This window comes from Quercus lobata, chromosome 7 (genome assembly GCF_001633185.2).
Source record: "Quercus lobata isolate SW786 chromosome 7, ValleyOak3.0 Primary Assembly, whole genome shotgun sequence".
NCBI lineage: Eukaryota > Viridiplantae > Streptophyta > Magnoliopsida > Fagales > Fagaceae > Quercus > Quercus lobata.
Window position 1 is genome coordinate 7,679,676 of NC_044910.1, and position 72,089 is coordinate 7,751,764.

Genomic DNA, 72,089 nt, shown 5'->3' on the forward strand with positions numbered 1-72,089 from the left:
AGGTCCTACAAGATCATCTAATGCTCTCGATTGAACGAGTGATCCAACTGACGATTTTGGCTTCATCAGTTGTATTCCTGAATTTGGGTTCTGATAGTGCTGTATGTTGTCGAATTGGGCACCAAGTCTGTGCCTATCTCATTGAAGAGCAGAGCCACTTCTTGGTCGCTCCCAAGAAGGTTGCCGAGTATGCGCGCTTTCCTTAGCTCAATAACGTCATTGGTTTCATCAATGAGTGAGTCAAGGAAGGATATGTAAGAGGTGACCCCGTAGCCATTTTCGAAATCTGGACACATCGCGTAGGCTATCAAGTTCAAGAACTTGGGCCCGGTTGAGTCATCCACCGTTATCGGAGGCAGTGAAAGGATTCCAGGATAGAAACCCCATTTTCTCTTAAAAGATACGTCTCTTAAGCCGATACTTTTGCTGGGCTGCAATTGAATTCCCGCTGCTTTAAGCTCCAAAACATTGCGAAATGATTGCCAATCTTTTGTGGAGGCTTTTGGGGCACCATATTCGGGACTAGGATCAGCACTGCCTAGGAGACTTGCTTGTAGAAGATCGAGAAGATGGATCGGGGCTTTTTTGTCATCGTCCTTAAATACCGCCCTTTCTGGTATCATACTATGCATACTGATGAATCTTCTGATATGGCCCTTCAATTCTTTTTTCTTTGCACTCAATTTCATCAAATCCTTGAGGAGTTGATAAGGAAGTTGGTTCTCCAATAAGAACAAATCCTGTTGTGCAAACGTAGATTGATCGTTTTTTATTTTCAACAGCGAAGCATATGAATTGCAATATTGCACACCCATCCACGAACAACATCCAGGCGAGGCTCTCGTTGTCATACTCCTTTATCACCTCCTCACCGAAGTACTCGCTTAATTGTGCAATGTTCTTTTCAATGTGATCATATATATATTCATCTGTTTTGCCACTATCACTAACAAAGGCTTTTGCGAGAATCTAAGCTTGTATTTTTCTGCTGGCCGGTACTTTGGTTTACCGTGATGGATAGGACCTAGTGATACCACCCTCGGCTCATAGTATTTCTGGAAATTTTTCTGATCACGTAGGAAGAATACAACCTTCTGTATCTTTGGCCTTGTTTCAGCTTGATTTGCTCCCGCATCCCTTAATTCCTTAAACCTCTGGTCCCGAGGAATGGTACACGCTTTCTCATGGGCTGTAATGGTCAGCTTCTGGGTGGCCTCAGTGGCAATGACAGGATGATTGGGGCATCCGCTTGTATCACCAGCTTCTGTTCTTTGAACCTTTTCGGAAAGCAATTGCTCTATGAAATAACATGCTCCACTCCGGCCATGGCAGAGTGTTCACTCAAACAAGGTAACTAGTGTGCATGATGACTTTTTTTTTTTCAAGTACGTACTAAATAAACCAAGCATACATAGAAACTCTAGCATGAAGAATTTAGAATCTTATTTTTGTAACTTTATTCATATATCAAGACTGAATGAAATGTATACACTTTTGTAAAGCCGTAACTAGTTTTATGACTCAAGTTTGATGAAGCTGGATATGGGCACGAATGGCACGAACCAAATTCTGTTGTCACCTTTTACTAAAGCACGCTTAGTAATTGACGGCAAGTTTCAAACTCTAAACACTTTTGCAATTGAATGTGTTATAACTTCATCTTTATGCAACAAGATTGGATTTCAAGATGGAAGCTAATGCTATGATTCCAACCGAAAAATTTACTTAGTTCGCATATCGTCCTTTCCTAAACAAAGGAGAAAAAATGTTACACGATGAATCGTGCTGCATATACTCTTGCAATAAAATAAGAACGACATATGTGATATAACGTGGAAGAGTATTCATTTTCACATCAAGTTGGCATATACTCTTGCAATAAAATTTAAAAAGTTGTCCTAAACCCCTTTGTTAATTATGTAGATTAATTAACAGTTAAAAAACTTAAGTCAATTAGGTGATTATAGTTTTCATTATAGCCACAATAAAACCAAATCTGAAACACAAAGCAATCAACACAAGAACATGCAAATTTTTTAACAAAGTCGAAAATTAATGGAAGATCAAAACCAAAGGAAAAAAACACTTTGAGGGTACTTCTTCTCCAATAAGGAAATTCACTTTTGTTTTACAATCTAGTTCAAACCCTTGACTTTAAACATTACTTGTTAATTTTACTTAAAGTACATATGCAACACCTCACTAACTCCAAAACATCTGAACTCTTCAAATGTGAATTCCTTTCCTTGACCCTAACTTATATTGTTGACACATAAAAAGTGGAAAATGTTGTACACATTGATTTACAAAAATCGATAAATATTGCTTGTTGCCACTTTTTGTGTGTTTACAATGTAAGTTTACATTATAAGTATAATATAAACATAAAATTTTCGTTGTTTTAATATGTTTTCTTGATTTGTCCATAAGTAAACCAAGTGACGACTCAATGTAAATTGCATGATCTAGGGGGGATGGATATCTGTAGTTAATTAAGCCTTCCTTAAGAATTTCCTTATTAGGATTACTAAATAATTATTCTTGATTCTCTTTACAACAAAGATATTTAATTTTCCTGTTCTTTTGTGTGTGTGTGTGTGAGAGAGAGAGAGAGAGAGAGAGAGAGAGAGAGATGCTTTTGGCAATGTGCAAAGGAGAAATGTTAGTGCAGTAGCGAGGAGGAGTGAATTGATTGTAGTTGATAGAACAAACAAAAGATAAATGATGAAGACCTAAAATAATATTAGTAAAAATGGTAAAGGACATGTCAATTCAAGAGGTAATAAAGAGTATTATTTTTGAAAGATAGAATGACATAAAATATATGTGGCCAGCCTTGTTTAGTATATTGAAAATGATAAAGCTTTGTTCCAAATATATTTGGAGTTATTTTTTCCAACTTATTATGTGGTTATTATAAGATTACTCATATGTACAATTTAAACAAATTACATCACTCATTAAAAAAGTCATATAACTAAAACTACACATGAATGATCGTTTAATAGATATATTATAGATTGAAGCAAGATAACTCCAAACATGTTTCAAGACAAACTTTTTCCTATTGAAAATCCATAACAAATTCCAACTTTAGGAACTCAAGAAGGGTTGTTATTGGAAAGATTCATTTGTTTATAATTTATAAGTTTATATGTATTTTAGTTTACAATTATTAAATGGGTAACTACAATTTATTCTTTTAAAATGGGTTATAAATAAGTAAATTGATAATTATGGAGTGATCATCGTGCCAAAGATAGTAATAACTATATTTTAGCTAGATAGTATACATATAGCATACTTTGTGATTATAATTAAATTCTAATTATATTAATGTACACTATTTCAATTTACAAATAAATTTTATTTAACCCATACATTATACATTATACAGGCATACAATCTGGTAGATGATCAAAATCAAGAAGGAAAAAAAAAAAAAAAAAAAAAAAGAACCCGTCATGAATTGGTACTCACAGTCACAGCTGCATCAATTCCTCGATAACGGCCTGTACGTGCTTGTTTGACCAACTTCTGTGCTTTCTATGGAAATAGCATGCTCTGTGACTTTACCAGCCATAGCAGTGTTCACCCAAAACACAGTAAATATCGTTATGATCAAATTATTATTCAACTACTAATATTTATACTAAGCACATAGTGAAGCGTGAGCTTGAAGAGTTTAGAATCTAACCGTTCCACTTTTTTAATATATCAAGGCTGGAATAAAACTTTCAAACTTTTGTGAAGCTGAACATATTGTATGTCGTAAGTTTGATGAAGTTTTTTGATAATCAAGTTTGATAAAGTTTTGCATGGCCATAAACGAAACTTTTTTTTCACAACTGCGAACGTGCTTTATAATGACTGAAGATACATGATCACTTTCACTCGGGTTCCACCAACAATACTTTCGTTATGTATCGGTAAATACATATACTGAGCATTAGCATAAGGCGTGCTATGCCAAATGTTATTTTACCACACTAAAACTTACTTTATCAATTTTGGCATATCATTTTACAATATGCTATACATCAGATTTTCTATTTTAACATTACACTACACACATTAAAATAATAATTAAAAAAAAAAAACTCAACTATTTTATTGTAGCAATAAAAAATTGTACCTTAGCAATTTCATGGTACAATCCTACTAGTACAAATTGTTATTTAATTTGAAACACCTCATACTACTGTACAATTGTTATTTAATAGAGAATAAAAAAAAAAAATTGTTTAATTATACAACATGCTATAGAGTACAGACAATTCTATCAATACAATTGTACTGTAGCAATTCTGCTAAAAATGCTAAAACTTTTAGCATTTGAAACACTTCATGAACCTTGTTTTTTGGGTGTTTGGTGTGTCAAATGCTAAAAATTTAATATTTGACACACCTAATACTAGTGCTCTAAGTAGTTGTGAACAAATATTAACACTACTTTTATTATATATAAGTAAAAACATTTCATATTAGTAAGTAGTTGTGAAAAAGGAAGTTGTATATAATGTTGCATCCATTGATGTATTAATTTTTTTAAGGGTCATATTAACGAGTTGCCCTTAGACATTTGCTAATGAGTAATGTGATAGATTTACAAATTATTTTACAACATTTTTACAAATTATTGATGTAGCAAATTTTTACTAGTTCTCATATGGGTCCACCATTAATTAGTATCATTTTTTTCACTTATCAATAATCACTTACCATATTAATAGTTTGTAAATTAGCTTGTGCCATTAGTATTTTCCTTTGTTAATAGACTATTTTAGGAAAGTTTTATATAATATCACCTTTATGGGAATATAAAAAGAGTAATGCTACAAGTATAAACTATTTTACAACTTCTTTACAGAATGTTGATGTGGCCAACCTCTTATTAGTTTTCATTTAGGCCCATCATTAATATTACATTTTCATTTACCAATAATCACTCACCACATCAGCAATTTGTAAAATTTTTGTAAAATAGTTTGTATCTCTAGCATTATTCATATGAAAAATCAATTACTTTTTTTTTTCTTTTCTCATAAAATATTTTTAAAAATTCTTTATAAACTAATGTTTTTAAGACATCCGTTAACGGATGCTTTAAGGGCATTGATTTTTTATATTTTTCACAAAAATAAGTCAAACTTTTTTTAAAATAATTTATTAACAATTGTAAAGGCCATGGCCTTCTTTGTGGGATGTTAAGTTCAAACGTATTAAGGGTTAATAACAATGACTTAGCTCGTGTAATTGCTGTGGAGGCAAAAAAAAAAAAAAAAAAAAAATCATGAGTTAGCACTGAAAATTATTCTATGATTTAACATAGCGTACTTTTATGAAAGGAGACAACATGTTACACACGAATCAATCATTTTCTAAAGAAAGGGGAAAACATGTTTCCCTAATTATGTGTCGTGCTTCAAACAATAAGAACTAAATATGCCGACACAGGTTAAAGAATCTTTGTATGCGCAGCAACTTGCGTATCAATAATAAAGCAATAGGACTGCAGCAAGTTTGTTATAAATTCTAAAGTAATAGGATTGATGTCTACATCGGGTTAATTGATTTTTTTTTTTTTTTTAACTTCCATAATGAAAACATTAGGGGAAATTTGAAACCATGTTTTTGTTGTTGGGTTAAAATATTGACCATAATTAATTAAGCAATTACTCAAGTTGATTAATTAATCTAATTAAATGAAAATCCAATTAAGACATAATTAAATCACTAAACTAAAATTAAATGCAATGGAAAAAAAGATGAGCACGAAGATTTAACCACGATAAGGAAAACTGTCGTGTCAAAGGCAAAACTCCACTAAGTGAATTTCATATCACCACTCTCGAATAATCTATTAACAAGAAGAGAGATTACAAGTACAATAAATTTTACCCTATATATCCAAAAGTATAAACCTACAATAGAAATCATTGATTTATAAAGAAGCTCAACTCCAATCCCTTATTGGAGTACTTCTTTTGAATGAATCTTCAATCCATGACTAACACTACATGCAGCAACCATTTGATAAATGTAGCTTATGCAAAAACACAATTGATGAATGTTACAAGCTTGATACAAAACCCTAAGCACACAGAACATCTCAACAACTCCTCAATAAATTTCAAGATGGGCCAAATTATCATTGGCTGAAACGTAAATTGTTTTTTAGTTTTTTCGTAGTTCGATAGATCGAGAGCAGTCAAGCTATGTATCAAGATTCATTTATTCTAAATAGATTGACAAATATTGAGAAGTATCAAAAATCAAAATTCTAAGACTCAAATACACATATAAATTGCGTTTTGACTCAAATACGTCAATACATAAAAATATGACTATAATACTTAACAAAAAGGAAAATAGACAATGTTATATACTAAGTTACAAAGCTCTTAGGGAATAAATTGGATTTTTTATTTCTAAAATTTAGGATGAGTTTGATTTTTCATTTTTCATTTTTTTTAAATTATCTCTAAAAATATTTTTTTGAAAAAATTAAATCGTCCATGAAATTTTTAGTAAGTTTGATTTTGGATCCTTAAAAATGTGGTTCTTTCAATTATATAATCTCTAAAATATAAGGTGTCTTAGCATCTCAGCATCCCATTAGTCACGTAATTAAATATTAAATGAAGGCTCATTCATAAAAAATAATGGAGGGGCCAAATTATTTTTTGTTTGAAATCTCAAAGAGCAAAATCATACGTTTTAGAATTGATAGACCAAAATTGAATATGACCCATCTTTGGGGGACCCAAAGTGCAATTTACCTTTTAAACTTTTATCATTGCATCAATCTTGGTATCTAGCATAAGTAAAAGCTGGTTATTGTATTGCCGAACGCATGCAGTCGAACAATATTATATAGCATTCTTGCTTTAGAAAATATTATGCCTTTTTGGCTTTGCCACAACAGGCAATAAGAGTTGAATGTGATACTTTTCTTTTCTTCTCAAAAAAAGAAAAAATTCATAATAATGTGTTAAAAAAGCGTTAAGCAAAATTTGCAAAATAATATATTTTTAATAGAAGTCAATTAATTTATGAGTTAGGCATGTGTCAATGAGCTTAACTTAAAGAGGAAGTCTTTATCAAACCCTAAAGATCAAACCTAGAGCACTCATGTTTCTCAAACCAAAAAACAAACTAGAGCACTCTTTGTCGCATCCCAAACCCAAAAGTATGAGTTGGGCACGTGTCAACGGACACACGCCCTTAAAGAAATCATTTTACTAGTGTACAAGGCTTCACTAAAGGTCCACAATTATTCACTAAAACACACTCAATAAAAAATAAACATTTCACACTCAATAACAAATAGACATACTGTTTCTCAAAAAATAAAAATAAACATACTACGTACACACGTGATACACATAAAAGAGGCTTTATTTACACAGCAAGTTTGGTGTATACTGTCGCAATAAAACTGTTGTTTATTCTTTTGCGTCAAGCCTATAACATAACTCTGTGCACCGTGTTATGTTTTCATGTGTTTTGGGTTTGAGTTTGGATTTTATTTAGTAAAAAGAGCCAAAAAGTAAATAAAAAATTTGTATAATATATTTTAAAATATATATTAATTATTTTTTAAAATTTAAATATATTTGGATCAAGTCGGGATAGTCGAATTTGTGAATCTTATAACCCAAATTTGAATAAATACTTAACTTGCTTTTTGTCCTTAATTGGTAATATATTAGTTTGTAAAACATATTTAGTAAAATTTATAATATATCTTACTAACTCAAATTTTTTACTACAAATATAAAAGTAAAGCAAAATCTAATTAAGCTTGTCGATCTATGGATTATAAACTTCCTGAAACCAAAAATGAAAATTCAAAAATTTGCAATATAATACGTTGCACGCAGAGGGAAGTGTGTGTCTATTGTGATATTATTTAATTGCAAAACTAAATCATAAAATAAACTTCTTGTGGACAAAATATTTATTAATTTTCACTACAGTATCTCTCAAACACTGCTCAAACGAAAATAAAAATCAGGCAGCTGTAACATATTTGTAACTTTAACATTTTCATAGTGATTGGGTACATTCACCCAACTTATTTAATTTATACTTACATACAAATGACAATAAAACGAAAGTAAACGGACAGAATGAGATGGGGTGCAGAACCATAAGGTACTTTTATTTGGAAACGGCAAACTGAACAGGCTAAATATAATTTCACTTATTTATTTATTATGGATAAAATTTATTACACATATACTGTTATATGCAAGTTTACAAACACGTGAAAAAATAACTGAAAATATAAAATCAAGTCATACTTGTTCGTATATATTTATGTGTAATAGAGTGTATAATAAATATCACCCTTTTTATAACAGTTCATTAAGCCAGGGGACCGTGTACCAAGTTTGTAATGTACTGAGAATAAGTGCAAAAAGCGCGGCAATGAAAGCTATGATCGTCCAGGGGCTACTGAAATGGTCGTGAATGACTTGAGATGTCCAGGTCAAGAACTTGTTCTTGTAGTACTTCTGTATTCTGGATCTGACCTCCAAATATATTTTGGTGTTGGGCACCAAGTCGGTGCCTATGTCGTTGAAGAGTTGAGCCACTTCTTGGTCGCTGCCGAGAAGGTTATGGAGCACCCCTGCTTTCCTTAGCTCCTTAACGTCGTTGGCTTCATCAATGAGGGAATCGAGGAAGGATATGTAAGAGGTGACCCCATAATCATTGTCGAAATCCGGGCACATCTCGTAGGCAATCAAATTGAAAAACATGGGCCCGGTTGAGTCATCTACTTTAATTGGAGGAAGCCAAAGAAATCCGAAACAAGGGAATAATGTACTAAAATATATGTCACTCAGACTCAAGCTATCATTTTTACTGCGTTTCAAGTAGATACCTGCTGCTTGAAGCTCCTGAACATTGCGATAGGATTGCCAATCGTCGTTTTGACTCGTTGGGTCGATTTTAGGAACCCGTCTGCCATGCTTAGCCAAGAGACTTGTCCTTAGTTTGTCGAGAAGATGGATGGGCTTGGGCTCTCTAATATCCACTGATATTGCTTGATCTTGTGACTTCTGTGAGTAACAGCTGTCTCCTTGTTGCTGCTTCAATACTCTCTGCCAGATTTTCTCTGATAACCATTTTAGGCAGCAATTTGAATACTGATCGTTTGGTACCGTAACGAACTTTTCAATGAAATTATCAATCGAGTTTTTCAACTCGTCTTTCATCTTACTCAAGCTCATCAACCATTCGAGGAGACTATAGGGAAGCTGATTCTCAAGCAAAAACAAATCCTGATGTCCAAAGGCTACACAATCATTTTTTATACTCAGCTCCTTGAACTTGTTGTTAAGACTAGTAGCACAGTATATGTACTGTAGTATTGCACAGCCATCCACGAACAACAGCCAAGCGAGTGCCTCATCATCATATTTCTCGGTCACCTCTTCCTCAAAACATTCCCTCAATTCCTTGATATTCTCCTCAACCTTCTTGTATACTTCTTGTATAGTTTTGCTACTATCTTTAATGAACTCAGATGTCAATACAAGCTTGTGCTTCTCTGCTAGCTGGTAGTTTTCCTTACCATGATGGATAGGGCCCAGTGATACCATTCGAGGCTCAAAGTACTTCTTGAAATCCTTGTGATCTCGCAGCAAGAATATAACCTTTTGTATCTTTGGTGTTCGAGATTGACTGACTGAATTTTTTCTAGCCTCCATCACTGTTTTGAACCTTTCTTCCAGCTTGGTAGTTTCGATTGCAATGTTCTGTGTTTGGACCTCCTCAGTGGCGCCGCTGCATGTTTCACCGGCTTCTCTTCTGATACCCTTCCTCGAATCGAACTCCATGGAAATAACATGCTCCATTCTAGCCAAAGCAGGCTTGCACCCAATAAGGCGATTTAATTCTGTATGTTTGTTGTGAAGAACTATGAGAGAGAGAGAGTTTGTAGAGATAATGAGAAAACTGAGTTGTATTGTTTCTCTCTTAATTACAGTGTAGGCTCTGCTTAGAGTATATATAGCAGAGTTTTGGAGGGAGTCGATAACAAACAATACTGTTAACATATCATGAGCTGACAAGCTAAATACTGTTATCATAAATGAGTAGTAGTTTAGTGACAAAAATCTATACAAAACTACTGTCGTTTTGACAAATCAGTCATCCTTGCTTGATCTGCACTGTCTGAATCTTCTTCTGTTGTAACCAATGGTTGATCACCATGCTTAACATGTTGTGTTCGTATACTATTTATATTAATAAATAGTGACTATATATTGATACATTTTAAAGCAACTATATATATGACTTTGATAAAATATACCAGAAATTTCCTAAATGGAAAACGTTTTTTTATTTTTATTTTTTGAAGAAAGAGGGAAACATATATATTTTGTATGATTTAACTGATAATCTTTCCAAAAATAATCATTATTATATCACATACAAAATCTAATGACCCTGTCAATTTTGAAGAATAATCTATAAAATTGTGACAAGCATGTGAGAAATTAAAATATTGCTACATGATCATATATTGAACTCACATGATTAATCATTTTGAATAAAAAAAAATTGTTTGTGATCTCAAGCTTTAGTCTACAATTAATTGATTTGATTCAGGTTGAAAGCTCAATTATTTATGATATAGCTTTTGCGTTTTCTTTAACATGTATTGAGCATGGAATTTTTAATTTTTTTTTTTTTTTTTTGGTGAAAATGGTTTTAATTATATACTAGTCTTGCTTTTAACTATACTTGAGAATAATTTATTGAAAATGCTCCAAAATTTATGACTAAAGTTTGGTTCTCGTCGCATCTTTTTAACTTTATTTGACATTTGTGTAAGTAAATTGTTATTGGTGATCATTATATCATATGAGATCAATCTTTGAACGAAATGCATACCTGCCACATTTCTCTGCTAAATCAAATGGGTCTACAAAAACCACTTACGAATACACATGAACTTTATGATTATTGATAACTTCGGAGGTTTAAACACAATTTGTATTTCATTAGTAAGCGACAAAAATAATTTTCAAGCTAGAGAAAGAAATTTATCAAAAGGAAAAGGGAAAGGAAAAAAAAAAAGTGTGCATATACATATTACATATTTTATATTTCTTCCTTTTTAGCTAGATATGGATTACTTTCTCGAGAAAAATGTGTACCAGAAACAATTTGTTTAAGATTATTAAATACATATGATATTATACTATTTGATAAAAATTGTGGGGTCCTCTCTCCAATTTGAGGGCGTTAGAAGTGCCCAAATAGAAGTGCCCACACTATTCCATCAAAAAAAAAAAGCCCACATGAGTATTTAATTTGAACTTTATTCATATATTAAAGAAACAAATGTACACACTTTTGTAAAGTCGTAACTTGTTATTTGATATAGGTTTGATGTGAAGCTAGCACGACCAAAACTATATTTTTACTTTTACTAAAGCAAGAGTGGTATGTGTTGTACAAGTTTCAAACTGTACACACTTTTCCTATAAATTGTGGCTTATAAGTTATGCCTCCATCTTTATGCAGCAAGATTGGTATATAATGGACAGCAATTTCGTGAAAGTTTTGCTATGATTAAACCTTTAATAGTTCGCACCAACATTTCCTAAAGAAAGGAGAAACTAGAAAGCATTTTACATGATGATGAATCGTGCTTCGAACAAAATTAAGAACCTAGTACACTTTTTTTTTGAGAATCAACCTAGTACACTTTTGATACACATAGAAGGGACTTTTTTACCCAGCAAGTTTGGTATATACTGTCGCAATAAAACTGTTGTTTATTCAATTATTATTTTGCGTCAAGCCTACAACATAACTGTGTACTGTGTTATGTTTTCATTGTACTAATAAAATTGTGTACTGTGTTACTGTTATGTTTTCATTCATGCTTCTAAGTTTAAACAATAAAAGAGTGTTCTGGGTTACTTTTTTGGGGGCTGTCACAAACAGAAGACCGAAGGTGAGCCCAAGCTAAACAGGCCCATGGGCAAGCCATAACCCAAGCCATGATTTAGATTAACGAAGGCAAATACACGGGAGCTATTAACGCAAAATGGGCTTGCATGTCTAGGCATTCCCTATGCTGAACGTCCACAAGGGCCTAGGTAATGGACCCAAGTAAGCAAACCAATAAAACTTGAGGAATTCAACTCAGATTAAAGAGGGTTGGGCCTGGATAAGCCCAATGGGGCCCAATCAGATGTTACTAAAAGAAAAGTGGTCCCAAACCCAGCACCATGGTTTTTTTTTAAAAAGTTTTACTTTGTATTTTTTGTCCCAGTTTTTTTTTTTTTTTTCAAATAATCTAACTTTTAGTTTTTTAATAAAAAATAAAATAACTTTCAGCTTCTTATAACATATTAACATAAAAATTACAAAAAATAAAAAATAAAACTATATATTTTGATAAATACTATTTCAAAAATCTACGGAAATAAGAAATTTCAAACAAAAATTGAAATAGGCCAAATGCTATAAATAACTTAAAATTTTTTTAATCCAATGGTTTTGCACGTGGACAATTCATAAACAAATAATTTATTAATTAATGTTAGTGATGCAATTCTCAATTTTTTAGTTTTTTAATTTTTTATACTCTTATCAAAGATAAAATAGAGTAATTCTAAGACCACAAATTATTCCGTAATTTTTTTGCCACAACTTTGACATAGAAGGTTGTAAATGGTTTTTCCATCACTTACACGTATACTCACCATTTTTTACTTTACCAATCACACGCTACCAAATCACAATTGTGGCAAGAACTTGTGATAATTTTTATGTTGTAGACTTTTTCGATAACATATTAACATGTAATCCTATCCACAAATAGGAAATAACACGCCTTACCCCTTTACTGTCTTGCTTTTTGCACACTTCGGCCATTTGCTGCTCTTCTATGATCTCTCTCAAGATTCTCTAGTCCTCCTTCAACTTATTTTTTCCTCCCCATATGAATTCTTTTTCCCCTTGAACTTCTTTGTCATTACATTTCTCTTTCTTCTCTTGGACTATTGCAATCTGCATAACCTCCAGCAAGTTTTCAGTCAGATTCTTTGTTTTATTCAACATGGTAAAGTTTTTTTTACTGTTCTGAAATGATTTATATATTCTAATCTAGTATATATGCTGAAAAAGCCTAAACATTCCAAAACATGCAGGCATTTAAGCCGGAATATGTTTCCCGGGGCTTAGTATGCTAGCTTGATGACCAGTACACACTATAATATTTCGGCCATACTAGAAACTTACTATTTGACTAAAACCAATTGTTACTTTGACTGCCAATTTCATTTTATTTCTTGATCAATCATGGGTGGCTTGGGTTGTTGTAAAACTAGAAGTGCTAACTACTAAGAGCATCAGTACCGAGTGTGTAAATCCCCAAAAAATTGTATTTTACAATCTGAACACCAAAATGCAAGCTTTATCCGGGCTTGGGTTCTTAAATTTTTTTTACAATTTTGTTACAGCACCCATTTAAATTTAGAAACTACTGTAGCAAGATTGTAAACACAAAATATATTTATATATATATATATATATATAAATATATGTATATATATATATATATATATATGTGTATATATATATATATATTCACTACAACAAAATGTATTTTTAGTGACGAAAATTAGTGAGAAAATATTTTTCGTCACTAAAAATACAGATTTACTCCTTGTTAAAATCAAGAACCTTTGGTTGCACAATTGCAATACGAGGAGTCATGGATTCTGGGCCAGCAAGCCAACTATTCTAGTTAAAAACTTATAAAACTTTATATATATTTGTGATGTTGAAAATTTGTTTTGTGGTGGGTTGTTGTGTTGTGTAAAAGGACTTGGCATGGGACCTTCCTCTTCTCTAGTAACTATCGTCTCCTCTAATCCAACGGTTAGAAAATGAGATAATTGAGCTAAAAGAGGCAAGAGCTAGAGATCAAGAGGAGTGAGTTAAGGACCAAGAGGCACGAACTAAAGCAAAATGAGGTCCAAAAGAATATTCTTAACTTTTTGAAGAGCAAGGGTTATGATGATGCCCTAACTTATGGGGGTGGTTCAACTTCAAGTTAAAACATTTTTTGGTTTGGTACTTTATTTGCTTTCTACAACTTATACATTAGGAGTTATGATTTTAATTTATTGGTGTGGTTACTTTTTGGTTAGTACTTTATTTGCTTTCTACAACTTATACATTAGGAGTTATGATTTTAATTTATTGGTGTGGTTACTCTTAATGCATTGTTAGAAATGTTTCTTATAACATAATTAATGTTTTTACTTTACGATTTTAACGAAGTATTGTTTTTATATTTGTGCAGATTTCTTATTGGTAGCTTTTAGGGGATTTACTTTTGGCATTACTTGATGACATATGAGGACATCTTCCGTTAGTTCTAAAATAGGGTTTAGATAGAGTTATTGTATGTATTGCAAACAATTATTATATGGAAGAAGTTTGAATTGGATTCTTGTTTTATTTTTTACTTGTGGAATATATGGATCTTTTTTTATAAATGTGTTGTTGAAATAAATGTGTTATTCAAATGTGAGGTTTTAATAATGTAATGACAGGTTACAGGTTAATATCAAAGTCATGAAAAAAATAAAAACAGAAAATAAGTTTTAGTGACGAATTTTTTTATCACAAATATAGCAACAAAAAATTGTTTTAGTGACGAAAATTTCATCACTAAATATAGCAAAATTTTGTAAGAAATGGTTTTAGTGATGAAAATTTTCGTCACTATATGTGCCTGGATTTTCTTTAAAATAGTTTTAGTGACGAATTTTTTCGTCACTATATGTACTTGAACATAGTTTTAGTGACGAAATTATTCGTTCGTCACTAAATATGATTTAGTAAACTAAAGTGTTTTTAGTGACAAAATATTGTCGTCACTAAATAGTGTTTTTAGTGAGGAAAACATTTTGTGACGAAACGTTTTCGTCACTAAAAGTTTTTTTTTTTTAAATCAAGTCGGACTTTTAGTGACGAAAATTTTCGTCACCAGGACTTTTAGTGACGGGGCTACAGTGACGAAATGAGTTTCGTCACTAAAAGTCCAATTTCGTCACTAAAGGTTCTTAGTGACGAAAAACTGGACTTTTAGTGACGAATTTTTTTGTCACTGAAAATACATTTTGTTGTAGTGATTATTCACTCTCTCTCTCTCTCTCTCTTCTGAATCTTTTCTTTTAACGTGTTGTATATTATTTTAATGTGTAGATAAATTATTTTATTATGTTATATAGGAAAATAAAAGTTGAAATGTTGTTTGTGTTGTAAACTGGTATGATATAATAAATAAAACAACTTTTAAGATGATAAAATGGGATATTTTTTAGAAACCGAATGCTAATGCTCTAAGGGCCTCGATGAAGGTCCGACCCTTGCCTGGCCATGGGCATTATTACATGAGTAATATTGCTACGATCACAAACAATTTTACAATATTTGTACAAATTGTTATTATGACCAATTATTACTGGTTCTCGTTTAGACCTACTACTAACATTATGATTTTAATTAGCAATAACCATTCACCACTAAGAGACCCTTAATTAAGCATTGAGTACGGGTCTATTGAAATGCCTTTTAGGAAAATCCTAAAGCAGCGACAAATGTTAGTACAAAAAGTTTACAAATAGATAGAGCAATAAATGTGTTTAATGCAAGGAATAAAAAATTCGACACCCAAGAGAAATTATTATGACATTTCATAAAAAGGTAATTCAACAATTTGTTTATTATATTGATGAAGTACTAAATTATGTTCATTATTATATTATTTTGTAAGTTTTTTATATACTAAAATTTTGTAGTTTTAACATTTTGTAATAAATAGATAAATACTTAAATTACTTTCTGTCCTTAATAGTTAATTGGTAATACTATCAGTTTGTAAAACATATTTAATAAAATTTATAATATATCTTACTTACTCAAATTTTTTAAGACAAATATAAAAGTAAAGCAAAATCTAAGCTTGTCAATCTTCGGATTGTATACTTCCTGGAACCAAAAATGAAAATTCAAACATTTGCAATATATATAATACGTTGCACGCAGAGGGAAGTATGTCTATTGTGATTTTTTTTTTTTTTTTTTTTTTTTTGAGAATCTGGCTTCAAATTTTAAAAACTAAAATCACCCAAAATCAGCTAAAAGTACATCAGCAACTTGTGGTGGAACATCCTCCATCCACACAGAAACACCATCAATAGTTTTTGCGTGTTTTGCTAAAAAATGAGCAACTGAGTTTCCTGACCTACGAGTGTGAAAAAAAGAAACGCAATTACAAGAAACTAAATAATGCTTAATAGAAGAAATTAAGTGACCAAAAGAAGATAGAGACTCCTCTTTACTTCTTAAGGCTGAAATAACCACCTCCGAGTCTCCCTCGACAATAAAAGAGGGTAGATTGAGGTCCATAGCAAGGATAATAGCTCGGACAGCTGCAAGAGCTTCAACTTCGGCAAAGGATGATGGGAGCTTGACCTTCTTCGCTAATGATGCAAGCACCTGGCCATGTGAATCCCGGATAACCACTCCTAACCCAGCCTCCTCTGTTTCTTTGAAGACTGCACCATCAAAATTAATCTTCAGGAGCGACGAAGGGGGTGGTTCCCACTTTGGCCGAGATTGTTGAGGTGCTGAAACCGGTACTGGCGCAGCTAGCTGCACTTCGTTGAAATCCTGAAGCATTTGCTCTGCTGTTGGTATGATCTAGGCTAACGGGAATGGCTTATTGCTGGTTCGAAGTTGGTTCCGGCGAAACCAGATCGTCCACATGATCGTTGCAAACAGTTCTGGTTTTTTGTCATTCTCCAGCACGAATCTTGCAAGCTCAAAAAAATTTGAAAACTTCTTGGACCTGCAAAATAGCCACATAACATTAGTTTCCCAAATTGCTGAAAGCTCAGAACAGTCCCACAGAGCTTGGTAACCGTCCTCAGCTTCCTGTTTACAATGGCAGCACACGTCTTCCTCAAGGACTCTTCTCCGGATCAGATTTTTCTTAACTGGCAGAGCTTCCTTGCAAGCCTTCCACATAAAATTTTTGACTTTGTTTGGTACTGAAAGCTTCCATATCCGACTCCAAATACTTGGGACCACATCTTGTGAGGAATGATGCGGCATTGGGCCAGCTTTGTCTTTGACGAGGAACCTGTAACCAGACTTCACAGAGTAGACACCGTTGGGAACATGAGGCCAAATGAGCTTATCTTCAACTTTGGTTGGGCTGAGTGGAATTTTAAGGATCAAATCAGCTTCCATGGGAGCAAAATAGCCAAACAATGCATCCCTATCCCAGCTCCTAGATGTGGGGCTAATGAGACAATCCACCGTTGCATCTTGCAAACCATCTATGACTGGGGATAATATTTGTGGATGCTCTAAGCTAGGCAGCCACGGATAATCCCAGACCTTAATGGTTTCTCCGGAACCCACTCTCCATCGAGCCCCTCTCCATAGCACTTCCCTACCCTTTAAAATACGACGCCAAGCATAAGAGCCACTAGAATTATCTGGAGCTTCCATGAATGAGCAAGTAGGAAAAAATTTACTTTTGAAAACTTTATGCAAAAGTGTATCCTTATTGTGAAGAAGTCGCCATGCTTGTTTGGCTAATAACGCATCGTTAAAAAGAGCCAAATCTTTAAACCCCATACCCCCTATAGATTTGGGTTGAATAAGGGTTTCCCATTTAACCCAATGAATCTTGCGCTTGTCTCCTCGCTAACCCCACCAAAATTTTATGATTAGGCTTTCCAATTCATTGCAAAGGCCTAGGGGAAGTTTGAAGCAACTCATGGTGTAAGTGGGTATTGCTTGCACTACTGCTTTAATCAATATCTCTCTCTCGGCCTGTGAAAGCAATTTTTCCTCCCACCCCTGTAATTTCCTCCATACCTTCTCCTTAATAAAGTTGAAACTGGCTTTTTTCCTTCTCCCCACAAAGGATGGTAGACCTAGATATTTCTCATACTGCTTGATCTCTGACACCCCCAATGCTTGCTTGATGTGCTCTCTTGTGTCTTCAGAAGTAAGCTTACTAAAGAAGATTGTAGTCTTATTCCGGTTAATTTGTTGTCCAGAACCACTCCCATACACATCTAGAACCTCCAAAATATTATTACATTCCTGTTCAGTGGCTCTGCAAAATATTATTGTGATTTTATTTAATTGCAAAACTAAATCATAAAATAAACTTCTTTTGGACAAAATATTTATTAACTTTCATTACAGATACTCTCAAACACTCCTCACACGAAAATAAAAATCAGGCAGCTGTAACATATTTGTAACTTTAACAATTTCATAGTGAATAGGTACATTCACCCAACTTATTTAATTTATATAAATGTCAAATGACAAATAGAAAGTAAACGAACAGAATGAGATGGTCCTTTGTGGCTATGTTCATGAAGGGTGCAAAGCCATAAGGTACTTTTATTTGGAAATGGGAAACTGAACAGCAATGGCGACTTCAGGAATTTTGTCTAGGATATTCCTATTCCACTTTGAAAAAATTTCGGGTTATTTCGGTCTATTTCGGGTGTTTCGAGATATTTCTGTAAATACCAGCTGAAATTCAAGATTTGGCCTTAAAAAATTAAAAAAAAAAAAAAAAAAAATCTTAAAACCAAAACAAATTTGCATTCTGTACACCGAAAAACCTCAAAAGAAAAAAAAATGAAAAGAAATGAAATGAACAAAGGTACCTGTACAATAAACTATAAGTTCATTTGAAATATTAATAAAATTATTAATTATTATTGTTTAGTTGTTTCATAAATTTGTTTGTCTTTTATAAAATATAATTTTTTGTATTGTTGTTTCATTAATTATTAAATTATTAATTATTGTTTAGCCTAACATATTTTTTTTTTTTTTGAGAATCTAACATAATTTAATTTGTTTGTCTTTTATAATGTATTAGTTAATTAAATTATTAATTATTGGGGTTTAATTGCTTCATTAATTTTTTTTTTTTTACTAACTACTAGCAGTCTAGCTAGCACACACCCCACTGTGCATTAGCGCACACTAGCACACACCTCATGTGTGCACACACCCCTGCCTCCGCATGCCTTTACTTCCCCAATTCAAATATCCCACCCCTGACCCCACACCACACAGTCCTATGGCTCCATCTACCCCTACTCAACAGATAAGATTCACACAAGAGGAGCCAATCAAATAAATTCAACAATAAAAGACAAACTCACCAACACCAACTGACCAACATAGTGTCACACCAACGGATAAAGTCAAAAAAAAAGGGGCAAATAAATTGAATAATTATAAAGACTTAAAGAGAGAGAATCAATTCAAAAAGAAAGACAGCTCTCTCTCTCTCTCAGAATAAAACAGTCCACACTCCACAAGAAATGAGCAAAACCCAAAGATTAAGAGAGAAAAAGAGAGAGAAATAGTGTAAAATACCTTGGGGGAGGCCTGAGGGGCGGCGCCGAGGGCTGCAGCAACATGTCGAGGCATTGGAGGCGAGGAAGGATTCGAGGCCAAGCGTCGGCGTCGCAATCTCTGATCCGATTGGACCGATCTCCGATCTCCGATGGCCGATCCATCATCCAAGCTTTGTTGCTCGAGTTTCAGGCAAAGGCGTCGTCGCCGCATCGTACCTATGTGTTTGATGATGAGGTTTTAGGCGGAGGTGTGCGTTGTCGTTGATGAGCCTCATCAGATGAGGTTTTTTTTCTTTAGGTTATGAAAGGTTTCTAATTTTAGGTTTTGTTTTTACCATTTGATGATTGAGGCGGACGTTTATTAGTATTTTGTATTGGGTTTTGCCATTTTGGTTGGTTTTTTTTTTTTTTTTTTTTTTTTTTTTGAGAATACGTTTGGGTTGGGCCTATTGGGTATTTGTTTAGGAGTGAAGTTGGGCTTTTTTTTTGGGCTTCTTTGTTACAATTTTTTTTTTTTTTTTCAGATTCTCTGTTACATTTTTTTTTTTTTAAAGATTTTTGTTCAAAATTTGTTTGGCATAAAAATTTTGAGGGTGCTCCTGATAAGGCTTGAGGGTGTTCCTATTTTTTTTTTTTTAAGGGTAAACAACTAAAAAATTTTAATTATTATATATAAATTTTTTTTTTTTCAAGTCAAGGTGTTCTTGGGAAACCCTAGACCCTAAGTGGCATCGCCACTACTGAACAGGCTAAATAGAATTTCACTTTTTTATTTATTATGGATAAAATTTATTACACATATACTGTCATACGCAAATTTACAAGCACATGAAAAAGTAACTGAAACTCTAGAATCAAGTTCAGTTGCCTTTTTCAATTGTTGGTATATTTACGTGTAACAGAGAGTTTAATAAGTACTATTCTTTCTTTACCTATTTATTAAGCCAGGGGACCATGTACCAAGTTTGTAAAGTACTGGGAATAAGTGCAAAAAATGCGACAGTGAAAGCTATGATCGTCTAGGGGCTACTGAAATGGTCGTGAATGATTTGAGATGTCCAGGTCAAGAACTTGTTCTTGTAGTACTTCTGCCTGCTGGATTTGACCTTGGAAAATATTTCAAGGTTGGGCACCAAGTCGGTGCCTATCTCGTTGAAGAGTTGAGCCACTTCTTGGTTGCTACCGAGAAGGTTATGGAGCACCCATACTTTCCTTAGCTCCTTAACGTCGTTGGCTTCATCAATGAGCGAATCGAGGAAGGATATGTAAGAGGTGACCCCATAATCATTGTCGAAATCTGGGCACATCTCGTAGGCTATCAAATTGAAAAACTTGGGCCCAGTTGAGTCATCTACTTTAATTGGAGGAAGCCAAAGAAATCCGAAACAAGGGAATAATGTACTAAAATATATGTCACTCAGACTCAAGCTATCATCTTCACTGCGTTTTAAATAGATACCTGTTGCTTGAAGCTCCTGAACATTGCGATAGGATTGCCAATTGACGTTTTGATTTGACTTTTGAGTACTCTTTGGTTCCATTTTAGGAACCCGTTGTCCACCATGCTTAGCCAAGAGACTCGTCCTTTGTTTGTCGAGAAGATGGATGGACTCGGGCTCTATTTCCACTAGTATTTCTTGATCTTGTGACTTCTATGAGGAACAGCTGTCTCCTTGTTACTGCTTCAATACTCCCTGCTAGATTATATCCGATAACAAATTTGAATACGGATTATTTTTTACCCCAACAAACTCATTAATGAATTTCTTAATCGATTTTTCCAACTCCTTTTTCATCTTACTCAAGCTCATCAACCATTTAAGAAGACAATAGGGAAGCTGATTCTCAAGAAAAAACAAATCCTGATGTCCAAAGGCTACACTATCATGTTTTATACTCAACTCCTTGAACTTGTTGTTATCAGGATCAGTAGCACAGTATATGTACTGTAGTATTGCACAGCCATCCCCGAACAACAGCCAAGCGAGTGCCTCATCATCATATTTCTTGGTCACGTCTTCCTCAAAGCATTCCCTCAATTCCTTGATATTCTTCTCAACCTTCTTGTATAGTTTTGCCACTATCTTTAATGAACTCAAATGTCGATACAAGCTTGTGCTTCTCTGCTAGCTGGTAGTTTTCCTTACCATGATGGATAGGGCCGAGTGAGACCATTCGAAGCTCAAAGTACTTCTTGAAATCCTTGTGATCTCGCAGCAAGAATATAACATTTTGTATCTTTGGTGTTCAAGTTTGACTGCTTGCATTTTTTCTAGCCTTCATCACTATTTTGAACCTTTCTTCCAGCTTGGTAGTTTCGATTGCAATGTTATCTATTTGGACCTCCTTAGTGGCGCTGCTGCTTGTTTCACCAACTTCTCCTCTGATACCTGATAGGTCCGATCAAAACCTCGTCCATAGAACAGTGGACGAGAGCAACCCTAAGGTTCACCCAACTCGTGTTGACCACCAGGCGAAGACGAGGCCATCCACCCTTAATCAACGAACGAAGTGTTACAAGGAAATAATGAGCCTCCAGACCGTTGGAGAGGTATATCACCATTAACACCCTACAGAGACGTTACAGATACGGAAATAATACTGCCATGAAGGCAGCACCAACGGCTAGGAGAAAGAAGGAAAAGCCTATATATCTACTCATGAGACCTAACCAAAGGTACGAAAACTCTAGTTCACACACATTGGTACTCTAATATTTCTCTTCTTATTCTAGCCATTCTAACTTAAGTATCGGAGGCTTCGTGGCAGGCACCACACCGATGACCCACACTTCTTCCTTTCATCATCCATTTTTCTTAGGATCAGGTTGGTCGTGGACGACCCACTCTAGACGAACATTTTGACTGATGATTTGAGCATCATCAGTTTAACGCCATCTGTGGGAAAAGACTTGTTCTTTCGACTTTCTTGCACTTAGTTCGAGAGTACTGGTCCATTCAACTCACTAATCCAAATGGAATCATACGTTAACCAAGATCCTGCAGTCACTCGCAGCTATTGTGGAAGAACTTACCAGGCAGAACCAAAAGATGAGGCAGCTGCTACAACAAAAGGATAATTGCTCGGAGACCAACTAGGACGATGATGGAGACAGCCAGAGGAGGTGGCCTAGCACTCCAAAAGGGGAAAACTCAAATCTCCCCAGAGAAATGAGAAAGGAGATGGACGAGCTAAGGAACACTATCAAGGGGAAAACAAACCAAAGCCTGGATAGAATGGTCAAAACGATGGACTCACCCTTCACCCTAGCGGTCCAGGAATGTCAGGTGCCCTCAAAGTTCCATCTACCCTAGCTCGAGCCATCTGACGAATTGAAGGATCCATTGGATCACCTTAACACTTTCAAGACAACTTTGGGTCTCCAGCAACCTCCTAAGGAGATACTATGCCGCTCTTTCCCCACTACCCTCAAAGGGGCAGCCAAGGAATGGTTTACCAAATTACCAACATCGTTCATTGACAACTTCGAGCAGCTGGGCAGTTCCTTCCTTCGTCACTTTGTCGGCGGGCAGCGTCCAAAAAGGCCAACTGATCATTTGCTCACCATCAAGCAAAGAAAGAAGGAAACCTTGTGATCTTATGTAATACGTTTCACCTAAGGAACTTTGGAGGTGGACGAATCGAATGACAAAGTACAGCTAACAACCTTCAAGGCTGGATTGAAGTCCAGAGAATTCGTAGTCTCCTTGGCAAAAAATCCCCCCAAGATGATGGCAGAGATGCTTCTGGAAACACAAAAGTATATGAACGCTGAGGACGCCCTAGCAGCCATGGAGGGAGTAAAGAAACCCAAGGAGAATAAGAAAGAAAGAGAGGATGATCAAAGAGGACGAAAGAGGAATCAAGTAGACCAACAGAATATGGAAGGAAGTAGACAAAAAGATGACAAGAACCCCCATCCAGTGAAGTTCATGCCTTTGGTGTTGCCTATTGACTAGATCTTGACGCAAATCAAGGACGAACCCTATCTTAAATGGCCAAGACCATTACACTCGTCACCCAATGTGCATGATAAGAGGAAATATTGCCGCTTTCACAAAGATCACGGGCATTACACAAAGGATTGCGGGGATCTGAAGGAGCAAATAGAAGAACTCATATGAAAAGGGAAACTGTAGAAATACGTGAAAAAGGAGGATTCCAGTAGGTTCAGGGATGGTAACAAGGATTGACATGAAGACTCTCAGAAGGACGAGGACCACACACCCCCTCATCCACAAAGTGCTATAAGGGAAATAAAAACCATCATGGGAGGACTATCCATAAGAGGACCATCCAAGTCCCTCAAGAAGTCATACAAAAGGCAGGTGAATAGTGTTCACAGTCAGCCTCCTCTAAAGCAAAGACGAACAAACCAAGATATGTGTTTCTCAGAAAAAGATGCCAGAGGAGTAAAGCAGCCTCATGATGACCCGTTGGTCATTGTGATCATGATTGAAGGATTTAACACCATAATGGTTCTGGTAGATAACAGGAGCTCGGAGACATCATTTACCTTTCTGCCTTCCAATAGTTAAAAGTAAACCCGAACAGACTTCGTCCTTTCGAATCCCCTCTCATCAGTTTCAATGGAGACAAGGTGTACCCCCGGGGAATAGTAACGTTAACGGTCACGGCCGGCTCGTATCCCCTCCAGGTAATAAACAAGCATAACTTCTTGGTAGTAAACTCACCTTCGTCCTACAATGTGATTATAGGATGGCCTACCCTCAATCACTAGAAAGCAGCCACTTCCACATATTGCTTGAAGGTGAAGTTTCCAATAGAACAGAAAGTCAAAGAGATGAGAGGAGACCAGGTGCTAGTAAAGGAGTGTTACCAGGCAGTCTTGGCCTCAAAGGAGAACTATACATGGATAATTGAGGATAAGATGCCAGAAATTGTCGAGAAGCTGGAAACAATAGAGTTGGTCGAAGGAGATCATACAAAAACGACCCAGATAAGGATGAATCTAAATCCCTGGATGAAGGAAGAGATTGTTAGCTTCCTGAAGGATAACTTGGATGTGTTTGCATGGAGCCACCAAGATATGCCAGGTATACCAGTAAACATCATTCAACACCACCTAAATGTGGACCCTGAGAAGAAACCTGTCTAGCAAAGAAGAAGAGTTTTTGCCCATGAACGGAACAAAGTAGTTATGGATGAAGTGAATAAGCTACTCGCTATTAATTTCATTAGGGAAGTCTACTATCCTAAGTGGTTGGCCAACATCGTCATGGTAAAAAAGGCAAACGGGAAATGGAGAATGTGTGTTAACTTCACAGATCTAAATAACGCCTGCCCGAAGGATAGCTTTCCCCTACCTAGAATTGACCAGCTCGTGGACTCAACAGCTGGGCACAAGCTTCTTACCTTCATGGACGCATTTTATGGGTACAACCAGATACAAATGGCTGAGGAAGATCAAAAAAAGACAGCCTTCATCACTAGCCATGGACTCTATTGTTACAAGGTAATGCCCTTTGGTTTGAAGAACGCGGGGGCCATATACCAAAGACTAGTAAACCAAATGTTCAGTAAGCAGATTAGGAGGAACGTGGAAGTGTACGTTGACAATATGCTCGTCAAGAGCAAAGAAGAAGAGGACCATCTGGACGATCTCAATGAGACGTTCAACACACTCAGATAGTACAGCATGAAGTTAAACCCGTCCAAATGTGCCTTCGGGATCTCCTCTGGGAAATTCCTCAGGTTTATGGTATCGCAAAGGGGAATAGAAGCAAATCCCAAAAAAGTGAAAGCTATCCTCGAGATGTCCTCTTCAAAGACGGTCAAAGTAGTGCAATCTCTCACAGGAAGAGTAGCAACCCTTAATAGGTTTGTCTCGAAGGCAACAGACAAATGCCTTCCTTTCTTTAAGACCTTGAAGCGAGCTTTTGTCTGGACGGAGGAATGCGTGACAACATTTCTGGAGTTAAAACGCTACTTAAGCAACCCCTCACTCCTAAGTCCGTTTAAGGAGGGAAAAGACTTATTCCTCTACTTGGCAGTATCCGTAACTACGGTCAACGCAGCCTTGATCAGGGAAGAGAACAAGATACAACTCCCGATGTATTACATCAGCTAGGCCTTTTAAGAAGTTGAAGCTCGATACCCACGAATAGAAAAAATTACCTTCATCCTAATAGTGACCTCAAGAAAACTTCGTCCCTATTTTCAGGCTAACTCGATCATAGTTATGACAGACCAGCCCATCAAGAAAGCAATGAATAAACCTAAGGCTTCTAGACGAATGGTACAATAGGCCATTGAGCTTAGTCAGTTTGATATAGAATATCGCCTACAGACTGCCATAAAAGCTCAGGCATTGGCAGCCTTTATAGCGGAATTCATCGCCCCCGAGCATGAAGAAAACTAGGAAGAACTTTGGACGATCCATACAGACGAATCGTCCACTCAGAAGAGAGGCAGAGCAATTGTCGTCATCTCCTCCCCTAAAGAGGATGTTTTGAAGTATGAAGTCCAGCTCAAATTCCTCGTAACCAATAACGAAGCAGAGTACGAGGCTATATTGATGGGGCTAAGAATAGCTCAGGCACTTGGAGCTAAAAACATTTTGCTAAAGAGTGATTCGTAGCTCGTCATAGGGCAGGTCAAGAGAGATTTTGAAGCAAAGGAAACAAGAATGCAGAAATACCTTAAGTTGACAAATCAGTTGGCAAGCAACTTTGATCATACATAATTTGTTCAGATCCCATGGGATAAAAATGCTAAAGCCGATGAAGTGGCCCAGAGTCATCAATAGATGATCAGGCAAAGGCGATCGATTGGAGATTGGAAGAACAGATATCTCCCTGCATCGAAGAATTTCAAACCTTCCCCGTGCATGCTCGCACAAGATGAACGAGCCCCATTATATCCTACCTTAAAGACGAACAATTACCACTGAATCCTAAGGAGGCCAAGAAGATCCAGAAATGGGCTACCCGTTTCATGGTGCTAAATGACAAGCTTTACAAAAGAGGATTCTTCCAACCTTACTTAAGGTGTGTTGAAGAGGAAGAAGCCAAGTATGCCTTGGAAGAGGCGTATGGAGGAGTTTACAGTGATCACTCGAGGCCAAAGTCCCTCGTTAGTAAGATCATGAGGGTAGGTTACTTTTGGCTCTCGATACAGCAAGACGCAACAAAATTTGTCAAGAGATGTGAGCATTGCTAAAGGTATGGAAATGTCCAACAAGTCCTAGAAAAGAAAATGACGACCATTTCTTCACCTTGGCCATTTGCACAATGGGGGATCGACATTATGGGCCCCCTACCACAAGGGGAGAGACAAATGAGGTTCTTACTCGTCGCAATCGACTACTTCATGAAATGGGTAGAACCGGAAACACTAGCAACAATCACAGAAGCAAAGGTACAAAATTTTGTATGGAAAAATATTGTGTACAAGTTTAGGATCCGAAGGAAGATCATCTCAGATAATGGTCGTCAGTTCGACAGTCACGGATTCAAGTCATTTTGCTCAAGCCTGGGCATCAAGAACAAATACTCGTCCCCAGGACATGCTCAAGCCAACAAATAAATGGAATTAACGAACCGAACCTTGCTCAAGATAATCAAGGCCCGGTTAGTAGGGACAAAGGGAGCATGGCCCGAGGAGTTACTAAACGTTCTATGGGCTTACAGGACTACAGCACAAACCCCAACAGGAGAGATGCCTTTCAACCTAACCTATGGCACAAAAGCAATCATCCTAGTCGAAGTGGGAGTCACCAGCCTCAAGAGGGAGTTCTTTGACGAACAAAGCAATGACGATCAATTGAAGTTGAACCTGGATTGCTTGACGAAGTCAGAGACCAAGCCTTCTAGAGAATAACCAAGTACCAACAGAAGATGGCCAAATAGTACAACCAGAGGGTAAAGCTCAAAAGATTCAACATTAGAGACCTCATCCTTCGAAAAGTGACTCCTACAATGAAGGACCCAACATAAGGCAAATTGGGACCAACCTGGGAAGGAACTTACAAGATCGTCCCCTATTCATGACAGGGAAACTACCACCTGGAAGATCTGGATGGAAACAAGCTATCTCGCCCATAGAATGTCGAGCACCTAAAAAGGTATTACGAAAAGGAAACATAGCCTAATTGTAAGCAGTCAGCATGATCTTATACTTTTTAATGCAAATCAAATAAAAGTATTATACAACAAGTCATGTATTCAAATAAACATATTATTATTCAGCCATTCACGTGTTCTGGTTATTTCTCTCTCAAAACTAAAATCGCCATCTTAATTCGAGAACATCGTCCAAGTTAAAGACGATAAGATTCCTTAAATGGATGTACATCGTCCAAGTTAAAAACGATAAGATTCCTTAAATGGATGTACATCGTCCAAATAAGACCCCCCAGGTGGATGTAAATCAAAAGAGATCCCAAGAATGGGAAGAGGTCGTCCTCTTAGATGGAACAACCAAATTCACATTTGGACGAGATTCCCCAAGTCCATAAATGGATGAAGAGAATACCTCAATGAAAATTCTCTAAGTCCCTAAATGGATGAGGAGACTACCTTAATGAAAAATTCTCTATAGTCCCCAAATGGACGAAGAGGATACTTCAGTGAAAATTCCCCAGTCCCTAGATGGACGAGGAGACTACCTTAATGGAAAATTCTCTAAGTCCCTAAATGGACGAAGAGGCCAACTCAATTAAAATTCCCTAAGTCCTTAGGTAGACGAAGAGGGCACCTCATCAAAAATTCTCAAAAGGCCCTAAATGGACAAAGAAGGCTGCACAACAAAAATTTTTCTAAATTCCCTAAAGGAACAAAGGGGTACACCCAAGCAAATTGTAGCTAAGTACAAGCATCAGAGGATACGAAGAAAGGTAAAATGCATAGACATATTATATATATAAAGTTGCAAATTGTTCAAAAAGCCCCAAAACAAGTAGGGCATCCAAATATAAGTTGTCCATTAGCCCTTAAACAGACAGGGCATTAAAAAAAATAAAAAATAAAATAAAATAAAAAACACACTTCCAAGGGGCAGCAAGTTCAAGCTTGGGGAGCATTATCATTTTCCCTATCAGCCTCGGGAAGGTCCTCACCAGTAGACGCCATAGCCTGAGCTGCCTGGGCTGCTTCGTCCGCCTCGATCTCCCTATCAACGACCTCAAAATCCAACTCCTCTAGGTCCATCCCTGGGCCATGCTTTATCAGATATCTCCTCAATAGCTCAAAGCCTTTAAAATACCATTGAAACAAAATGGTGTTATACTCGTCAGTAGTTTGGAAAGCATGGACAGCTTTAGCCACGACAGCCTTTATCCTCTGTCCAGCTAATGCAAAAAGGTTGTCCTTCTGCTTTACCAGCAGCTTCTCGGAATCCAGCTGCTCAGTCAAAGCCTTGATTTACTCCTTGGAAGTGTTGTGGGCATCCATTGCAATAATCAAGTCTCTCCACAATCCCGAAGCTTTGGCCTCCAACGCCTCCACTTTTGAGGTAGCCATGATGTCCTTCTTCTCGATAGCAGATACTGGGAAGTAATATGCATCATTTCTCCCAATACCTGACAACAAAAAGTTTCGTCATGACCAAAGTTAGCAGAGGCAGCTAAACACTTAAGGATGAAACAAAAACGACAAAGTAAGGAAGATCACCTGCATAAGTTTATGGACATGTTGGCTCACCATCTCGTGGGAGGGCATGCTTGAGATCTCCCTCATCTCTTTAGGGGTAAGGAGCTCATTTTCCCAAGCTATGGTAACCCCAGTATCAGCTCAGACACTAGAGCCCACCTTTTCCTTCCCTTTGTCTCCCGCCTTGCGTTTCTTCAAAGGAGGGCCGACCTCCTCGATTGAGATTCTGGGAGAAGTAATGTGACCCTTATCCAGGGTAAGGGTGGATGAACCCCTCTCCACCACCTCTTTCTCCATTTCCTTATCTTTTTCAACAACTCTTAGCCTTCTTTGGCCAATACTAGAAAGGGGCTCGTTCTTCTTCCCCTTAATCTTCGCGTACAAGTCTTTATTGAACTTGGTCATCATCTCTGCACCAAAAAAAGAAAAAGAAAAAAAGAATAAAGGGTTAAGATCAAGAAAAAAGAGGAAAAGACGATCCAGTGTGCCACAGCTACTCATGTTTCCTCTCTTCCCGGTCAATTGCACAGAGAACAAAATGCAAAGGCTCCGGCCCCAAACAATGACGAGCTATCATGCATGGATCAACCAGCTCGTCAAAATCCTCGATCGTACTTGCATACTTGACAGCTTCCTGAATCCTCTCTTCAAACTTGCTCTCAAGTTCAAGACGCTCTTTCACTACAAAACAGAAAAAATACACAGGGTTAGAAGGACGACTAACTCAAACAAAAGATGAAAAAGAACATCTCATAAAAGGCAAACGTACCAAGTTGAGGGGTCTCCCACTGATGCAACAACCTAGGGACATCCCCCCAAAAATCGTTAGATAAAGTCTCCTAACCATCGCTTGACACAAAGAAATACCTCGACTTCCAATAACGAAAAGACAACAGAAGGTTAACGATGAGGCGAGACTTCCTATCCTAGGGTACAAGCTCAAAATACCCAACTTCCTTAGACTCCTTTAAGCAGTAAAGATGGACGAACTCATTGAGCGTGATCATGTCCCCATCAGCTATGGTCATCCAAATCACCATACAGCTTATGACGATTCTCCAAGAATTTGGCATAAGCTACTCTGGAGCGATGTTCAGGTGGTGAAGGAGTTCCATGATGAATGGATGGACGGGAAACCTGAGGAAGCACAAGAACATAGCCTTATAAAAGTAAACCTCCCCATGGGCAAAGGCACAAGCCTTCTTGCCCTTCCTAAGAAGACAAGCCCTAGTCTCGTCAGGAAACTGGAACCTATCCCTGAACTTACTAAAGACGTCCACTTTCAGAGTGCATTTTTCCTTAAGGGCATGGAAAGGACGAGATGTGGCAGAAATAGAAGGGAGAGAAGACGAAGGAGCGGAGGAAGGCATAGAGGTAGCTATGTTTGTCCTCGCCCCAGCCATGCCTACACTAGAAGAGGAACCCCTCTCCTGATCACTCGACCTCACCTCGAACCCCATATTTTCCCTCCTTAAAGCCCCTCGCACAGATTTAAACCAAGCTAAAGACTGGTGCAATAGCAGATATAGGTCACACAACACCAAACCTATGCCACTATCACCTACAACAAAATCCCCAATCTGTGGATATTAATCGCTAGAGCAATATGGGAGTACACCTAATGGGTCACTAGAAGAATCTAACAGCGCCCCTAAGCGGGCAAAAAGGAAGGCGATGGAGGGAGAAGTGTGCCTAATTTCAGAGTAATCCACCATTAAGGAAAATTACACCACTTAAAAAAGGAAAATAGGAGCACAAAAGAGAAGAATATAGTAAAACCAAAAGGAAAAAAAGCGTAAATAAAGGGTGTACCTGGAAATAAAGAAGGAAACCAAGGAGGCAAGGAGCAAAATACACAGAGAAGTCAGAGAGATCAAACATAGAAAGAAGGTAAAGAGATGGGAAGTGAAAGGCAAAGAGTTAAAAAGGTTTGCCATGGAAAGTGCAGGAAAAATGAAAATGTCTTCACCAGAAATGAGACCTGCCAGCCAATCAAAGTGGGACATGTGGCCATGATGCATGCCACACCGCCACGGATCAATTAATATAGGAAGCAGAACCCTAAGCTCCTCAACCTTTTTTTTTTTTTAACTCATCATATTCCTATGACCGTCCAGAACATGGACGACTACGGAATAAGGGGGCAGCTGATAGGTCCGATCAAAACCTCATCCATAGAACAATGGACGAGAGCAACCTTGAGGTTCATCCGACTCGTGTTGACCACCAGGTGAAGACAAGGCCATTCGCCCTTAATCAACGAACGAAGCGTTACAAGGAAATAATGAACCTCCAGACCGATGGAGAGGTATATCAACATTAACACCCTGCAGAGACGTTACAGATACGGAAATAATACAGCCATGAAGGCAACACCAACGGCTAGGAGAAAGAAGGAAGAGCCTATATATATCTACCCATGAGACCTAACCAGAGGTACGAAAACTCTAGTTCACACACATGTGTACTCTAATATTTCTCTTCTCATTCTAGCCATTCTAACTTAAGCATCGGAGGTTTCGTGACAGGCACCACACCAGTGACCCACACTTTTTCCTTTCATCATCCATTTTTCTTAGGATTAGGTTGGACAACGCACTCTAGACAAACATTTTGACTGACGATTTGAGCATCATTAATACCCTTCCTCTAATCGAAGCAGTGGCGGAGGCAAAATTTTAGTCTAGAGGGGGCAAAATTAAAAAATGATATTAAAAGTGAAATTAATCTAAAAAATATTAACTAACAATAATAACAAAATAAATAAACAGTTGTAAGAAAATATGAATATATTTCATATTATTAAAATAAATAAACAAAAATAACCAATTCATAGCTACTAAAAAATTTATAAACTGATGGAGTAAGAATATGATTAGTGTTACTTAAAAAATATAATGAATAAATGTTAGAAATTATTTTTTGTAATTGGTAACATGCCAATTTGTAAGATATAAGTAGTAAAATTTGTAATATTTCTATCATCATTCAAGAATAAAATACTATGAAAAGTATCATAAATATTAAAAATGGTGTAAATAATGATATAAAATAAAAAATAAAAAATAGTGAAATAGGTGCAAGTTGCAGTAGGACAAGACAAAAGCAATGGTTTGGTGACTTTTAACCAAATAGAAGTCCCTTTTTTCAAATTTTTTTTTTCCTCCATGTCAGAATGTACTTTAGACTACTGTTTCTAAAAAATTTTAGGAGAAGTCAGGGGGCACCTGCCCCCCCTTGCCCCCCTCTGGCTACGCCAGTGAATCGAAGTCCATGGAAATAACATGCTCCATTTTGGCCACAGCAAGTTTGCACCCAATAAGGCGATTCAATTCTGTATGTTTGTTGTGAAGAATTATGAGAGAGAGAGAGAGAGAGAGAGTTTGTAGAGATAATGAGAAAACTGAGTTGTATTGTTTCTCTCTTAATTACAGTGTAGGCTCTGCTTAGAGTATATATAGCAAAGTTTTCGATGGAATCAATAGCAAATAATACTGTTATCATAAGCTGACTAGCTAAATACTGTTATCATAAATGAGTAGTAGTTTAGTGACAATAATCTATACAAAACTACTCTCATTTTGACAAATCAGTCATCCTTGCTCTGATCTGCACTGCCTAAATCTTCTTCTGTTGTAACCAATGGTTGATCACCACGCTTTACATGTTGTGTTCGTATACTATTTATAGAATAAATAGTGACTATATTTTGATGCATTTTTTCAGAAGAAAATATTGATACATTTTAAAGCAACTATATATATGACTTTGATAAAATATACCAGAAATTTCCTAAATGGAAAACGTTTTTTTATTTTTATTTTTTTTTAAGAAAAAGGGAAACATATATATTTTGTATGATTTAATTGATAATCTTTCCAAAAATAATCATTATTATCACATACAAAATCTAATGACCCTGTCAATTTTGAAGAATAATCTATAAAATTGTGACAAGCATGTGAGAAATTAAAATATTGCTACATGATCATAGATTGAACTCACATGATGAATCATTTTGAATCAAAAAATTTTTTTGTGATCTCAAGCTTTAATCTACAATTAATTGATTTGATTCAGGTTGAAAGTTCAATTATTTATGATATAGCTTTTGTGTTTTCTTTAACATGTGCTGAGCATGGAATTTTTAATTATTAATTTTTTTGGTGAAATTTTTTTTAATTATATAATAGTCTTGCTTTTAACTATACTTGAGACTAATTTATTGAAAATGCTCCAAAATTTGTGACTAAAGTTTGGTTGTCATTGCATCTTTTTAACTTTATTTGATATTTGTGTAAGTAAATTGTTATTGGTGATCATTATATCATACGAGACCAATCTTTGAACGAAATGCGTACCTACTACATTTCTCTGCTAAATCAAATGGGTCTGCAAAAACACTTACGAATACGCATGAACTATATGCTTATTAATAACTTCGAAGGTTTAAACACAATCTGTATTTCATTAGTAAGCGACAAAAATAATTTTTCAAGCTAGAGAAAGAAATTTATCAAAAGGAAAGGGGGAAAAAAAAGTGTGCGTATACATATTAAATATTTTATATTTCTTCCTTTTTAGCTAGATATGGATTACTTTCACGAGAAAAATGTGTACCAAAAACAATTTATTTAAGATTATTAAATACATATAATGTTACACTATTTGATAAAAATTATGGGGTCCTCTCTCCAATTTGAGGGCATTAGAGTATTCTCATCAGGTGTGCCAAATGCCAAATATTTGGCATTTGGCACACCAAACACCATAAAACCCCTCTCATGAAATGTTCTAAATGCTATAAAATTTGACACACATGAATTGTACTATTCCATCTTTGGAACGGTACGGACAGATATACTAAAAAAAAAAAAAAATTTATTCATTTTCTCTCTCTTCTTTTATGACTTTTTTTTCTTCTCTCTCTTGCTTTTTTCTTCTTTCTTTCTCCACTTGTTCCTTGTCTTCTGTCACTCCCTCTTCCCTTTTTCTTCTTCTTTCTTCTCCAGCATCTTCACTTCCCCCTTTTTTTTCTCTTTCACTTTCGTGTGTTCATTTTACTACTATTTTGTTTCACACTTTCTCTTTGAACAAAAACCCAGTTGGAGTTTGTAGTTTCAAACCTCTCTCTCCCCCCCTCCCCTTTTTTTTCATCACTTTCTTTGCTCCTCTTTCTCTCTCTTTTATTTTTTATTTTTTCTTGTCACTATCTCTCTCTCCCTCTTTCTACTTTTTTCTCTGCCTAGATCATTGCCATTGAGATCGGTTGTTGCCATGGAGTTTGGCCTCACCAATGAGGTTGACTGGTGGAGATGCATGTAAATTTGGGGCCTTTTTTTTTTTTGGCTATGGATTCCATGTGATTGTGGGTGGTGGTGAAGTTGGGTTGAATCCATGTGATTTGGGTTGCATTAATGGAGTTGATTCATCTCTTTGTTTTTGTATTTTTTTTTAATTGATGGTTTTTTTAATGTTTTTAAAATATTTTTATATATTATTTTAATGTATAGAATTGAAAAATAGAAGATGTGATGAATGTTGAATTCTAAAATGATGTGTTAAAATAATAAAGTAAGCTTTTTGATGTGTTAAAATAGCATATTTATGAAACCGCTGATGGAAATGCTCTTAAAAGTGCCCAAATAGAAGAGCCCACACAATTCCATCAAAAAAAAGGAAAAAAAAAAAAGCCCACACGAGTATTTAATTTGAACTTTATTCATATATCAAAGAAAAAAATGTACACACTTTTGTGAAGCCGTAACTTGTTATATGACGAGTATCTAATTTGAACTTTATTCATATATCAAATAAACAAATGTACATACTTTCGTAAAGCCGTAACTTGTTATATGATACAGGTTTGATGTGAAGCTAGTACGAACAGAACTATATTTTTACTTTTACTAAAGCAAGAGTGGTATGTGTTGTACAAGTTAACTGTGCACACTTTTCCTATAAATTGTGGCTTATAAGTTATACCTCCATCTTTATGCAGCAAGATTGGTATATAATGTACCGCAATTTTGTGAAAGTTTTGCTATGATTAAACCTTTAATAGTTCGCACCAACATTTCCTAAAGGAAGGAGAAACTAGAAAGCATTTTACTAGATGATGAATCGCTTCAAACAAAATTAAGAACCAAGCACACTTTTGATACACATAGAAGGGACTTTATTTACCCAGCAAGTTTGGTATATACTGTCGCAATAAAACTGTTGTTTATTCAATTATTCTTTTGCGTCGAGCCTACAACATAACTGTGTACTGTATTATGTTTTCATTTTACTATAAAAACTGTGTGCCGTGTTACTGTTATGTTTTCATTCATGCTTCAAAGTTTAAACAATAAAAGAGTGTTCCGGGTTACTTTTTTGGGGGCTGTCACAAACCCAAGACCAATGGTGAGCCCAAGCTAAACAGGCCCACGGGCAAGCCATAACCCAAGCAGTGATTCAGATTAACGAAGGCAAATACACGAGAGGTATTAACGCAAATGGGCTTGCAGGTCTAGGCATGCCCTATGCTGAACGTCCACAAGGGCGTAGGTGATGGACCCAAGTAAGCAAACCAATAAAACTTGAGGAATTCAACTCAGATTAAAGAGGTTTGGGCCTGGATAAGCCCAACTGGGCCCAATCAGATGTTACTAAAAGAAAAGTGGGCCCAAACCCAGCACCATGGTTTTTTTAAAAAAGTTTTACTTTGTATTTTTTGTCCCAGGTTTTTTTTTTTTTTTTTCAAATAATCTAACTTTTAGTTTTTTAATAAAAAATAAAATAGCTTTCAGATTTTTATAACATATTAACATAAAAATTACAAAAAAATAAAAAACTATATATTTTGATAAATACTATTTAAAAAATCTACAAAAATAAGAAATTTCAAACGGAAGCTAAAATAGGCCAAATGCTATATAATAATTTAAACAAATTTTAGTCCAATGGTTTTGCACGTGGACAATTCATAAAAAAAAATTTATTAATTAATGTTAGTGATGTGATTCTCAATTTTTTAGTTTTTTAATTTTTAATTTTTTATTTTTTATTTTGTCTACTCTTACTAGAGATAAAATAGAATAATTCTAAGATCACAAATTATTCCATGATTTTTTTGCCACAACTCTGACATAGTAGGTTGTAAGTGGCTTATCCATCACTTACATGTTAACCCACCATTTTTTTCTTTACTAATCACACTGTACCAAATCACAGTTGTAGCAAGAACTTGTGATAATTTTTATGTTCTAGACTTTTTCAATAACATATTAACATGTCATACTATCCACAAATAGGCAATAGAACGCCTTACCTCTTTACTGTCTTGCTTTTTGCACTCTTCGGCCATTTGCTGCTCTTCTTTGATCTCTCTCAAGATTCTCTAGTCCTCCATCTTATTTCTTCCTCCCCATATGAATTCTTTTTCCCCTTGAACTTCTTTGTCATTCCATTTCTCTTTCTTCTCTTGGACTACTGCAATCTGCATAACCTCCAGCGAGTTTTCAATCAAATTCTTTGTTTTAGTCAACATGGTAAAGTTTTCTTTACTGTTCTGAAGTGATTTATATATTCTAATCTAGTATATATGCTTAAAAAGCCTAAACATTCCGAAACATGCAGGCATTGAAGCCGGAATATGTTTCCAGAGGCTTAGTATGCTGGCCAGTACACGCTATAATACTTCGGCCGCACTAGAGAGTTACTATTTGACTAAAACTGGTTGTTACTTTGACTGCCAATTCCATTTTATTTCTTGATCAATCATGGCCTCATGGGTGACTTAGGTTGTTGTAAAACTAGAAGTGCTAACTACTAAGAGCGTCAGTACCGGGTGTGTAAACCCCAAAAAAAATCTAAACACCAAAATGCAAGCTTTATCCGGGCTTCGGGGCTTGGGTTCTTAATTTTTTTTTACAATCTTGTTACAGCACCCATTTAAATTTAGAAACTACTGTAGCAAGATTGTAAACACAAAAAAATTTATTTTATTCACTCTCTCTCTCTCTTACGAATCTCTCTTTTAATGTGTTGTATATTATTTTAATGTGTAGATAAATTATTTTATTATATTATATAGTAAAATAAAAGTTAAAATATTTGGTGTGTTTTAAAGTGATATGGTATAATAAATAAAGCAACTTTTAAGATGATAAAATGGGATATTTTTTAGAAACCGGATGCTAATGCTCTAAGGGCCTTGACGAAGGTTCGACCCCTGCCTAGACATGAGCATTATTATATGAGTAATGCTATGATCACAAACTATTTTACAATATTTTTACAAATTATTATTATAGCCAATTATTATTGGCTCTCATTTAGACCTATTACTAACATTACGATTTCAATTAGCAATAACCATTCACCATAAGGAGACCCTTAATTAGGTATTGAGTAAGGGTATATTGAAATGCCTTTTTTTATCTTTTTTCTTTTTAAGCCTAATTTCGAGCTAACTATAAATATGAAAATTTTGAATTAAATATAATACAAGCTATCACCCTTTCTAGAACTCCAGGCCATATGCTTAGGGTTTCTTGTTAGCAACGCCTGTGCTGTGCTAAATTCCAATTTAATACACAAATGCCTATGTTTTTTTTTTTTTTTTTTTTTTTTTTTTTTTAACACATCACTTTACTATACACCCTACATCAGATTTTCTGTTTTACCCATCAACACATTAAAATAATATATGCAACACATTAAAATAACCTTAAAAACTCCTACAATATATATAAATAAATAAATACAAAATCCCCCACCACAACCCATTGCCACCAACCACTACCCAAAATCAACCACCGACCACTATAACCATAATCCATATTCAACCTAACCACCACTGGCTACCATAAACATAACCACAAAAATCAACCTACAACCCACCAAAATCAGCCCATTGCAACAACCCAAAAAAAACACCACAACCACCACGAGAGAGAGAGAGAGAGAGAGAGAGAGAGAGAGAGAGAGAGAGAGAGAGAGAGAGAAGAGGCTGGGTGAGATCAATAGTGGCTAGGCGAGATTAGTGGCTAGAAATATCAGCGATGGAATCTAAGAGTGAGATCGACAGCATGCACAATGGCAAGATTGGCAGTATGGTTTGGTCTACGACTTGGTGAGATTGGTAGCCAGCATACTCTAGAGAGAGGAAGAGAGGAGAGGCTGAAAGCGAGAAGCGAGCGAGTGAAAGAGGAGAGGGAAAATTAAAAAAAGGTTTTAAAAGTTTACCATTTTTTTCAGTACAGTTCTATTATTAGAATTTTACTGTTTATCAATGCTAAATATTTTAGAATTTAGAATATTTGATGTGGGAGTTTTTTTGGTGTTTTGCATGCTAAATGCTAAAATTTTAGCATTTAGCATTTAGCATGCCTAATGCTAGTGCTCTAAGGGTCTTAATATTTATGTACATCAATTTTATGCTTTTGTGGTTTCATTTTTATCTTCTTTTTTCTTGGATTTAGTTTTTCTGGCTATTCTAAACATATGTATTTCCCATCAAACACTAGCCAAAAGCCACAACAAAATACTAAAAACCTCATATCTTCCTCCCTTTCTATGAAAGACCACGTCCTGGCTCAACCCTTTCAAATGTTTAGGCCAAACCCATGTGAATGGGAGTTATTTTGGTACCTCTCAAGAGACACTGGAGATTCTAGTGATGTTATCATCCCTCATAGGTCAAGGATTTTACAATGGAGTTGTTGTTTATTTAATTGAAAAAAAAAAAAAAAAAAAACCAAAATTGAAAAACACATCTCTTATTAATGGCTTGAAATTAAAATTATAGATCTCTTGAAAATAACAAGAAATTAAATGGTTTTGATCCTAGATACAATCTAAGAAACGTACATGGCTTTAATTCCTAGTTACAATTTAGAAATTGAAAATTATAGGGAAAAACATAATCTACTAACCCTTAATCTAAGTTCGGATGTTTGGTTACAAGATTAGAAGGTCTTAGGCACCCATCTTGCGCTATGAAACTGGTCTTCTAGACTTTGGTGGGCAATAATCATAGCACATCATTCAAACAATTATAGCATCCAAGAACATGTGATTAAATATTGCATATTGAAACAAACATTGATAGGCATTGTGAAAACCCTAATCTAGGAATGCCATCATGAATTGAAAAGAATGAAACTGAAAGACATGGTGAACATGCGTGTGACGTGATATTGAACCCTAATCTAAGAGCATATGAACATGTTATTGAATTGAAATCCTAAAACATGCAAAAATAAGAACAACCTAAATCTAACATACTAACAATCAAGAACATGTGAAAAACTTGAAAATGAAAGATGCTTGAATAAAAAGAACTATGGCATAATAAAAAAGAAAAAAAAAATTTAGAGACCTTATCTGCATGCACTGGCACTCCAAGCAAGAAGTAAATCTTCTTTAGAGAGGGGGATTCATTAATAGGAAGTTGATAGCTTGAGACCGAAAGGACTGAGCTACCCCTTCTAGTGAGTTGAGACCAAGAGGACCAAAACACCAAATGAACCTTCCAACTACTAGCACTCCAGTGTGCTTTGATTTGATGCTAGAAAAGGTATTTATATTGAATGTTAGGAGTCAAAGATGAGTCTTTAGGCAACATGGGACTCAAGAAAATTCAGATTTTCTAAAGAAAAAATGTTGGGTGCGAGGTACAAGGGTCGATCAGCAATTGGTCTAAATTCTCCCATATTCTATTTCTTTTCAATTTGTCAGCTTTTCATTTTAATAGTAATTTGATTCCCTCCGAATTATGACTATTTTTTTTGACTTTTTGGTATGCAATCTCAACAATTTAATTCCCACCATATCAAATCAATCAATTCATTGTTTAATTAATCAATTTTCACCAATTTTTTTTGAAATTAATAAATATTATCGTGCGCATGTAATTAATAGTGAAAAATGTTTTTTTTTGGAACATCACACGTTCATCAAATCGTTATTAATAAACTACACACCACAAAAATCTCTCCCAATGATAAGTTATCTTCGTTATTTCGCCCCACTTAAAGAGGTATTTTGGCATTACATAGGTTACGAACAAATAAACACATAATTTCAATTACTCATGATGCCCAAGCCATGTTCTGTTTATTCGTGTTCACATGGCAGGACTTACGCGAACAAGCTACTGACTGTTAAATGACAATTGTGTTGACCTTGCTAAGAAAAATGGGCAAATACATACAAAGAAATCACTCACCGAGACATTCCCCCAGTGGTACATGGAAAGTAATATACCATGATTGCCTCTCTCAACTTTTGGGTGGGTTTGCTGCGTAGTAAGTCTGCATGACACTAAGGAAAATGGCAAAACTTGCTGCAACGAATGCGAGAATGGTCCAAGGGCTACTAAAATGCGTATGTAACCACTCCGCCATCCATATCTTGAGTTTGTTCCTATAATGTCTTTCAATGCGCCCCTTAACTTCAGCATAAGCATAAGGACTGGGCACCAAATCTTTGGCTATTGCATTGAAGAGGTCTGCCACCTCTTGGTCGCTGCCTAGAAAATTTAGTAGTATGCCCTTGGATCGCAGCACCATAACGTCTTCCGCATGATCAATGAGTGAATCCATGAAGCAAATATAAGAAGTGACCCCAAAATCATCAGGGGCATCAGGGCATGTTTCGTATGCTACCAAGTTTAGTAGCATAGACTTAGTAAAGTCATCTACCGTGATTGGAGGAAGTGTGAGTTTTCCACTAAGGAAGGATGGTTTAAACGTCACATCTGTATAGAGATGAATCTTACCAGGCTTGAAGTGTACTCCTACTGCTTTAAGCTCCTTGGCCGAACGATAGGAGTACCAATCACTGCTTAATTGAGGTCTACTTTCTTGTGTATTTGGAACTTCGATGAGCTTTGTACGAACGAGTTCAAGAAGATGAACAGGATAGTCTTCATCCTTTGGTGGCTCTGGTTGAGGCGCTTTTCGTCCCCAAATGTTTATAGGAATAACCCCACTAAGCTTTTTCTGCCACGAAGTCACTAGAGGAGGAAATGCCCGACCATGCTCGATGAAACTGTTGATGATATCCTTCTCTTCATCTTCTTTGAACCTCAAGCTCATCAATGCCTTGAGGACTAGAAAAGGGAGTTGGTTCTCTAGCAAGAACACGTCCCGATGCACAAATGCTATAGTGTGACTCTTCATCCCCATATCTCGACGCTTGTTTTTTGCAATGCAGTACATGAATTGCAGAATGAAGCAGCCATCAAGAAACATCATTCGAGCAAATGCCTCATCGTCAAACTCTTGTGTTGATTCCTCAGCATAGCATTTTCTTGCATTGCCAGCCACCTCGACTACTTTGCTGTATACAACGTCAATACCTTTTCCACTCTCCATGACATACTGCCGTGTCATTGGAATTTTGTGCTTCTCCACCAGCTGGAGCCCAGGCGAGCCATGATGGTAAGGACCAATGGAAACCACCAAGGGATCATAGCATTTCTCGTTTGATTTAATCTCACGAAGCATTTCTGGGACCTTCTGTATCTTTGGTCTTGCCCTTTGGTTGATTACAGAGTTGCAGCCATCACCCATTATGGAATTCAACCACTCATCAGTACTACCAGAAGATGAATCTCCAGGATTTTGGACTACAATATTCAGCATTTCAGACTCGTTTTCCATTAAAAGTTTTCTTCGTTATGGTCAGGTCTAGATTTTGTAATACTACAAAATTGTTAAAAAGAGGCGGCTTCTACACTACAAATAATTGTTAAAAAGTGGTGGCTTCTACAGGGGGAATACGTATAATAAACTTTAATGATATATCAAGCTTGGCATTGCTTGATACTATTGACACAATGATGCAGCACTTTTATAAACAACGTTGCTTATGATTCAGCATTTTTATACTTCCCTATCTTTTTTCTTTTGTCAAATTGAAGAAAGAAAAAAAAGTAGAGGACACTCGTTAAACAGAATGTTAAGTGTAAACCCAGCTCAAAATTCCCAAGATGGCTTGGGTACCTGATCTAGAATAGTGATCCTTGCTAAGAAAAGAATCCTCATACAAACAAATTGGTTTTAGACCAAACAAAAATACCCTAATAAAATTAGATAAGCTCGCTAGCCCAATAGTGTCTCAATTAGTATTCTCCATTTTTCGCCAGAGTTTCATTTTAAGCCCAGATTAAGGATCTTGGTGATCCAATTGCTCCTTAAACTGTATTGCATCACTTGTTTAGTTCTACTTCTCTTCAATTTTCTAACGTATCATTCTCTCATTTTAAATACCAAGATCATTCTTTCATTTTTACTACCAAGCATCCTGTTGTTTGAAGCAGCACTTTTAAGAAAGTATAAACTAGAAAGGAGAAAAGGAACGGAACTAGTTCCATCCAACAGTAGGCCATTTTCCATTTTTCTTTTTTCTTTTTTTAGTCATGCAAAAAGAAAGATTTTTTTATGAATTAGTATAATGGTTTCTTATTATACAAAATAAATAATTCCCCCTTTCATAGATACTAAACTGAGTGTGACAACTAGCAAGCCAAAAAATGCATACATCCATTAACTACAAAAGGAGAGGCCACAAGCTAACCTATTCAAATATTCTAAAAATTAATTAAGTCAAAATAAATTGCAGACTCCATTGCATAACAGCATTACCAGAATTGGAAAAGAAGTTGATATGACTAGTTTTGGGAAAGTTCTCGACTGCGATTAGCTGCAGCAATAACTGCATTCATCAAAGTTCCACGGAATCCACCTTTTTCCAACTCATGAATACCAGCAATGGTAGTCCCACCAGGTGATGTAACTTCATCTTTGAGCTGACCTGGATGCTTCCCAGTTTTGGTGGCCATAGTTGCTGCACCCAGTACCTGCGAAGGAAACACAATTCACTTCCCCCCATGAGCAAAGAACACCCTGCTAAAAGTGTGGAGGATGTGGAGGATATGGAGGATAAAGTAAAAAGGTAGCAAAGCTACTTAAAACTATTTTGGGCCTTCATCCCATCATTCCATCCCCACATAAATAAATGAACATATAAGTAAATTTTTCTATTGGGAAGTTACACAGCACCAGGCGAGCTTTGATAAAACAAAACCATTTGTTATGGATATTTGAACAACCAAACATTACTTCATCAGGATCTGAGAATTCTAAAAGATGGCATATATTTCCCTACATTTTGTTTAAAGATTGGAAGTGATGGTATAATAAATACGTTTTTACTTGCCATAATTAGGTAACTTTTTACTGTTTTCTATTCCAAGGAATGTTGTTTTAAAGTCAACAATTCTTTGGGTAAACTGCAATTTTCCAGCCAAACCATAAAAGTTGCAATGTTCCCTTAAACTTTAAAACTGAGTGATTGACCACCCTCCCCACAACCAAACCCCCCCCCCCCCCCCCCGGCCCCAAAAAAACCCCCCACAACCCTTTATAAAATCAAGAAATGATAAATAAGTCCTTCCCATTTGACATTTCCATTATCTATAAGTTTTCTTAAGACGTGCAAGACACTTCTATAGCCCACCACTGATTGCAAAGTTATCAAAAAAATTACAATTTAGTCATCGCAAAGTAATTTCAAAGCTGTGTCCCTCCTCTCTCCACCCAACTCTCAACACTATCAACAACAAAGCGCAGATCCCAAAGACGGGTATCTGTTTCCAACAAACTGTATAAATCCCAAGGAAAGAAAGTTGGGCAATCTAATTCTAGAGGGGGATCACTCAAAAAGAACAGGGGAAGTCGGTCAACAAGGATTTTATTTTATTTTTTAGGTAAGAAAAATATGTATAAATAAAGCTTCTTTATGCAAAAGAGCACAAAGAAATCAAAAAGTACAAGGAAGAAAAAGATAAAGCAAGGAAAAAAAAAACTTAAATACAAGAGAGAAGAGAATTAATGAACCGATGGAGGGAGTCACTAGATGTGAGTCCCCATGCCCAAGACCAGTCAAAAAGAGAACCACTAAAAGAAGCAAGCAGCTGGTCTTCCTAACCATCCACATCCTCAAATGTTCACCTATTATGCTCCCTCCAGGGTGGATTTTGTGACGATTCAGTACGATGTGAATAATTTTGAATGACAAAGGAGAAGGAATCAGTGACATTGATTTGGATCTGGAGGTCAATTTAAATGAATTGGCAAGGTTCTGGTCTTGCCATGGATGCCATCATTCCAGCAGCAGTGAAAACGACAAATTGGTACTTTCAGCAGTAAAGGAGCAAATGAGTGATTTACAGTGGGTCAGGTCAAGCTTGGAGTGGTTGCCAAGGAGATTGGTAAAGCTACAATGGAGGACTTGTGGCTTGGCACTTGGCAAACTTGATGAGATTATAGTGAACAACTACAAATATCTTGACAGAATTACTGCAGCCGAAGGAGTGAAAGCAATCAAATTGAAACTATAAAATGATATTCCAATAACAATAGAACTATTTCTGATGCATAGAGAAAGGGAGGAGGAGTAAAAGTGTAATTTCACGGGACATTTCACAGGCAACATCGCAACTTGTAATATTTTCAGCTCATTTGAAGGGTCCCTAGGCATATAACTTGCAGGCACAATTGACATGTCCAAATGCTTGGGGGCTATTTCCATTTTTAAGGGAGATGTTGCAACTCATCCTATAGTTAAGGCGCTCCATTTCTTTTTCTTTTTTTCTTTTTACTTTAGTCATGTAGACCTATGTTGTCAAATTTGGTTACCAATGAAATTTTCTACAATTCTTTATTTTTGTAGAACTTCTACACTTAGGGTGAGTTTGGCATCAGTTTTAAGCTTTAGCTTTTAGCTTTTATGTACAAATTTTTAAAACCTCACTTTTTCCCACCTTTTCTCATTTTTTTTCAAATTTTTTCAAGGTACAAATATACTTTAAGACACTTTTGACAAAAGCTAAATAAGTTGTTCACAAACAAACCCTTAGTATAATGCAACTGTGTGATGAACATTAGTAAAAGCATAAGCTGCATAACACATGTAAGGCACTTGTGAGCATAAGTAAGCTAATTCTGGTCCCAAATTTAAGAATATGCCTTATATTTTAAAATACTATTCCAATATATCTTTTTTCTCAACTTTATGAGTTTGCAAAACTTCTTGAGGCCTTATAATGCATTCTTCACAAATGTCATGTATTTTACATGATAAAAACCAGTATCACCCATTCCAAATTGTAGTTCAGTCCACCAATTTAGAAAACTAATGCTTACAACTATAAGCCTAGGTAGTATTCCAACAATTTTGACATCCAAATATTAATTTGAAAATGTTCTGTCATTTCGACGATTAAATGCTAATGATTTTTTTCTCTTCTACAGCCTATAATACAAGTTTTAGTTCTGGCAGCCTGAAAATAGCATGTGCTCTAAGAAAATCATAAATCCATAACTGTTGACTTCCAGTAAAGTGTTGTCACAATTACTAAAACATTTAGATCAGAAGCTCTATAATTTAATGATTTAAAAGTTTTGGTAGGATGGGATAAGTCATAAGCATAAGCTCTAGGCATCTGACAAGAGATCAAATAACTAGTTCCTGTAAAAGCATAATGAAATTACAAGACCAATCAAAAAATAATTAACATCTTGTATAAAAGCACTTACAGTTTGAGAAGCTAGACCTAGAGCAAGTTCTCGTGGTAGACCTGCAGCCACTCCTCCATCAGCCAAAGCTTCTATCGCTAAATATATATATGCTGGGCCACTGCCACTGAGCAAATTCAATAAAAAAGATGGTTTGTTAAAAGAATTGCAGTTTGAGCAAATCTCCAACTCTTCAAACATAAATACATAATCGCAAGTTCACAAGTATTTTTGCTTGCTTCAAGAACCTTTTAAGATCAAATACTCAAAACCATCTGACATAAGTTTTCTGTGCTATGGTATTAAACAGTAAGATTCTATATTGATAGATGCCACATACCTCAGACCAGTGACTGCATCAAACAATTTCTCATCACCTCTCCATATCTTGCCAACTGATCCAAATAATTTAGCTATTATGTCTGCATCTTCTTCTGTTGCAGATCCTCCCAAGCTTATAACTATCGAATGCAAGAAAATTAGAGAACATTACCATTTTGATGAAACTATTAGTTTTTGACATTTAGGTAAAGAAGGTAACACAAACAAGAGCAACAAGACTTGAAGAGTAGAAAGATACATCTGACAAAGGAAAATGAAGGTTTCTTATGACCATCACCCCATCAAACCTTCAACCTCTTTATAAGATATATGTCAACAAACCAACTGTTTCACTGTAATTACAATTTCCCTAAAAGACAAACAAGAAACTATATATTTTTTTATTTTCTTCTTTCTTTTTAATTTTTTCCACTTAACATATGAAGAATTAGTTGCTCTGTTACTAAGACCACACGCAGCACTAACATACCTTGTAAGCACACAAGTAAGCACATAGGAAGAAAACTAGAAAAGATTTGAAGTCATCATCTAGGGATATTATTCCAAAAGATAAAAGAAGTATAGGAGAAGGGAAAGGCATACTGTGTTTTTAAAGGCTTATGCCCTCATAATCTTTGAAATTGACACAAAGCTTGGCCGACAAATTAAAATGAACTATGAGAATCCACGTGGTATACCAAATCTTATTCATCTCACACAAATTCTATACTTTTGACTGGCCAAGAATGTATACAGTATCTAAACCCCCTAATAGCAAGAAAGCTTTTAACAACAGGGGTCTTAACAAACGCACCCATCATAATCAGCTTCAGTGATTTTCAGCTCTCAAACTTGGGTTCTGACAAAATCCATACACAGCTAGGTGTATTTGTGAATACACAGCTGCGAATATGCATCAGCCAGCAAAACAGAGAAGAATTGGGAACAAGTGAGTATACTCACACTTCCCACATTGTCATATTGGGTCCCTCACAAAAGCCATTGCTGGTTTTTTGTATTATGATTTACAGGAGACAAATTCTAGCTTTAAATCTAAAGGAATGATGATTACAGAACAGAGGAATACACTTCAGCCCTGCAAACTTGCTATGCATTGGGTGTTGAGTAGTCTTAAAGAAAAGCCCATAAAAAAATTAATTTACAACTTTGTATAAACAATGAGCATGACTTAACATGATAAATTTTGCATGATGAGGATGCTAAAAATTAAATATTAAAAAAAATATATCAGGGAAAAAGGATACCACTTGCTGCCTCGCCTACAGCTGAAGGAGTATTCGGCATTACCCTAATAAATCGGCTTTGACCAGCCCATTCCTGAATGAAAGTGATTTCTACAATAAGATATGTGGAGCTTGAAAATCAAGAACTCAATACTATATTAAAAAAACAGAAACACAAATGCATTTATTAAAAACAAAAATATTATAAAAGTGCCCAGAGGTATGAAGCAAAGGGCACAAATAACATTGAACAATGAAAGGAAAAAAGAATGCGTTCTAAAAACTAGGAGTATTAGTGTAGAGAGACATTTGAAACTATAAAGAAAACCAAACCAAAAACAAGAAATTGGTTCATAAACACAGCCTTGTTATTCATTTGAGTTCATTCATCTAAGCTATTCTGTAAACCAAAAGCTGTTGAAACTGGTTGCTAGGTCATAAGGTTTGTTTTGCAGCCTATCAAAGTAGTACCCCAGTAGGAGGCAGAGACTCTCTTAAAAGGTCATAAGGTTTGTGTTGTGACCTATCAAAATAGTATTCCAGTACATACACTGACTGCAGATGTTGATTACAAATGCAAACCCACAGTGATAGAATGACTATTTCCATTTTTGCTCTTCCTGTAAAGTGTAAATAATATATAATGATACCCACATACAGCTTTGAATATTGAGACTCAAAAAGTCCAACCACCTGAATTTTGAATAGAGTAAAAAAGCATTCTATTTCACAAACCTCCAGATCTTTCAATTTGATTCCAGCAGCAACTGAAACCAGGAGCTTCTTTTTTGAAAGCAATGGCTTCACTTGTAAGATAGCTTTTTTTACTGCAACAACAGAAAAAGGTGAAATTTATATACAACAAAGAAACTCACAACAACAACAGCATCTTAGAAGTTTATCATCCATATATGTGTAAAAGTGGTTTGATTTTAACTAAAATAGCAAACATTCTACTACCAGAAAGTATATTTATCATAAACAATCATGAGGAGCATTTTTTCACAATAATACCTCGTTGAATATTCTTCAGCATTCATATTATATCTACCTTAAAAATAAAAATCCAATGAGCTCTAACTCAAATGACACTTCTTCTCCTGTATAAACAAGGCCCGAGGGTAGTAGAGTTGTGGCCTCGCCGGTTCAAAAATTTACTCAGTAACTGGGTAACTTATCAATTAAAGAAGCAAGAAAAAAAATTCAAAATGACCCAACTTCAATATTCTTCTGCACTTCAATTTCCATGAATTGTACTAAAATTTAAAATTTAAAAATTGAAACAAAAAATTAACTAATAAATTAAAATACAAAAACAGAAAAACCCAAATTGTTCTCTTCGTTTTAATTCCAAATTTATTAAACCCCCATCAGCATATTAATATCATACTATCTTAAATTCAAATTCTAGAAAATCAAAAAACTGTCTGTGTCCCCCAAAAATAAAAAATAATAAAATAATAAAAACTTTCACATTGTCCAATTCGTTTTAATTCCAATTTCTCTAACCCCTTAAAATTCACCATAAAATCATACTACGAGAAATCCAAATTCAAAAAACTAATAGTGAAAAAAAAAAAAAGTATTACCGACTTGAGGTTTGACAGAGAAAATAACCACATCACTTTCTTCAATCACCTGTTACCATAACCAAAAAAAGTAAAAAAAAAAAAGGTTAACACTCAGAATGAAATTCTTAAGACTCTGTATAGAGAGAGAGGAATGAACGATACGTCGTCGATTCGGGAAAGGACGGAGACGCCGAAGGACTCGAAGGCATCACGGCGAAAAGGGTTGGAATGTGCAGTGCTGATACGCGAAGGAGGCATGAGGCCCGATTGGACCACTCCTCTGGCTATGTTCTCCGCCATTTTACCTGCTCCGATGAAACCTAGCTTGTACGTATCGCTCGGAATCGGAAACGCCTCCATTGCAACGACGTCGTTTCACCTGAGAGAGAGAGAGAGAGAGAGAGAGAGAGGTTTTGAATGGAAGTGTGAGTGAGGAAAGGCAAACACGTTTAAATAGGGGAGTGAGTGTGTGTTTGCTGAAAGTGGAAGCAGTGCCGCGTTATAAGGAAAAAAAGGGTTTTTTTTTCTCTTGCCTTTTTTTTTGGGTATTGCAGTACCAAACTCCCAATAGGAAAGTTTGTAGTATCCAATATAGGATTTCGTTTGTCGTGTTGGCATTTGCGTTTTGTTTTTACATGACATGATTTGTATTTAGTTATTAGTTATTTCTTTCTTTCTAAAAAGAATAAATAAATAAAAATACTATTTTAATTCTCAAATTTTACCAAAATTTTGTCTTCTTAAGCTTTAAATTATTGATTTTCTTTCTTAAACTATTAAAAAGTTTTCTACGTTTCGCTCTTAAAAATGTTTTATTTTTTTCCTTAAATTTAAAATTTTATATATCATTTTTTATCCTTAAAGGCTTAAATTATTTTTTTAATTCTTATTTTTGTTTCCAAACTATTAAAAAAATCTTTTTACGAAGTATAAAATTGAAAAAAAAAATTAATTTAAAAAACAAAATAGTATTTTACCCTAAATAAAAAGAGAGAGAAAGAAGATTTGTATTTTACCTAAATAAAGAGAGAGAGAGAGAGGTTTGAATGGAAGTGTGAGAGAGGCAAGGCAAGCACGTTTAAATAAGGAGTGAGTGTGTGTGTGTGTTTGCTGAAAGAGGAAGCAGTGCTGCGTTAAGGAAAAAAAGGGTCTTTTTTCTCTTGCCTTTTTTTTTGGGTAGTGCAGTACCAAACTCCCAATAGGAAAGTTTGTAGTATCCAAGATAGGATTTCGTTTGTCGTATTGGTATTTGTGTTTTGTTTTTACCATGACATGAATTGTATTTTGTTTCGCTGGAAAACTATATAGTTTTCCACATTTTATAAGGGCGGTTTGATGTATTTAAGAGCCTAAGGTTGTGTTTGGTTCATATAAAATATTAGAAAATGCATACCCGTTAATAATCCATATAAAGAAAGTTTTTATAAAAAATGGAAAAAAAAATAATTAATATTTTGACAGTTTTTTTCATTTGCCATAAAAGTGGTATCAAAACTTTCCTAAAGTGGATTATTAATGAGTGCCCTTAGGGCACTCGTCAGCAAAACCCTAAAATATTTTCCGGAAATGCTATTTTTAGGAAAGGAAAATGTATTCAGGCTGTTTGGCTGCCTCGAAATTCATTTTACAGAAAATCAATTCCGGTATTTGATTCGTTCAAACATTTTACGAAAAATGATTTCCGTTTTACGGAAAATCAAGCTTTGCAACCAAAATAGAAAAACCAAGAGAAGAGAAAATTTGATTAACCATTCCAATGCATCAAATGGGAAAGTAAAGAGTAATCCAATTCAACCCAATTCCACACTCACATTTTCCCACCAACTAAATAGACCCACAAAAGAAACAAAACCCAGAAAAAAAAATTCATCAAATCCGGTCAAATTGAGAGAAGAAGAGAGAGAGGCGACTGGGTTCGATCTAGAGGTGAGATCGCGCGGTAGAGGCGAGATCAAGCGGTGTTGGAGTCGATCTTTGCTTGATCGGCACGGTGCTGCGATCGATGAGACTGGTGCGATCTAGTGCGATCGGCGCGATGCTGCAATCGACGAGACTGATGGAGTGTGGGTCGTCGAACTGGAGCTCCATCTAAGGAGTGCGCTGCTGTGAGAGAGCTCAGATCGTGTTGTGTGAGGAGTGGAAATGGTTTGAAGTGAAAATATAAACGGAAATGATTTTATGGATATTTTGGGTTATTTTACAGTCAAAGGGGAAAAACATTTTAGTTGACTGAATTTACTGGTTCAATCAAACACTCAAGTTTTACGGAAAAGCATTTCCGAAAGTAATTTGAAGCCAAAACAAACACAGCCTAAGACGAAAATTGATTATCTTATTTTAGATGCAAAATTACTACTAATTAACATAAACTATGTAGAATTTATTTTTTTTTTTTAGAAATTTTATAAACAGAAAAAAAAAAAAAATTCATACTTATTGATATGGTAGATTGATAATAGTAAGTAAAAGAGTGGTGTTAGTAGTAGACTTAGACGAGAACTAGTAAAAGTTTGCTAACTAAACCCTTATTATTATTCTTATTGTTTTTAGAAGTACAACATTCACAATATTTTTTTACAACAAATCATAGGTTTTAAGTTGTTTTTTTTTTTTTTTTTCCTCTCCTTGAAAATATCACTATAATTATTTTTTTGCTATCAATAACAGATTGTAACAACTTGCTACTTAGCATAATTGTAAAAGTGTTGTAAAAAATATTGTGAACGTTCTATTTTTCTCTATTTTTTATTTGTTTTTCATCTGGTAAAAAAATATTATTTTATTTATTAATTATAAATAACCCTATTGGTTAAAATTTGGGGGCCTTTTTTTTACTTTGGGCCTTAAGCGACCATCTCTCTTGCTCCACTACTCAGCCGGCACTGTTTATAGTGTTTGATAGCATAAAAAAAATTAGTCAACGAAAAATTATCTTTACTCAATGAAAAATCCTATATATATATTATCTTTTTCTTTACCCTCTATAGCAGCAGGAAACAACTTGATTTGGCACCTACTCTGTCTCACAGTCTCATGGTAAGCTCTCGGTTTTCTCCCTTCTCTTTGCTTTTTCTCTCCTCTCATATTCTCACTGTCTCTCCCCCTATGGTCTCTCCTATTTTCACAGATCTCTCTCTATCTGTCTCTCACAGTTAACAACTCTTCCTTGCACTAGTAATATTTCATTCTTCTCTACAAAAACTCCAATTTTATAGTTTGCTTTTTGTGTCACTAATGATATATATACTAATTTCATATTTTTATAAGTTTCTTGATTTCAATTACAGTATTCCCATATTCGACTTTTTTTAACATTAAATTTTATGACCTTTGGCAACTTTTAGTCCTATTGTTGGCTAAAAATTATTTTAATATGGAATGATTGGTTTGCGATTGTTACTAGTGGATATTGATTGCATAATTTTGGTGGTTGAGAGTGTAAATGCTATGCTCAATTATGACAGAAAGCTGAGAAAGCTATTTGCTACAAAGGTGTAGGATAGTAAAACTTAAGCACTTCTTGCCACTATGCATATTTCTGTTCACTTAATATTGATGCTTAGTGTTCTAGAGCCACAAAAATTGCAGTGGTATAGCTGCAATGTGATAGTTTTCCAAAAAATGTGTGTACATACCAAACATTATAAAATATTTTCGAGCCAATTTTTAAGGTCGTTACTAAACACTAGAAAATGAGATAGTTTTCCAAAAAATATTCTCTGGAAAATAATCAATTTTCTAGAAAACATTAATATTGAAACAAACAGAGCGTTAGTTTATTAGTTATTTATTTCTTTCTAAAAAGAATAAAAAAATAGAAAAAAATACAATTTTAATTCTCAAATTTTACCAAAATTTTGTGTTCTTAAACTTTAAATTATTATTTTTTCATTCCTAAACTATTGAAAGGTTCTCTTTGGTTCCACTATTAAAAGTGTTTTACTTTTTTTTCCTTAAATTTAAAAATTTATATATCAATTTTTATCCTTAAAGGCTTAAATTATTATTATTTTTTAAAAAAGGTTCTTTTTTCAATCTTATTTTTATCTCCAAATTTTTTTAAAAAAATTTACAAGGTATAAAAATGAAAAAAAAGTTTTTTTTTTTTAAAAAAAAAAATTTAAGGACCAAAATAGTATTTTACTCTAAATAAAAAGAAAGAAAAAGAAGATTTGTAATTAGTTTTGAGTTTGGTTACTTTTGTAGAGTGTTTTTTATTTTTCTTGGGTTTAATTATTTAATTATCATTTTGGTCTCTAATGTTTGTGTTATGTGTCAAAATAGTATCCCAGATTTTAAATATATAAATTTAGTGTCAATTTGAACACAAAATACCTATTTACCCATGTTTTTTAATATAAATGAGTTTCAGGATACAAACATAGCTTACCTTAAAGTAATATTTTTTAAACCATATGTAGGCAAAGTAATTTTAGGCCAAAACCACATGTGAGATTACTTCAATTATAAATATTTTTTTATTGTCCAAGGTAAAGTAAGTAAGTTTTTTATAAATGAATCTTCTTCGCTTTCTGTTAAATGTTGTGAATAAACTATAACATTTGATTCTTTATATGAAGGTAACTTTAATATTGTTAGTGTTAAATTCATTAAATTTTGTGATGCATCTATCTTTTATGGATAGATTGAGGCTTGTATCCATGCATCACTACACAAAAAGAAATGATGATCTCAAACGGGAATACTTCAACACATAAACTACTTTAAAAAAAAAAAAAAAAAAAAACCTGTTTGAATTACTTTTTAAAGAGTAACATGAAGTAACCCAAAGACATTCTATTGTATATAAGTGTATCTAAAATGTAAAATGTGATTGTTTTATATAAGTGTATCTTAGTCGAAAGTCGAAATACACCATGGTAAAATCCAAAGCAAGATATATCGTGAAAACTTGGATTGAGAGGGCTAGCTGTTTCTTATTTACTCTTTCTTTTTTCTTTTTTTTTTTCTTCTTTTTCTTTTTTCAACTAGAAGTTATTGTTGACGTATATTAAGGTCATGTTTGATAAACGATAATAGAAACTATAATATAATAATGATTCTTATGGTTTAGTTATATTATAGTTTGATTTTGTTTTTATTACATCGAATAATCATTTTTTATGATTAGATATTATTTAAAATGAGAAATAATTGTTACTCCTTAAAATAATTGTAATAGTTATTCCTTAGTATTTCGTAGGTGTAATAATTTTTATTCTAAAAAAAAAACAAGTTTAATAATTTCTGAAATTAATATATTTTTAAATAAACAAACTTTCCGTATGCATATAAAAAATTTGAAAATTAAAAATATAAAAAAATAACTCACCTCTCTCCCAAATTTAAACATATATATTATTTTTTAGGAAATAGTATAATTGTATTTATAAGATATTTCCTAAAATAGCAAGTTTTATTCTAATCATGTAACTCAACCAAACTTATAAATATGAATAGTTATTCCATTACAACATGTTTTATTCATGATAATGAAGATTATCATCCCTATTGTAATCCTCATTTAATATACTAAACATGTCATAAATAGTAAATACTAATAGTTTTAATGCATTGCATGCATAACTTACAGCATGAGTAAGTTATGGGCACTTTGGAAGAGTACAATTGTATGCGTGGGTTTGCTATTTTTAAGCCAAGCGTATGTGGCGCAGGTTCGGCTCTACATAGAGTCCAAGGTGGTTACGGGACCACCCTGACTAGGAAAAAAAATTATTATATATAAATTTTAAAAAATGATGATATTTTTATCCTTAAAAAAAAATTTGTGACCACCCTAAATTTTTTTTAGGCCCAACATAATTAAATATTGGACAAAATTTGGCAACAAGCTTGGTTGTAGACTAAGGCTGCAACTCTATTCAATATTTTTTTATTGAATGTGAATTTTAACAAATCCACTATTTAATTAAATTTTTTTCTTAAATTCTCCATACTTGCAAAATTTCAAAAAGTTGAAATATCAATAGCTATGTTGTCAATCAAATATTTAAATTTCAAGTTTTTCTTTTTGCAATCTAAAATTATGCCTAAAAAATTATTTTATGAATCAAATGGTAAATAACATCCGATTGACATGAAATTTTGACGTATTTTAAGAACATATAGAACATGCAATTCATCGATTATATTTTCAAAATATGTAACAATGTTAATTCATTTAGTGAGAGTGATTTTGTTCTTAAACTTTGGTCTCCTTAATAATATATTAGGTCCTTACAAATAAATAAATAAAATCCAAGAAAAATTTTATTTAACTAAACTTTTGAAGAGATGTAGCTTGCAACATTGATAATGAGATTATCATATAACGATTTCAATTTTTTTTTAAAAATAATGTAGAAGGAAATTGTAAGATTTTTTGTATTTGTGTGTTTGTGTGTGTGTGTTTTGTCAATGTATGAAGTTTTCCTTTTATTAAATTTTGTATAATTTAAGTTTCTTAATGACCATCCTCAAAAAAATTCCTAGAGTTGCTGATAGCTGAATTTTAATGGGGGCTCAGTGAAGCTCGGTAAGTATACCTTAGTTTCTAATAGCTTATTCACCAAATACAATATAGAATGATAAAATATAGTTTATTTTTTAAATTAAAAAAAAAAAAACTAGTTTTGATGCTTATTTAATAAAAATGAGAGGGGCATCCAAATGGTGGGCTCAATACATTTAAAGGACATGTCATAAATTAGAATGCACTAAGTTTCATTCACCACATTATTAGTCAATATAAGTTTTTACTTGTCTTATAAATAGGAGGTAAAATAATTTGACTAAAAAGTTGAATTACTACTTCTTTATATATTATATAAAAAATATATTTAAAAAAAAAAAGAAAAGGAAAGGAAAGGAAAAAAAAAGAAAAGAAAAGGTTATCGTGATAGATCATAGGTGAGACAAAAAGAAAAAAAAAACTGAAAAAGTTATACATAGCTAGTTTGTGTGTTTCCAGTCGAAGGCTCTTGTTGCTATTTGCAGTAGGAAATGACCAGCAGCCCATTAGCAAAGATAGGCTGGCCCTCATTTCGTATATTAGGCTAAGGACTATCTCTCTCCGAGTCTTGAGAATGCCCAGCCCATGCACACTCAGCTTGAAGATGCCTTTGGCCCTATACTCTATAGTCCATTTATCATCAAAATGAGAAAAAGAAAAATGAAATGCCATCTCTATCATCAAAAAGAGAAAAGGAAAAAAGGAAATTAAAATTAGATTTTACTTTTTCTCTTCTTGTCCAAGGTAAAGTAACTCTATTTAAAAAAATATAAAGCATAAATAAATTTTCATCTCTTTTTACTAAATGCTGCCCTTAAACCATGACATTTGATTTTTTATATGAAGTTATTTTTTACTTTCTTTGTATAAATTCATCTAATTATGTGTTGAATTTATATTTATTTGGGTAAGTTGAGGCTTGTATTCCAAAGAAAACAAGTATAATGCAAAAACCACTCTTAAGATTTGGGTTGATACCATATACTATCAAAATTTTTAAATGTAATTTGCTCCCAATGCATAAATGAAACCTAACACCATAACTTGGTCATCCCAAACAAAAATTAATGGCCTTACTCCTACGCATGAGCAATAGTATTGTGTGTGTGGGTTTGTTATTTTTAGGCCAACCAGACTTGGCTGTTAGATTTTGATAGGATCTGAGGTTCATCACACCTTAGTTTTTGATAATTATTTACTAAAAATGAGATGGGAAAAACGTTAGCTTATTTTTTATTAATAAAAAACAACTAGCTAGTTTTGTTGCTTGTTTAGTAAAGGATGACCCATCCTTTTTCGGAACACGCAAATAGTACACTCAATAGACTCGAAGAATGCGTCCTAAACCTAAAATAGCTAAGTTCCATCCACAAACTATCAGTCAATAGAGTTTTCTGTGTGTCTTTGTGTAAGGAGTAGAATAGTCTCACAAAAAAATTTAGAACAACACTCTTGTGTGTTTCCTGTTGAAGGCTGCTGTTGCTATTTGTTGTATAGGAATTGACCACCAGGCCATCAGCAAATTAAGATAGCCCCCCATTTCGTATATTCGGCCCAAGGACATCTCTCCCCAAAGCTAGCCTCCGCTTGAAGATGCCTAGTCAATCTAACACAATAGAAAAAGAGAAAAAGAAATGCCTTAGTCAGTAGCCTACCTGACTGTCTTTGTTTGAAGGGTTGTGTTAACGGGTATGCCTATTAACAGCAGCCTTTTGTTTTTGTTTTTGTTTTTTTTTTTTTAATGGCTTTATGTTTTTTTTTTTTTTTTTTAGGTTGTGTAACCAGCTTCATAGAGAGAAAAAAAAAATATTAAAATAAGTTGTAGACCAGTTTTATATATATATATATATATATATATATTGTTTTTTTTTATTAAGTAAAACTCACGTTAGTCCATCCTTAACAAGCACCAAGCGTGCTTGTTAACATTTGCCTTGTTTGAATATGCCTCCCCAGTCCTCATAATGACTCTGCAATTTTTCTCTGATATGACCATAACCGTTTTGTCCCTCTTATTCCCCACTGGCTTCAAAGTTCAGATATGCAAGTTTCGAGTCAACCTGGACTCGTAGAAAATGGCCCAGAATTCTTGGAAGGTTTCACCTATGTGCAAGCCTACTGCAAGCAAGTTATGAATATTTAAGGGTAAGTGGTAACCATACGATTACATTCATTTTTTTTTTTATATCCATTTTTTTTTACATCATTTTTAATTTTTAAATACGTCTTTTTTTTTTTTTTTTTTTTTTTTTTTTTTTTTTTTTTTACATCGATTGTTAATATTAGTGGGTTCTAGAAACAATAATGTTGAAATTTGTTTAAAATAGATGTAAATCAGTGGAAGACGATACTTTTTTTAGTACCTAAGCTGGCTCAACTTTTAGTCAATTTAGACAATGACTTAAGGCCTCCAATTGGATAGAAGGCCCCTATTAAAATAAAGAAAAATAAAATGAAAGCTCCCTATATTGGCTAATAGAATGTATTATTTATCCAGTGGCGACTCTAGGAATTTTATCCAGGGTGTTCCTATTTCACTTTGAAAAAATTTTAGGTCATTTCGGTCTATTTCGGGTGTTTCGAGACGTTTTGATAAATACCGGCCGAAATTCAAAATTTGGCCAGCATGAAGTTTGTGCTTAAAAAAAAAAAAATTTCTTAAAACCAAAACAAATTTGCATTTTGCACACCGAAAAACCTCAAAAAGAAAAAAAAAATGAAATGAAATGAAATGAACAAAGGTACCTATACAATAAACTATAAGTTCATTTGACATATTAATAAAATTATTAATTATTGTTGTTTAGTTGTTTCATTAATTTGTTTGTCTTTTATAAACTATAATTTGTTGTATTGTTATTTCATTAATTATTAAATTATTAATTATTGTTTAGTCTAACATAATTTAATTTGTTTATTTTTTATAATGTATTGATTAATTAAATTATTATTTATTTTTTTCCTCAATTAATTAAATTTCTCCAATTACAAGAATCAGCTGCCAATTAAAAAACTTCACAATCAAAATATACATTACACTAAAAAGACAATTAATAATTTAATATCTTACCAACACAAACACACACACCAACACTAACCAACACCAACAGGTAAGATATCAAGATAAAGGCAAATTTAAAAAGTCAAAAACTCAGCGAAATATTAATAAAGATAAAGTTAAAGCTTAGCAATTCAGTGGCTCAATCACATAATCAGATAAAGACAAATATTAAAATTAGTATTAAACAATAAAGAGAGAGACAGAGAGAGTCATAATTTTCATTCCAGAAAAAGTCATTCAGATAGAGAGAGAGTGAGAGAGTGAGAGAGAGTCAGAGAGGGAGGGAGCACCTGCACCGGAGCAGCCAAGCATTGGAGCAGCTGAGCAGGGAGGCCTGAAGGCTGAGGCCGCTGAGGCAGTGACGAAGTCACGAGGCGACGAGCGACCTCCGATGAGGCCAGTGGCGAGTGACGAGCGACGAAGACGAGGGGCGAGCGAGCCGAGCGACGATGACGATCTGGACTGGACCGATCTCCGACGACGAGCGAGCTGCGAGCGACGTGACCGATCCGATCTCCGTGACTCCGGCTGTTGTCAGTTGGCTTGAGCCTGAGGCGTTGCTTTGAGGGACTGAGGAAGTTAGGCGTTGCTCTGAGGGACTGAGGCAGTGAGGCGTTGCTTGCTCTGTCTTTAGTCTTTGCTCTTTAGGTTTGCTTTAGGCCTTTAGGGATTTCTGATTTAGAAAATTAGAAGTGAGTTCTGATTTGATTTGCTCTGCAGCTCTGTATTAGTTTTTTTTTTTTTTTTTTTCCTCTGTTACCAAATTTTATTTTGGGCTTTCTTCATTTATTTATTTATTTATTTTTTGCTTGAAAGCAGAACAATTAAATTATTTGTTTTTTTTTTTAATTCGAGGGTGTTCCTATAATACAGAGCAAGTATAAAAAATTTGTAAAAAAATTTTTTTTTCAGGTTTTTTTTCAAGTCAGGGTGTTCCTGGGAACACCCTGACTTGCACGTGGCGCCGCCACTGTATTTATCTATCTATCTCACAGTATAAAATTTTTAATTAGGGCACATAAATTTTACTTAACAAAATTTTTTTTGGAAAAAATTATTTCTAACTTTGAGAATAAATTCTATCCGGATGGCCAATATAATAACCATATTTATACTTCCAACCAAATAACGCCACATTAGATATTTTTTCAAAATATGAAATAAGTTTACTACAGATGATCACAATCTCTAAAATATACTCCAAATATATATATATATATATATATATATATTAAATATGCAGTTTGCATTTAAAAGAATTTATTCTAATGTGTCAGACTTTATTTAGGACAGTTTAAAAACAAAAATTTTCATTCTCACAAGTACATAAAAGATGAACTCTCTCTCTAATGCATTAAGCAGGGCTTGTATCTTAGGGCAATAATAGAGCATCAAATAAATCAAGGGAACATGTATGCACTGACTTAGTAATCCAACGATGAACATGGAGTTGGAGCTGTGGAGAGCTACTGCCACTAGATCATCGAGCTTTGGGATGTTTGGCTACAGGGAGAATCAAGTCTATTTAGCTTTTAATTATTGACTTGTGTTTTGAATTATTTGACACATTGCTCTTATTGCACTAGCTGTTCAGAACTTGATATGTTTTTGTCACTCTCAAATAAAAGAAAACAAAACAAAGAAACAAAGGTGAAGTGCCTTTGTTTTTGTCGACAAAGTCACTCTCAGCAAAGAAAGCACTTGACAAAGTTGGAGCTACGAAGTATAGAAAGGCAAACACATAGGAAAGGAGCGAAGATAGGCAATCGTTTCTATATATGAGTTTCGCCCCAGGTGTTAGAACTTGAGAGAGCACAGCTCGTATATTCGAGCCAAGAAGCCTCTAATTTGGTATGGCCGACATGCGGTTGGATTTTTGGTCCGAGTCTTGAAAATGCCTAGTCCAGCTATCAAAGAGTCACTTTAACATTTTAATATTATATAAATAAACTAATAACTACCTCTTTTACCATAACTATATCTTATGTAGCAGATTATGAAGGACTACTTATCATTTTTACACTCATAACTTTTTTTTCAACATTCAAAATCTACTATGTGAATAGTTGAGACAATTAGTGGCGGAAAAAGGAATTTTTCCTAGGAAGTCCAAGTAAATAAAACCATATTCTTAAGTAAAAAGAAAAAAAATATATATATGAGTTATTAACTTTAACTCACTAAGCTTGTGTCCTAGGATCATCATGGTACTAAAGCTATTTATGATCGATCTTGAACTAATTTTTTAGTATGTATATATATATATATATATATATATATTAAACAATTACTCAAAAACTCATTCCAATATCACTTTCAAAGAAAGCAACATTCTTTAGATTCATATCTTCGAGCTAGTATAGGAGCTCAACATCAGTATTCTTATTCTAGCTAGATAGAGAATTGTGTAGTATTCTCCAAATTTTAAACATTTTTTTTTTCTTAAAATATGTATCAATTGTAGATTGTTTTCTCATTAAATTACCTATATATATATATATATTAAAACCTGAATATTAAATTTTAAATACTAATTATATTTATATAGCCACTTTTTTCACTTAAAAAAAATGTAAAATATTGTTTATGCTGAGAAAATAAAAGAAACAACCTATGTAAGTTTGTTTTTATATTAATGCTTCAATAGTCTATAATTACACATTCTACAAACAATATCATTTTTAGAGGATCAAACATAAATATATAAACAAACGTATAACAAATAGCAATAACACTAATCAAAATAAGCAAACAGATAAGTTAAATATAATATAAAAATAGTAGAAAAAGATGCCAGCAAAAAGCCTCTAATTAGGTACTGTATGGTGTCATCTACAAGCTAAATAAACACTTTTTTTAATTAAAAGAGAGATACTTTTTAGTCTTTTTCATCCAAATAGATAGAGATCTCGGCAAAATATAAAACTGAATTCAAAGAAACAGAGATATACCACATTACCACTAGTTTTCTTGCCACTAGTCTGGACGTCGCTGGTCGTTGATTCACTTCATTGGAGGCTGGGGCGTAGCAGATGACCAGAACCCAGGAAAAATAGTAAGAGTTCGTTGCAGTGCTGAGACTACAATGGTGACAATAGTAATGAATTTTTTTTGTTTTATTCATATTTATTTTAAGTGAATAACCACTATATGTCAAAGATTTTTATTTTTGGTATTTGGAGAAGCTAATGGGTCAAGGAATGGACTGGATTTTTTTTAAAATCTTTTTATTTTTTGTTTTTCGTAACGAATCTTAAAATATATAAGAAACAAGTGAATTTTAACTGAACTCATAATATATATATATTTTTCCTTAAATTCTGGGGGGCCAATAAGTTATTTACAAACAACTTATATATAATTTTTCAATTTCTTAAGGCAGTAAATGAAATTTTCAAAAATTTAGGGGGGCATGCCCCCCTAGGTCCCAACGTGGCTCTGCCAGTAGAGACAATTATTATGGTGCAGTTGTGGAAGAATTTTTGGCCATAAAAAGGTAAAAGAAAAGAGAAAATATGCCTCCTCACAGTGACTCAGCAAATATTCTCCTATGCGAGCATGACTCCCTTTTTAAGTTTCTTTCCGTCCCCACTGTCTTCGGATATGCAAGTTTCAAGTCAACCTCAACCCCCATTGGAAAACGGACCAAAATTCTTGGACGGTGTCACGATACGTGCATGGAAAATAGGGGGACATGCACGTGTGTGATTGGTCCCACATGGATAAGTTTTAGTAGAAGAAGTGGGATGATTCCTTTGCCCTAGCTAGGAGCTAACAATTGAGTCTTGTGAGAAAAAATAGATTCCATTAACATTAGTTAGAGTTGTTAGTGTTCCTTGATTTTAACATTTAGGGTCCGTTTGGATATAATTGAAAACTGAAAAATACTGTAACAAAATAATTTTTAAATGTGTGAATAATACCGTAGAACCTATTTTTAATAAAAAAATTACTGAAAAATGAAATTTGTGTGTCTGTAAACAGTGCACACCATACACTGTTCACGGGAAAAGTCAAACATTTCGAATCAAAAAAAGAAAAAAAAAATGAAACGCAAAACGTGTGTTTGGGAAGCGCAAATGCGCTTTCCCAAACGCACACTTAATCATTGTTGTCATTTGTATAAAGCCAATGAAAGGTTTCATGAAATAAATCATCATTGAATTTTAATTTCAAATTGAATTTTAGAGGTAAGGTTTTTTTTATGTCAAATCCAAATTTTATTCTTCGTTTTCTTTTATTCTTATTACATACAAAAGTAGTTCCCTAAATGCAACAAAAATTATACTTTCTTTCTTTTCTAAATTCCTTTTTTCTCCCAATTCTCCCAAAAATTGTGTGCATATTACTAGTATATCACCGTGTAATTGGTGAACATCTAATCATGCAACGGCATGAGTTCTAATTAACTCAATTAGTAAAATCTCTGATGGTTGAATAAAAGATTTGAGATTCAATCTCTGCCTACATTAAAAACTGATTGGTATCTTAGTTCGATAATAAAGAGCTATTATAAAAAATGGACGCTATAGATTAAAACTTCAAATAAATCAAAAAAACATATCATATATTCATATGGCCCATCGGGTTGGTCGCAAAGTTATGACACGACAGATTTTTTTATTAATTAAATTATTTCACACTTTTTTTTTTAATTATAGGAATTTCACACTTTCTTATTACACCAGCTGTTCATAACTTCATATCATATGGCCCACCGAGGTCAGTAAAAAACAAAAACCAAAAACAAAACATAGAAGCAAAGGAGAAGGGCCTTTGTTGGTACTTTGTCTAAAAAAAGTCACCCCCACCAAAGTTTATATACCAAAAGAACATCAATGACACATTACGCAATTTTAAGTTTAACCTACGAAGTATAGAAAGGCAAACAAATAGCAAAGAGACAAACTTGAGGCGAGAATGGAGAGCAACAATCCACGTCCCGAAGGGTTAGTTCATATCTCTTTCCATTAGTTTTTGTTTTACATTTTTTTTCTCTATATATGATTATATGCCCACGAATCCTACTACTTAATTCCAAGTCCATTATTTTTCTAATAATTTTATTCATGACCAAGTTTAAACAAAAAAGAACGTGTGTCAACATCTTACATGCATCATCATTTTCTATTTTAGAATGCACTGTTCATGGTTTACATAATATTTGAGTTTGTATCATATATCAAGACAAACCTGGCATTTTTATTTCAAGTTTATTCACAAACTATATCTTCGACACATCCAACTGAATTTTAGAAATTGCTACTTGCTTTTCGCAATTTTATTTTGGCCTCATATTGCTACATTATAATTACATTTTGGCCTCTTATTACAATAAAATATAATTCACAAAACTTGCAAGTTGACCTAGAGGTCATTGGTCCAAAGAAAACCAAAACGTAAGACTAAAATTGCACTAATGAATTCTTCTTAGATTCGTATTGAGCACATATATACTGGAATTGGTGAGCAGCATAAAACTCTGCTCAGGACAGACTTTCTAAATTAAGCTTCCTTTTTTTGCAACAACCCAAGCCTCCACATCCCATTTAATGGCAAGCAAAATGTTCTATTCCGTTTTTACATGGTCTCCATAGATTCTCAAATTCCTTTGAATCCAAATGTTCAGCTCTCTCTCTTTCAAAGGAAAAAATAATTTTGTCTCCATAATTTGGATACAGGGAATTAATTGATCACTGAGTCTTTCTGTCAAGGATGCAAAATATTGAAACTTTAGTAGGAACAGCACAAGCAAAATAAATTCTGTGAATTTTACTTTATTTTGGTATAGAGGAGAATTTAATTTTAACACAATAAAAAGTTAAAATTATCCCATCATTATTGGTAAACACAGTATTTATACCAAGCCAAACCTTTTTGTAGCAAATGGAATGTCATGGATATTCACTTAATTCCCTTGTGCTCACTCTTCAATAGTACATCCTCTAATATTGTATGTAATCTGAGGTAGTTAATTCCATGTTCTTCTTCTATTTGTGACAGTCAGCAAGAACTTGGTTCCTCCATGACAGTCCATGGTATTTTTGGATTTCTCATCATATTGCTACTTACTCTCCTCCAAGTCAATTATCAAAACTCCGGCAACCCATTTGAAACACATGGTGCAACAATGTTGCTTTTTATTTTAGCCGTATTTGTTTATGCTATAGCATTGGCAGGGATAAGCCAACCAACTCCCAACTCAAGCTACCTCCCTATCCTTAGGGGTATGTGTTTTATTTCTGGAGCTTTTGCTTGTGACTTGCTGCTGATGATCCTTGTACCTCCCTTTGGATGGTTTATCTTCGTTTTATGTGTATGCATGTTTTTACAATTACTTTTCAAGTCACGCCAACAGATTCACCAGTGCTTTCAACAAATTTTCCAATCGATCAATCGGTCTACCTCTCAAGCATTCAAAATATTGAGTGGTTGGTTCCAAAATAGTTTCCAATCACAGCATATATAGAGCAACTTCCAGAGCATTCAATAGAAGTCCCATGCTACCGCCAACTTAGATAGAGCAACAAGTGGTGGATTATAGCAATAATTGGTGCTTAATTAATCATCCGATCAGCTTAGACGTTTGAGATTATCATGATGTCAGAGTAAGTGATCTCATATTCCAATCATAACTTCAATCTACACTCTTATCTAAAGTTAAAAACTCTACGTATTTATATGTTGGTATCAATTTGAGCTTCGCTAAAAACAAATGTTTATGTATGTTTTAAATATCATACATGCAATACAATATTGCAAGGCTAGTGGAAATGTGCCGAAACTATTTCTACGACCATTAGCTTTGTTTTCTTCGTAAGGTGTGGCTACTTGCTCATGAAAGAAAAATATGAAATGACTTATGATTACTTGTTAAGAGTTTTGTAGCTCAATTGATTGTTACTTCTTGATATTAATGACATATCCAAGGTTCATATTTTTCATTTCTCGTTGTAATTATCAAATTATAATTAAAAATAATAATGAGACTTCCAGTTTTACCCTCCCTTCCAAGTGAACTTCCTATTTTGCCCTTCACTCAATCTACCAAGCACCTAGCTTTCCCAACCCAACTCCCTAACATTACTTGCACCAAATAATACCGGCCCTAGAAACACATATTTCCACGTGACCATCAAACAAAACCATCAAGACCCAAAAAAGTTAAGCCAAAAAAAGAAAAAATGCTCACCCGTGACTTCTCTAAAAATCATCAGTCTTGGGTAGCAAAGATGGAGGCCAAGAAAAAATAAATAAATAAAGGGGATTGGGCAAGAAGAAAAAATTGGAAAATAGATAATATGAGCAAAAGAGGAGACTTTTGGACATAAGAAAATGAAAGGGGGAAAGATGATGAGATAGGGACTTAGACAGAAGAGGAGGAACAAGAGCTCTGATTTTAGTAGATTGATAATGTGATTAGAGTTGTAAATAAACTAAGTTGACTTTGACTTTTGGTTGATCTCATAATATTATACCATATAAGCTTTTGAAAAATCACAATATTATGTCTTTATTTTAATATATATTTTTAAATGAATTTAAATATATAGTTACATATATAAACCAAATCATAATAAATGTGTATTGCTAGAATATATAGTCTTATATGCAAACACAATAATAATGAGTATTTATTAATTACTATTATAATTATCAAATTTCATTTTTAGAAAAAAATTGAAAAGAAGAAAAATCATATTATGTTATTTTCTCATGTATCGCACAGTTTATAGACTAGTTTAGTAAATAAGCCAAGCTCAAGCCTAATTTTAGCTTGAATATTAAACAAATCAAGCACAAACACAATAATGTATTTATGAACAAGTTTTTGAGTATGAGACTAGATTAAAGTATATATTATATTATATCCTTATATGTTTAGATATTTTAAATATACTTATATATGGATTGAAGGTTAAATTGTATAAGTTTATAAATAAGTTCATAAGATATCAAATTATTGATAATATAAATAGTTAATTTTGTACTAAAATTATATATAATACCTAACAATACAAGATTGTTGAATCCATTTTTTTAAGCTCATAAAAAAAATCATTTTATTTAATTAACTCAAATAGTATAATTTCATCTATAATTTACTTATTAATTTGTAGCATATATTTGCAAAAGAGTAAAAAATTTAGTTGTGGTGTATAGTATATATTAGAAAAGAATAAGTTAATCAAGTAACTTATGAACAAACTTAAACTTGTTTGGCCTAAAAATAAATCAAGTTTGAACATCAATTCTTTTTTAGTAACGAACTTGAGCTCAACTCGTATTCAAAATAAAATTAAGGCTGTGTTTGGTTCGCGTAAAACCATTTTCGGAAAGGAAAACGTATTCATGTGTTTGGTTGTCACAAAATTCATTTTACGGAAAATTAATTTTGGTGTTTGGTTCATTTAAACATTTTACCAGAAAATGCATCAAATCCGGCAAAACGCTCGTCCGACGAGCGCGCTCGTCGGACGATTGCGTCGCTCGTCGATCGACGAGAGATGAGCGCGCTCGTCGATCGACGATCGTTGATCGCGCCGCTCGATCGACGATTGCACAGCGCGATCTCATCGATCGCGATCGTGCACCGCACCGCTCATCGGCGCGGTGCGATCGTCGGACGAGCGGCGCGGCGCGGGGTGATCTGGGCTCTCTCTCTCTGATTTGGGCTCTCTCTTCTCTCTCTCTCTCTCCCTCTCTTTTTCCGGAAGTGATTTGAAGTGAAAATGAGGGGAGAAAATGATTTCCGGGTCAAAGGTGAAAATATTGGTCAACCGGAAGTCATTTTCCGGAAAATGATATTTTCCGTGACAGCCAAACACTCCGGTTTTACGGAAAATGATTTATGGAAACAGTTTTCACCCAATTCAAACACACCCTAAATGAACAATGTTGAATTTTTAATACTCGACTTATTTATAATTCTAAATGTGGTTTAATTGTTTTAGGTTTAATCACATGAGAGTAAAATGGGAATGTCTCACTTAGAAGAAGTATAAAAATGGAAATTTATGATTTAAAAAAAAAAAAAGAAAAAAAAGCCTTTTTCCAATAAATTTAAAAGCAATAGCGTTGTAAACAAGCATAAGAGGATATTCCCCTAATACCTAAGGGCAGTGTCGGTGTGGTTGAAGGTTGCTGCTGTTGCTATTTGCAGTAGGAAATGACCACCTGAGCCCATTACCAAAGCTAGGCCCTTGTTTTGCTTAGTCCATCTATTAAACATGGTTGGATTTCTAGTCCTAGTATCTTGAGAAAAGCCCAACCCACACTAAGCTTGAAGATATAGGCTTAGTCTATCCATCAAACAAAGAAAAGGAAAAAAGGACACTGCCAAGTCAGTGGCCCGCATGATAGTCTTTTGTTTGAATATGCGTCCTCAGCCGTTAGTCCTCACGATGACACAGCAAATATTCTCTGATAGATATCATATGACCATCAATCCCTCTCGGACGTACCCACCTCCTTCAGATACATATGCAGGTTTCAAGTCAACCTCAACCCCGTAGAAAATGGCCAAGAACAAAGAAAAGGAAAAAAGGACACTGCCAAGTCAGTGGCCCGCATGATAGTCTTTTGTTTGAATATGCGTCCTCAGCCGTTAGTCCTCACGATGACACAGCAAATATTCTCTGATAGATATCATATGACCATCAATCCCTCTCGGACGTACCTACCGGCTTCAGATACATATGCAGGTTTCAAGTCAACCTCAACCCCGTAGAAAATGGCCAAGAATTCTTGGTAGGGTTTTTACACATCAAACTGTTTTACGCCTCTTATTTTACTTTCACTTTTATATGTAAAAATGTGGATATTCTCATATCAATTATGCACTTGTGCATAAAATAGTGAATGTGAATTGGTGTAAAATAACTTTTTTATTTATTTATTTATTTTTTTTTTATTCTTCTTAAGCCCATACAAGTGAATATCTAAGGGCAATGAAATTCTCACAATTAATTTTTTATATTGGCTTTCATATTTTAAGTGTTTGACACTTTTGTTTTGTCTTTTAAAATGTAAATATTTCCACAAAAACTGTAGATATTTGTGTAAAATAGGTGTAAACAAGTATGAGAGCCAACAGAACAATTGGCCCTCTGGCTAAAATAATCAAACATCAAATTAATGAAGAGATGATATATGCAATGTGATAAAACGTAATTTTGCCTCGTTAGTATGTTTCTTGTTGGTACCGTTGGACGATGTGTGTTCCTGTTTAAGAGAAAACATCAAGTAGATGATGACACTGGTTTGGGGCCTGCCAAGAACCCTTCGATACTTAAATTAGCTTAAATTCTTTAGAAATCAACAATTTGTAGTCATTTGTATGTGTGTGTGTGTGTGTGTGTGTGTGTGTGTGTGATCTTCCACTTGTCTCTCTTGGTTTTTTATAGCTTTTGTGTGAGTAAATGTTCAATCTATTGGCCTCACCTTACGTTGCATTTGAGCTAGAGGATTAATGGCTCAATAATGACCACTTAATCCTAGCCATTTAAGGTTCGTAACGGCCATTAAATGTACAGAAGTGGACGGCGGTAACGGGTCCGCATCCGTTCATCATTTGGTCACTAAATGTTGAATTTATGTCTGGGATTAATGTGCTTACGCTCGTCCACACCTAACTCGTCACTTGCTTGGACGGTTTGTGGCATGGATGACCATTTTATTGCTATTTGTTAGTTGCCCCCTTTGTTCCTTTTGTCGTCATTTTTGGATAAGCAAAGGAATATGAACGGTTTTGATGATCCAACTGCCTTCGTTTCTCGAGATTTTCGTTCAATCATCATAAATGTGATATGACTTCCTTGTTAGGCAATTGACATGTGTTCCTTTCCCATTCGTCACATGTGTGGAAATTTCATAGAATTTCCCGCACCTTGATTTTCGTTTCTTCCTTTTTGAGAAACCGTTTTCTTCTTTTTCTTCCTTCTTCAAACTTTGTGTCTGAAGTTTGAAGCTCTTAAAAACTCCCAACTTCATCTTGGTAAGCTTTCTATACTTCGAATCTCCATTAATGGTTGATTTTGTTTCTTTTAGGCAACAAACTCCCTTTGTTTCCTTTTTCTTTGCTAGACTAGGAGTTTTTCTTGAACACTCTGGTGGGAAATGTCCCCAAGTAGGCTTGTTCTTACCCGTTGTGCTGCTTTTAGACCTGTCTTAGTTACCCTCTATCCCCTAATCTAACGCTTTCTAATTAAATACCATTTGGAGATGGCCATCGTAGAGGAGGGAGACTCTGAAGCTAAGTCTAGCGAGCTTAAGACGGGCTTGTTTTCAAACTCTGAGTCTAAGGAGCTAGGTGTGGACACTGTGGTGTCAAAGCTTTTGCAAACCCTAAACCCTCCTTCGTCCTCTTCTTCGTTCCCTTTCCATGCCCTTTCTAAGTCTTGCTGTTTAAAGACGAAATAGCTGAAATCCATAAGAAAAAAATTTCAATTCCTTTGTGGCATTGTCACTTGCTTACCTCATCTAAATGAGAAAGCTTGTGCCTTTGCCCATAGTGAGGTGTGCTTCTAAGAAGCTGCCTTCTCGTGTGGCTTTCGCTTCCCCATTCACCCATTTATAATGTCACTTCTTTCTTCCCTCAATTTTGCCCTTGAGCAGCTCATCCCAAACGCTCGGAGGATGATTATAAGTTGTATGTCGATCTGGGTGTCTGTCCATGGAAGGGACATGATATCATTGAACAAGTTCCTTCATTTATATCATTTGAAACCCTTTACCCATTACGAGCTTTTGCCTTGGAATAGGAACTCTAGGATCATCTCTGGATTCCCTTCTTCCTTCCGTGATTAGAAATCACGATACTTTTTGTTTCTGGCTTTGGATGGGAAACCATGACTAACGACCTTTGGGGCGAAGTCCCATGGTTACTACAGAAATGGGAGATCCCATCTCTTGGTGCGCCTTTTTGAATTAAAATAAAATAAAATAAAATAAAGACAACCTTTGTTTCATATAGGTAATAGTTCTCTTGAAACCTGTTTGCAACTTTTGAATGTCCTGACTTGGAGAGCCATTATCAGAGCCGAGTCGAAGCTGCTTTGGAGTTTGCTTGTAGGATCGATGACTTTGATGATTTTATGGATCCTCATCATTTGTACGATCACTGTCTTGGACCTAAGCCTTCTGAATATGTGTTGAGAAAAATACTCTGAGAGGAGAAAAATACGTATATCCTCCTTTTTTGATCTCCCTTTTCTTTTTATTTTTGTTTCTTATCCCTCTCTCTGGTTTTGTTTTTGCAGAGATGGCCACTTGGTATAGCAAGGACAAATATGCACGTGTTAGGGGAATGAAGAATGAACATTTGTCTCAACTGGCTGCTGAAACAAAGAAACGTAAACTGAATAAGGAGAAAGGTGAGATGACCATTTCTTCCACCATACTATCCCTTCTTCTCCAACTCCGTCCCTTAAGATGATGATGTTTACCCCTCCCATCTCTCGCACCAAAGGGAAGAGCAAGGTTGGAAAAAGTGTCTGGGAGGATTCGGCTACAGCTCTTGGTGGGGCTCATAACGTGGTTACAAACAAGGAGCTTAAGGGGTTATCTTCCATCCTGTCTCACAAGTTGGTCAATCGTCACATAAATAAACTGGTGCCAACTGTTTCTTCGTCATTGAATTTTTCGCTCTGTCCACGGAGTCTAACTTTGTACTCTTCTTTCAAGTTTTGGAGAATCACTACGTCTAACGATCTACTATTTGAGCACCGAGGAGAAGGTAGTGGCTGCCAATTCAAAGGTCGAATCCGTGGACGTTGAGAGTTTAAGACTAAGCAAAGATTTGATTGAGGCTATGGGCGAACCTACGAAGGCAAAAGGGAAGATTAAAGAGCTCAATGAGGTGCTGAAGGTGGAGAAATTACTCGTCGCTCAAAGAGACGATGAGATTCAGGTTGCTCTTCTTCAAACTGATGAGGAGCGTGAGAAAGTGATTGATTAGTTCTTGAAGTCCAAACGCTTTTTGGACCTTCAGTTCATCCAGTACTACAAAGGCTTTGAGCTTCTTTGCAGATGGACGATGAAACATCATAGTCAAGCTGTAGATTTCTCCAATCTTGACTTTAAGGCTATTGATACTAAGGTTCTTGTTGATGAAGCTAAGGAGTAAGGGGAAGCTACTGTCGCTACTGTTGGAGGAGATGGTGCTACTAAAGGTGGACCAACAGATGAGGCTCTTGTGGATGAGGGTCATGTGGACGAGGTTGTTACTGCACCTTGAAAAAGACTTTTAATATCTTTCTTCTGTCTCTTTTTTTTTTTTTTGTTTTTTTTTTGGAGAACTTTGGTTGCTTCTTGTTTTGAGGCTTTAATATCTCTTCTTTAAAAACAATGGATATTTGGATGCCTCCTGTTCTGAGGCTTTTTTTTATTTATCATTTTGAATGCAGCTTTAGTTCCCTTTATCTTCTTTGTTTTGATTGCTTTGACCTTTCTTATGGAAGGGTCTTTTTTCCAGCTCGTTAATTAGACATACTAACGGTTTGTCAATTAAGTCCCTTGATGATCTTTTACTACTAACAGTTTTTGTTATGATTTGAACTCATCGTTGGAGTTCTTACCATCAACAAGTATTTTTTATGATTTAAACTCATCATTGGAGATTTTACCACTAATTGTTTCTTTTATGATTTGAACTTGTCATTGGTGCTCTTACCATAGACAAGTATCTTTTATGATTTAAACTCATCATTGGAGTTTTTACCACTAACAGTTTTGTCTAT

General features: G+C 34.7%; 3 protein-coding genes and 2 pseudogenes across 3 annotated transcripts; all 5 read right to left on the reverse strand.

Moving 5' to 3' along the window:
• LOC115951501 overlaps window positions 1-3,583 on the reverse strand; it is a 12,722-nt pseudogene extending 9,139 nt beyond the window's left edge.
• Window positions 3,584-8,360: 4,777 nt separating this feature from the next.
• LOC115951502 (UPF0481 protein At3g47200-like) lies at window positions 8,361-9,869 on the reverse strand. Its single transcript, XM_031068686.1, has 2 exons — window positions 9,174-9,869; window positions 8,361-9,113 (listed from the first exon to the last, which is right to left on the reverse strand). Exons 1-2 carry the CDS (start codon window positions 9,867-9,869, stop codon window positions 8,361-8,363), a joined length of 1,449 nt encoding a protein of 482 aa, XP_030924546.1.
• Window positions 9,870-20,389: 10,520 nt separating this feature from the next.
• LOC115951503 lies at window positions 20,390-21,740 on the reverse strand (annotated as a pseudogene).
• An 18,336-nt stretch (window positions 21,741-40,076) lies between these two features.
• Window positions 40,077-42,068, reverse strand: LOC115953324 (UPF0481 protein At3g47200-like). The gene has a single exon (XM_031070931.1). It carries the CDS (start codon window positions 41,722-41,724, stop codon window positions 40,339-40,341), a length of 1,386 nt encoding a protein of 461 aa, XP_030926791.1. The 5' UTR covers window positions 41,725-42,068; the 3' UTR covers window positions 40,077-40,338.
• A 415-nt stretch (window positions 42,069-42,483) lies between these two features.
• Window positions 42,484-49,319, reverse strand: LOC115953325 (pyrroline-5-carboxylate reductase). The gene is made up of 7 exons (XM_031070933.1): window positions 48,941-49,319; window positions 48,797-48,845; window positions 47,943-48,034; window positions 47,229-47,301; window positions 45,983-46,103; window positions 45,664-45,769; window positions 42,484-42,923 (listed from the first exon to the last, which is right to left on the reverse strand). Exons 1-7 carry the CDS (start codon window positions 49,136-49,138, stop codon window positions 42,735-42,737), a joined length of 828 nt encoding a protein of 275 aa, XP_030926793.1. The 5' UTR covers window positions 49,139-49,319; the 3' UTR covers window positions 42,484-42,734.
• Between the last annotated feature and the right edge of the window lie 22,770 nt (window positions 49,320-72,089).

Coding starts and splice junctions, on each gene's coding strand:
- LOC115951502 (XM_031068686.1), bottom strand. CDS start 9,869: ATGGAGCATGTTATTTCCATGGAGTTCGATTCGAGGAAGGGTATCAGA. Junction 9,114..9,173: donor TCATTGAAAAGTTCGTTACG/GTACCAAACGAT, acceptor AAAATCTGGCAG/AGAGTATTGAAGCAGCAACA.
- LOC115953324 (XM_031070931.1), bottom strand. CDS start 41,724: ATGGAAAACGAGTCTGAAATGCTGAATATTGTAGTCCAAAATCCTGGA.
- LOC115953325 (XM_031070933.1), bottom strand. CDS start 49,138: ATGGAGGCGTTTCCGATTCCGAGCGATACGTACAAGCTAGGTTTCATC. Junction 48,035..48,796: donor CTCTGTCAAACCTCAAGTCG/GTAATACTTTTT, acceptor CTGTTGTTGCAG/TAAAAAAAGCTATCTTACAA. Junction 47,302..47,942: donor TCAAATTGAAAGATCTGGAG/GTTTGTGAAATA, acceptor ACTTTCATTCAG/GAATGGGCTGGTCAAAGCCG.